This window comes from Achroia grisella, unplaced genomic scaffold (assembly GCF_030625045.1).
Source record: "Achroia grisella isolate CSIRO2021 unplaced genomic scaffold, CSIRO_AGI_Agris_v1 utg1063, whole genome shotgun sequence".
Classification (NCBI taxonomy): Eukaryota; Metazoa; Arthropoda; class Insecta; order Lepidoptera; family Pyralidae; genus Achroia; species Achroia grisella.
Window position 1 is genome coordinate 61,970 of NW_026712567.1, and position 72,089 is coordinate 134,058.

Below are 72,089 nucleotides of genomic sequence, written 5' to 3' on the forward strand. Positions count from 1 at the left end.
TTATTCAAATTAATTTAATTTAATCGCTTTTGATTAGTCATAACATTTTTTTTTTTTTTAATCTACCGCTCATTCGGAATGCTGTCTCATCACAAGAAGAACAAGCAAGAAACTTGTGTGTTGCTCTTTTAAATAATTTATTCTTACTTACAATTTAAGTTTAAGTGTGAATACAAACCACCGATTAGCACTAATTCAATTAAATACTCAAAAAGGAAAAAAATATTGAATACATAACCAACTGGTTAAACAATTAATAAGAGGAAATCAGTCATAGTGATTAGAGCAGACCAGTCCCTACAAGCAGCACCCGTTCACGAGTATGACGGATGAGCCAGCCATCACTGCGCTCGACCATATTTAGGGAGCCCAATGACCCGGCCCACCACGCCGCCACAAGTCTGGACATTTTAGTGAGCATGACTACTCAAAACACCAGACCACGTCATAGCTACTCACAATTGCCATCTGATGTTTATAGTATTCACATTTCACATAAGAATGCATGCGGCAATTAATACAAAACCCGCTACGCTTTCATATTTCTAAAATAATTGAATCAAGAAAGCAATGAGATAAACAAATTATAACGTTGTATGCTAATAAACTAATTATTTACTTGATATGTTGTCTTCTATGAATTCGTCTATCCTGTAATAGGCTTTCTTACATAAAAATTGTTTAATATAAGATTTGAATTGCCTCTCTGTCAGATTTAGTGCAGATTCTGGCAGTTTATTATAAAATCTTACGCAATTACCATAGAATGAATTACTGACTTTGTGCAGGCGGCATTTAGGTAAAATTAGCTTATTTTTATTGCGTAAGTTTCTATTTGTACAGTCTTTAAGTTTTCTAAAACTGTCTAAATTCTTCCGTGTATACATGATATTCTCATAAATGTATTGTGAAGTAACGGTGAGGATATTTGAATCTTTAAAACACTGACGTAATGACTCTCTTGAACCCATACCATAAATAGAACGTATGGCTCTCTTTTGTAAAATAAATATAGTATTTATATCGGCTGCTTTACCCCACAGTAGTATACCATATGACATAATGCTATGGAAATAACTAAAGTATACAAGTTTAGCCGTCGCCACGTCTGTTAATTGCCTAATTCTTCTAATTGCATATGCAGCTGAACTGAGTCTATTGGCCAATTTTGAAATATGGGGCCCCCATTGTAATTTCGAGTCCACTGTTATACCTAAAAAAACTGTATCATTAACAAAATTTACTATTTCGTCATTAAGCAATAACTGTGTATTTATTGGTCTTACATTAGGAAGTGTAAATTTTATACACTTTGTTTTGCTGGAATTTAATAATAGGTTATTACATGTAAACCAATTTAATATAGCAGACATAGCACAATTTACATCGTCTAATTGATTAGTTTGACGTCCAATTTTAAACACTAACGAAGTATCATCCGCAAACAGCACTATATCTGCAATTTTCTCTACCATAAAGGGAAGGTCATTTATGTAAATTAAAAAGAGAAAGGGGCCTAAGATTGACCCTTGTGGAACGCCCATCCCAATATTAGCTCCCTTAGATTTTATACCGTCAATATCTACAGTTTGGACCCTATCCTCTAAATAAATAAAAATTTTGTAATGGCATATTGTAAATTAAATATTGTAATGGGTGAAAACTGTGATCGGTACAGCCTATGCTGTAAATAATATAATTGACGTAGTGGAGTAACCTGAAACAGTCATGCTCGCTATAAAGTTCAAACTTGTGGCGGCGTGGTGGGCCGGGTCGATGTGCTCCCTCAAATATGGTTGAGTACAATGATGGCTGGCTCATACGTCATACTCGTGAACGGGTGCTGCTTGTGGGGACTGGTTGCGTACACTGATAAAAATTTATTTTTCTTTGCGATAGCATATGCTGGTGGTCACTCTATTCTCCCAAATTTGAATTTTAATGACTGTATATTATTATAAACATGTTCCACTATTATTTGAAAAAAATACGAGCCGAGTTTCTTGTCAGTTCTTCTCATCTCGATATCATTCCGAACTGACGGTAGATTTGACATATCATAAGAGTCTGTAATAGACCTACATGAATAAAGATATTTTGAATTTTGATTCCAGGCTAGTTTTTTAATTTAATAGTGGTTTACAATGAATTTCGAATATGAACATGTAACGGTTAACATGTTATCTATGGCCCGCTGAAATACCGACATTTCAGTGTTGCAATATCAAAATACAATTGGGGCCACAAATTAGTGCAATCGCGTCTGAATAGTAGTAATTAAAAACAAAAACTTCATTATTAAAATGCCAGCCGTGACAATCGTATAACAATTTCTCAGATTTATATGACGTAACTGATGGTCTTTAAGTCGGGGCAATAACGTCTAGGTTACGTGGTTTTTATACGTTTCATGTAACATACGAGTGCCTATTTAAATGTCAAACAAACTGGAGCCTGTTATCTGTGGGAAATAATAGAAATGTCAACTACAGAGCACGGATATAGTGAAATGCTCGTAGCTTGAACAGCAGGGTGGATAGGATAGGATCAGAGCTGAGTAAAATTATTTTCGACCTCTTTATTATTTACTGGCTGAAAAAAGTAGACAAATAAACCAGGGATATCATATTTATGAGTGGTCTAGCGATGGTCGCGGGTTCGATTCCTTGCACGGCACAAACATTCGTATTCATAAGTATTATTGTCTCTATCGGTCTGGGTGTTTTCTATGTATATTATGTATGTATTTACGAAAAAAATTACCTATGTATTTGTATCAGTTATCTAGTACCCATAATACAAGCTTTAGCTAGCTTAACTTAGGTCTAGATGGCGCTGTGTGAATTGTCCTGAGATTATTATTATTATGAGCATTCTCACACAAAAATACGAGAATTTATTTCCATTACGAAGTCATTTACGTACTTGTACAAGTGTGTACGAGATTTTGAATATCGAATATCGGTCAAAATACGATGTTCAATCGGACAAAAGATAAATTGAGATGATGTACGAAGTTTAATCAGATATTCTCTTCGTACTAGGTTAAGTGTTTTAATGTTAGCAAGCTTGCAATATATTTAGTATCTCTAAAAATATATGAAAATTTATTTGCATTAATACTATGATGTATAGATTTTAGAGCACCAAATTGATGTAATGTACGAGGTTATATCAGATTTTTCTTTGTACGAGGTTACGTGGTTTAAGGTTGGCGATACTGCACTATATTTAGTATCTCACAAAATAAATAGATAGATAAAACTTTATTTGCATTAATACTATGTGTTATATATCAATAAAAAAAATCTATCTATATATAATTATATAGATAGATTTTTTATTTTATCTAAGATAAAAAATAAACACCTCCTAGGTGCACTGTAATGTTACCAATTTTCAAGTATAATAAACTATTTAACAATGACAACTTTAAAAAAAGAAAAAATATACAATAACAATATTATAAATGCGAAAGTCTGTCTGTCTGTCCATATGTTACCTATTCACGACGAAGGCTGAAGGGATATTAATGGAATGGAACGTTGGTAAGCTATATTTATGTAGCATCTTTTTATTGTGGTCTTTGTGTAATCTGCTACATCACAGTTACATCAAGCAAATTAAAGACAAAATTAGAGTCGTGTCCTATCAACATGTAAAGACCATGATGGAAGAGCGTAGAAAATACCAAGAGCAACCGACAAGAGCGTGGTGAATTACAAATAATAAAAGCATAAAAAAACACCAAAAACCGAAAAATGAGACAACGGTGATAATAATTTTCATTTTACATTATACCCTGGTATCTAAGTTAAGTAGAAACCTAATTTAGGTATCAGTTACCTCCTCTTAAAATTACATTTGATTGAAAACATAATAAAAAGATAATCAAAATATGTATATACTTAACAGACCATCAGTTACTTGTAGTGTGAGTGTGAGTGTATAAAAGTGCGTGTGTATGTGTGTGTGCGTGTATGTGTGTGTGTGTGTGTGTGTATGTGTGTGTGCGTGTATGTGTGTGTGTGCACTTTATAAGATAACAAAATGTACTCTATCTTTTTATTGAGAATCAAAATAGAACGAATAAACTTAACAGACCATCAGTTACTTGTAGTATTAGGGTGTCAGTGTGTGAGTGTGTGTATATATGTATATTGTATTATAGTCTGTGCACTTTATAAGAAAACAAAATGTACTCTACATCTTTATAATATTAGAATATATATCTGTGAGTCCGGTTCGGTCATGTTTACTGCCGCGGTCGGGCAGATGTCAACAGGGCGGTACATGACCGCCCGCAGCCCATCCTCGTTCGGTTAAAATGCAAAGTCATTGGGTCATTTGTTCATATTTCGTAGACGGTCGCGCGAAATGTAAAATAACTGGAACAAATACGGACCGGACCAATTTCATTTACGGATCGGGTCTCTTATAGGCGCTACGACTGAATTATTTTGTTAGTATAATTAAAGTAACTCTTTCTGTCTGTCGCGACACAATTACTGATCCGTTTCAAATTTGGCATACAGGTAGTTTAGACCCTGAAAAAGGACATAGTTTAATGCGAAGATGAAAGGTTGTATGCTAGAAAATTATTTTTTGGATTGTTAATTAAATATAAATAAATTTGTAAAAATGTTAGTCAAGGAGCCAAAAAATTTTTTTTTTAAAATAGGCGATCAAAGATTGTATAAAAATAATAGTAGTTTATATAATATATATATATATATATAATTAAACTCAAGCTTTATGACATATTGTCTATGAATAAGTCGCTGGTTTTCAGTGAGATAAATATGTATATAGTATTTGATTAATCCTCGACTTAGTACTCGTTTAACGTTTATATATATAAACCGTAAAGGAACTAATAACGCAAGTCCCGAGCTAAGTGGAGCTTATTTTAATTTTGCTAGACAACTGATATAAATAGTTATACTATTTTTTTTTATGACTCATCCGTCATACTCGTGAACGGGTGCTGTTTGTAGGGACTGGTCTGCTCTAATCACTATGACTGATTTCCTCTTATTAATTGTTTAACCAGTTGTTGTGTATACAATATTTTTTCTATTTGATTATTTAATTGAATTAGTGCTAATCGGTAGTTTGTATTCACATATTTAAACTTAAAATGTAAAGTAAGAAAAAAATTATTTAAAAGAGCAGCACGCAAGTTTCTTGCTCGTTCTTCTTGTGATGAGACAGCTTTCCGAATGAGCGGTAGATTAAAAAAAATGTGATGACTATTCAAAAGTGCTTCAATGTAACTTTATTTGAATAAACGATTTTCTATTATATTCTATGACATACACATATGACATACAATAAATAGAAAACACCCAGACCAAAACAAACAATCATACTCATGAATAAATTATTTGTACCCTACGGAAATCGAACCCGCAACCATGGGAGATAAAGCGGCTATACTAGACCACCGTAGCCATTCACTACAATCAGCTCTCAAACAAGAAAGTTATAAAATATTGTTCTTCCTGAACTAAAAATATTCAGTTACATAAAACCAATTCAACGAGACCCTGTTCCTGATACGGGCTGCACAGTTTGCGATTTCTGATAAACTTGGATCGATAAAAGTATTTCAATTGAGGGCCCTTACAAAGGCGAGCTGCTGTCTTACGAGAAATGGCCTGTCTACACTGCGACACACGTTATTCCATTTTTTTTATTCCTTTAACTATTGAGGCTTTATACGGGAGAATATGTCACCCCTATCGGTGCAACAATACATAATATCTAAATTATGATACATTTATTTCTTAATTAAATATATTTTAGTTATAATTAATACATATTAATTGACAACAAGTATTTCGTAAGGTAATCCATTAATGATAAAAATACAATTTATTAAAAAAATTCAACAATAAGAAAAAAAAAACAAGAACATACATATATTACTATACATATAGTGCCATTTAAAGAACTTGATTAAAGAAATTGAATTTTGAATTCACCAACTATTTAATTTAATTTTATGAATGAGAATTTATTTAAATTAATTATATTTACAATTTCAATAATAGATTTTAGTTATTATATTATATTTTTTAAGCTATTTAATTTTAGGTTCTTAGTTGTACAATTAAAGAATGGGATGCAACCTGTACAGACACGCTGGCCCCATCCCATCTACATGGAACTAACAACAGAGCTGGTGCGGCATGTCAAGCGGCTGAAAAAGCCAAAATATGTAAGTAAAGGGGTCTAGGCTCCGAATATGAATTTGTCCCATTCGGTGTCGAGACCCTTGGTCCGTGGGGTCCTAGCGCTGTAAGACTTTTCAAAGAAATAACGAAAAGGTTAGTCGACATCACAGTAGACCAAAGAGCTGGCAGCTACCTTGGATAAAGAATTAGTCTAGCTATTCAAAGAGGGAACGCTGCCAGTATCTTCGGAACGTTGCCTAAAGGTACCCCTTTTAATAATATATTTTAGTCATCATATTATATTTTTTTTAAGCTTTTTAATTTTAGGTTCATAGTTGTACAATTAGGTTATGTAAATACTAGTAATAAATTTAAATTGTAGCGTAGATTCTTTAGGTATTAAATGCTAACAATATTTTCATTAAAGAATCGTCATCAAGAATTAAAGAGCATGATGGAAGATAGCAGAAAGTGGCAAGAGCTCCACCGACAAGAGCGTAGCTCTTAAATTATGTATGAAGTTGTAAAATTAAGTTATGTAAATAAAATGGTTTTTGTAACATAATTAATAAAGTACTGTGATATTTATTTCTTTAATGCCAACTTTGACTACATTGATAATTTTGATGGCCTCTTCTATTAATGGGTTATTGAGAATACTATTACAGAGGCCGATGCTGTTTCGGATAGAATGTAACAATTCGCGTCTTTTGATCTCGTTCCGTGCACATTCATCTTCACTGTTGTCAGTCCACGTACCATATTCCATTTTACACCTGTTTTTTACTAACTTTTATTGCCTGATAAGTGAGTATATAACTGGTTGGTAGTTTGTATTCACACGTTTCGACTTGTAAAATGTGAACTTAAAATTGTTTAAAAAAACACACAAGTTTCTTGCTTATTCTTCTTGTGATGAGACAGTTTATAAGCGGTAGATTTAAAAAAATGTTGACTATTCAAAAATGTTTAAATTAAGTTTATTTGAATAAATGATTTTCTATTCTAGTCTATTCTATTCTATTCTATAACATTTACTTTACTAAGTAATAAAATAAAAAAAACACCTACTTATTAACGTATTATAATGCAAACAGTCAGTTATCCTTATTAAATATTGTTACCAAAGTGTTCGATCTGGTTACCCTTTAAAGGTAAGAGAAAATCATTACATAGTATAAAACAATGTCGCTGTCGCTGTCCGTCCGTCTGTTGTATCTATGTTTAAATCTTTCAAACTACGTAACGAATTTTGAAGCGGTTTTCTTAATAGATAGAGTGATTCTGATTTTTTATGTAACTCTTTGTGGACTTTATATTTTAATTAGAGACTATAAAATTCCTTTTAGTATTGACAATGGGTCGTATAAAAGAAAAAATCTACTTTTATTGGCCATGTTAGTATACTAAATTGTACCTTATGAGCATTTTATATGACGACCTCGGTGGTGTAGTGGTTTAGCACACCGTTTTACGTCCGATGGTCGCAGGTTCGATTCAAACATTTGTAATTATGAGTATGATTGTTTGTATAGTCTGGGTGTTTTCTATACATAATATGTGTGTATTTAATAAAAAAAATATCTGTGTATTTGTATCAGTTATCTAGTACCCATAAGACAAGCTTTAGCTAGCTTAACTTGGGTATAGATGGTGCTGTATGAATTTTGTCCTGAGTTTTTTTTTATAGCATAGAAAACAAACGAGCTTGCGGCTCACCTGACGGTAAGTGATTACCGCCGCCCATGAACACTCGCAACTCCAGGGGAAATGCAAGTGCATTGTTGGCCTTTTAAGAAGGAATAAGCTCTTTTCTTGAAGGCTTCAATATCGTTATTGCACGACTTTTAAATCGAACACACAATAATATATAAGCACTCTCATATATTTTTTCATACACATATAACAACACTGTACTGACAACTGTATATATTGTATACTAAGATTTATATCCTTTCAACAAGTTTTGTAATAATTACTTATTTGTTTAGTTTAAGTTTCGGCACTGTTTGGTCTTTTCTATCAACATATTGTTATATTATATTACTTGTATATGTATTGACTGTTATGTGCCAAATATAATGAAAAAAAAAATCGTATCGGAAATACCATTGCTGTAAGATGATTTCATAATGTGGTTAGGCGTGGCAAAAAGTTTCTAGAAAACCGCACTGTGGAAGACCGCCATTCATCCAGATGATCAAGATGTTATTTCAATTCGATATGTTTTATTTTTATATTGACATGTAATAATTAAATATTCTGATAGTCAATGACTATCGTTGATACTTATATACATCAAAAATAGCACGTAACAACTACCTTCCGTGGTTTTCTTCAGAGAGCACAGCTTGGAGTTTTTCGAGAAGGGTATATTAAGGTTTCTTAAGTATCTGCAACGCGCACGTGACACCCCTAGGGTCTCAGGCGTCCATAGGCCACGGTAACCATTTACCACCGTCGTAGTATAAAAAAATCAATAATAATCAGGAATACAAATATTTGAATCTTGTGAAGAATCGAACCGCGACCTTAGGAAGTTAGACAGTGAACAAAACCGCAAGACTAGCGAGGCCGTCAAAATTAATTGAAATTCAAATTCAATATAGCTTTATTCATGTAGGTCTATTACAGACTCTTATGATATGTCAAATCTACCGTCAGTTTGGAATGATTTTAAGATTAGAAGAACTGACAAGAAACTCAGCTCAAATAAATGTTGTACATGTTTACAATAATACAGATTCATTTTTAAATTCTAATTTATAGGAGAATAGAGTAACCACCAGCATATGCTATTGCAAAATCAAATAGTCTAAGTTCGTAACCCAAACAGACCAGTCCCCACAAGCAGCACCCGTTCACGAGTATGACTGAAGAGTACGATAATGTTAAATGAATCTATATGATTCCATTCTGGTTCTATTATTTCACAAAATGAATCATTTAGTGGAAAGAGACGTTCATTTAATCGCTAAAGAAGAAATTCTCAATTTCCCATTAAATTGCTGAAGTGTTCTGTCTACAAACATTGTTTTGATAACACGAGAATGTTCATATTTCTTCAATTTCTGAACTGTGTTTAGTTAACTAATGAATAATTGGAACCAGTTGATTGTGTATTCAATATTTTGCCTATAATAAATGAGTGCTAGTTGGTAGTTTGTATTCACGTATTACAACTTAAAAATGTAAAGTTACGATTATTTAAAAATCAACACATAAGTGTCATGCTCGTTCTTGATCATCATGATCATTCTTCTTGTGATGAGACAGCTTTCCGAATGAGATGTAGATTAAAAAAAAAGTATGTGTTCGAGATCGCAAATAGCCATTTAATATATTTAAAAATAAAATTATAAAAATTCAAATTTGTAACGTCAGGCACAGAACATCCATGTTATTTTATATACAATTTTGCACTCCTTGATTAAGTATGAATATAAAACCTCCTTGGCCATCTAAGTATATTTTAATTTTTATTTACGCAATGATTCGAAATTCGAAATTTGAAAATTATTGTAACAAAAGTTTGATACCATAACATGGCGTATTAATAATTCATTTTTTATTTTGTAAATTAATTAATATTAAACACTAGTGGATGAAAGGAAGTGGTATTATTTTATTGGATCCGTTAAACATATTGGTCCTACGAGTCGGAGTATCGAGGACTGACGACAAAAGTAAACCTTTTTTGTAAAGAGTAAATAGCGACGCCATTGTAATTGTGCCGTAAAGATATCGGAACAGTATTGGAATTATTGTTGTGAGTAATAAGTGCTGCTGAACTGTGAGTACATTATACCTACTTAATTATAGAAGAATACAGATTTATTATAATTATTAATTAATACAAGTACGAAATTTATACTACATAAAATTATTTTGTGACTTTCTTACATTTGCAATGGATTCATATATAAAAGTACAACTTGATTTAAATGAGAGAATTAACAAAGCAAAGTCTAATTTTAAAAAGTCACCAAAGGAGAGACTTCGTTCTTTGGATTATATTAACACTAGATTAGAAGCTTTAGAAGAATTATGGCAAACTTTTACTTCAAAACATATACAACTTATTGAAAGTACAGACACAAAAGTTTTAAATTCTAGCTCTTATGTCAGTAATAGCATCTATGAGTCCACTGAAGAGTTGTATATAGAGTATAAATTTCTACTAAAAGAATGTTTGAGTAAATTAAAGCAGAATAGTATTGAAAATGCAAGTTGTTCCGGACAAAATAATGACAGTAAAGATATTGATTGTAGTTTTAATTTACCTAAAATTTCTATTTTACCATTTTCGGGCAAGTATTCTGAATGGTTTAGCTTCAAAGACCTCTTTATATCTTTAGTACACAACAATAAACGTTTAGATGAAGTACAAAAATTACACTACCTAAAGGGATTATTAATTGGGGAAGCTGAGCAACTGCTTCGACATGTACCGATCACGCATGATAATTATAAAAATTGTTGGGAACAGTTGGAGAGAAGATATAACAACAAAAAATATTTATCGAACTGTATTATGAAACGATTTATGAGTCAGAAAATCATCGGTACTGAGTCAGCCAGTGCATTAAAAGAGTTGCTAGACACTACTAATGAATGTCTTCATGGTCTTAACAATTTGGGTATAGACACTAGTACATGGGATGTGCTTGTAATTTATATATTATGCCAAAAACTAGACGGAGAATCTCGGAAACAATGGGAGTTAAAAATCAGCGAGTTCTCTGAAGAGTTACCTACTTTGAAACAATTTCAAGCCTTCATAGAAACTAGATTTAGAGCATTTGAGTTTATAGATCCAAAATTGTCTAAGTCCAATGTAGTACATAAGAGTAATATTGTTCATAGTAATCCTAAAGTATATCATACAGCCACACTTATTTGTCCTTACTGTTCTGAAAATCATCGTTTGTCACATTGTAAAAAGTTCTCTAATGATGAAACAGATACTAGACGTAATTTCGTTCAATCTCAGGGTTTATGTTTTAATTGTTTAGGTTTAGGGCACTCGGTATTTGCATGTCGTCAGATTTCTCGTTGTCGTTTATGCAGGCGGAAGCATCATTCGTTGCTACATCCAAAAAATATTACCAATCATAATTCAACCGACACTACAGGTATTGCTAATCAATCGGTTGAACAAGACGTCGTAGCACACGCGTCCACATCATCATCGTCTCAAGATGAAGCCACTAGTGTCACAGCCTGTTTTTCGACCTCAAACTGTCAAGTATTACTTGCAACAGCATTAGTAAGCGCACAGTCGAAATCAGGTAATGGTATCACACTTCGGTGTTTAATAGATCCAGGTTCTCAAGCTAGTTTTATTACAGAATCTGCAGTACAATTGCTTAATATAAGGAAGGTACCACACAAAAGCATTATTACAGGATTAGGGAGTGATCAAGGTCATTCGTTGACCTCTAAGTCTATGGTTTCGGTTACACTACAGTCACTTCTTGATTCCAACTTTACATTTAAAGTACAGGCTTTTGTTTTGAGTAAAGTAACTTCATTCCTTCCTGAAAAGCAAATTATTGTAGATTTATGGTCGGAGTTCTCAAACATAGAACTAGCAGATCCATCATTTCGGAAACCAAACAAAATCGACATTCTTCTTGGAGCTGATGTTTACAGTCAGATTTTGTTAGATGGTGTAATTAAAGGACCTCCAGGTGTACCTATGGCTCAGCGAACTTCGCTTGGCTGGATAATTTCTGGCTCTGTAAATATAGGTTCATCAATGACAAAAAATCCAATAAGTATGCACATTTCTCATGTAAATGAAGATGAGTTATTAAAGAGATTTTGGGAATTAGAAGCTGATACTTGTTTAGATTCAAACAAGCATTTAACTGACGAAGATAAGAAATGTGAGGAGATATTTACAAACACTACGAAGCGCGATGATTCAGGTAGATACATAGTAAATCTGCCTTTCCGTAGTGATGATCCTAGTTGTAAATATGGAAATTCTAAAGATATAGCAATAAAAAGGTTTTTGTATCTGGAAAAAAGATTACTGAGAGATTCTGATTTAAAAATGAAATATGCTGATGTTATATCAGAATATATAGAGTTAGGACATATGGAGGAAATACCTATAGATCAATATAACGATCCTGAAGCAGTCTATTTACCACACCAAGCAGTAGTGCGGGAAAATAGAACTACCACAAAGGTAAGAGTTGTCTTCGATGCGAGTTGTCCTGGTACCAATGGCATCTCATTAAATCAAGATTTATTAATTGGGCCAACTCTTCAGCCAGAATTGCGTCATCTCTTAATGCGTTGGCGTTATTATCCAATATGTCTTGTATCTGACATAGTAAAAATGTATAGACAAATAAAGGTGGAGAAAAAACACACTAATTTTCAACGTTTAGTCTGGCGCGATGATCCGGAAAGTGATTTAAAGCATCTAAAACTACTACGAGTAACTTTTGGTACAGCATGCGCACCTTATCTTGCTGTTCGATGTTTACATCAAGTAGCATATGATGATGGCGCTAATTATCCTCTAGCTACAGAAAGAGTTCTAAATCATTTTTATATGGATGATATGCTAACTGGTTGTGAATCTGTCGAAGAAGGCAAACAAATCTATAAGCAGATGAATGAATTATTACAGCGAGGAGGATTTGAATTACAGAAATGGAGTAGTAACAGTGAAGAATTATTGAAAGAAATTAGTGAAGAAAATATAGCTTTGAAAGGAAATATACAGTTAAATGTAGATAGTATAATGAAAATTCTTGGCCTTACTTGGAATCGAAGTAGTGATGAATTCGAATATGTTGTACAGTTACCTCAAATGAAGATACCAGTAACCAAAAGAAATGTTATATCTGACATCTCTCGTATTTTTGATCCACTTGGATGGTTAGCTCCAGTGGTTATCAGAGCAAAAATATTTATTCAAAAATTATGGCTTTCTGGTATAAACTGGGATGATGAATTACCTACACACCTGTTAAATGAGTGGCTATTGTACAGAGAAAATCTACACAAACTTACCGACATTAAGTTTGAACGATGGATTAACACTCACAGCGATGATCTACTTCAAGAACTGCATGGTTTCTGCGACGCATCCAATGAAGCATATGCAGCTGTAGTATACCTGCGTGTAGTCAATAGACAAGGTGAAATAAAAGTTATGTTAATTGCATCAAAAACCAAAGTAGCGCCCTTAAAACAAATTTCTATTCCGCGTTTAGAATTGTGTGGAGCAGTGCTTCTAACACGTCTACTAATTGAAGTAGCAGAGATTATGAAGTTAAATAAGACAAACACATATGCTTGGACGGATTCAACCATCGTACTAGCATGGCTTAATAGCAGACCTACTAGGTGGAAAACATTTGTAGCGAATCGTGTATCAGAGATAATCACTTCATTGGAACCAAGTCAATGGGCTCATGTTAGTTCAAAGTATAATCCTGCTGATTGCGCATCTCGTGGTGTGATGGATTTAGAAAATCAAGGTCTGTGGAAATATGGTCCCTCTTGGCTAAAAGATAAAATTATAAATTTTGATAGACCTGTAGGAGAAACTAATTTAGAAGAAAAGAAGATGAAAACACATTTAACACATATTTGTACAAATAAAAATGAAAACAGAGTTGAAAATGAAATGATACTGCGATTTTCTTCATTGAATAGATTGTTGCGTGTTGTTGCACTATGTAGAAGATTTTTATATCGTTGTCGTAAACAAAATGTGTTAATAGAATTTATATCAAGAACTGAAAAGGAAATTAGTTTAAAAACATGCATAAAAATAATTCAGGAGACTTACCTTTACGATGAATTGAAAAATCTGAAAGAAAAGGGAAAGATTAATAAAAAAAGTGTACTTACCTCTTTGAGTCCATGGATTGATTCAGAAGGAATTTTAAGAGTAGGAGGTCGGTTGCAGTGTACTAAGATTAGTGAAGATATAAAACATCCTTACATTATACCACAAAAATCGCATTTTACCGAATTATTGTTGAGAGATACTCATGAAAAAACTTTACACGGAGGTCCTCAGTTGATGCTCAATTATTTACGCTCAAAATTCTGGATTATGGGTGCCAAAAGATTAATTAAACAGTATGTTCATAAATGTGTACGTTGTGTGAGATTTTCAAGTCGAATTAAAAATCCTTTCATGGGACAATTACCATCAAGTCGTACTGCAGTCAATCGTGCTTTTTATCAAAGTGGTGTAGATTATGCGGGTCCAATCAATCTTCGTGTTTCTAAAGGTAGAGGACATCGTTCTTATAAGGGCTACATATGCTTATTTATATGTATGTCTACTAGAGCAATACACTTGGAAGCAGTGAGCGATTTATCGACAGAAGGATTTCTAGCTGCTTTCAAACGTTTTGTGTCTCGTCGCGGTCATTGTGCTGATGTGTGGAGCGATAATGGTACGAATTTTGTTGGGGCATCACGGGAACTAAAGACACTGTATGGCAAGGAAATGTCATCTATGACAAGTGAAATTGCAAATGCATTGGCCAACAATGGAACCAATTGGCACTTTATCCTTCCGCATACCCCTCACTTTGGAGGGTTATGGGAATCAGGAGTAAGGTCTACAAAACATCATTTAAGAAGAATTATCGGCAACACAACACTGACATATGAAGAGATGGCCACTGTCCTGACACAAATTGAGGCATGCCTCAATTCTAGACCAATCTCTCAAATTACTAATAACATAGAAGATCCGATGCCGCTAACACCTGGACATTTCTTAGTAATGGAGCCTTTGTTGCTTCCTGCAGATGCTAATTATGAAAAATCATCAATTACTATGTTAAAAAGATGGCAATTTACTCAGAGATTAGTTCAAGATTTCTGGAGACGATGGTCTCGTGAATATTTAACTCAGTTTCATCATCGCTACAAATGGATTCATAAGACACCAGAACCTTCAATAGGTGATATTGTGTTAGTAATGGAGAGTGATCTTCCTCCTGCAAAATGGCTTTATGGTATTGTTGTTCAAAAGCATCCTGGATTGGACGGTATTACTCGAGTAGTCAGTTTACGATGTAAAAATAATATAATAAAAAGGACTGTCTCAAAACTTTGTTTCCTACCATTGACTAAATAAATATTGTAATATAGTTTAACTGTCTTAAATAAGTGTACTAAAACTTTTTGATTTGAACTACTTGTAACTTTTATTGTTATTTGTTTAGCTATTGTTAAGATATTTTATGATAATTTAACATAATTCCAAGTTACATTATATTATTGTTATGTAGTTATGGTCCCATATATACTCATGGTGGGCGGAATTAAGGATAATATTGCCATATTGTCCTTGGTGGGCGGTATGATTAAGTATGAATATAAAACCTCCTTGGCCATCTAAGTATATTTTAATTTTTTATTTACGCAATGATTCGAAATTCGAAATTTGAAAATTATTGTAACAAAAGTTTGATACCATAACATGGCGTATTAATAATTCATTTTTTATTTTGTAAATTAATTAATATTAAACACTAGTGGATGAAAGGAAGTGGTATTATTTTATTGGATCCGTTAAACATATTGGTCCTACGAGTCGGAGTATCGAGGACTGACGACAAAAGTAAACCTTTTTTGTAAAGAGTAAATAGCGACGCCATTGTAATTGTGCCGTAAAGATATCGGAACAGTATTGGAATTATTGTTGTGAGTAATAAGTGCTGCTGAACTGTGAGTACATTATACCTACTTAATTATAGAAGAATACAGATTTATTATAATTATTAATTAATACAAGTACGAAATTTATACTACATAAAATTATTTTATTGGATCCGTTAAACATATTGATAATCCGGCTCGAAGGACCAATATGTTTAACGGATCCAATAAAATAATTTTATGTAGTATAAATTTCGTACTTGTATTAATTAATAATTATAATAAATCTGTATTCTTCTATAATTAAGTAGGTATAATGTACTCACAGTTCAGCAGCACTTATTACTCACAACAATAATTCCAATACTGTTCCGATACTCCTTCTAGAACATTCCGTGGCGTCATTATTAAAATCTGCGTATAATATATTAAAAATATTTTATTTATTACAATTAAAAAAAAAGTATGTGTTCGAGATCGCAAATAGCCATTTAATATATTTAAAAATAAAATTATAAAAATTCAAATTTGTAACGTCAGGCACAGAACATCCATGTTATTTTATATACAATTTTGCTTCGCTTGCTTTGCTTCTCGAATATTCCATGGCGTCATTATTAAGGTCTGCATATAATATATTCTAAATATTTTATTTATTACAATTAAAAGAAAAGTATGTGTTCGAGATCGCAAATAGCCATTTAATATATTTAAAAATAAAATTATAAAAATTCAAATTTGTAACGTCAGGCACAGAACATCGATGTTATTTTATATACAATTTTGCTTCGCTTGCTTTGCTTCTCGAATATTCCATGGCGTCATTATTAAAGTCTGCGTATAATATATTCTAAATATTTTATTTATTACAATTAAAAGAAAAGTATGTGTTCGAGATCGCAAATAGCCATTTAATATATTTAAAGATAATATTATAAAAATTCAAATTTGTAACGTCAGGCACAGAACATCCATGTTATTTTATATACAATTTTGCTTCGCTTGCTTTGCTTCTCGAATATTCCATGGCGTCATTATTAAAGTCTGCGTATAATATATTCTAAATATTTTATTTATTACAATTAAAAGAAAAGTATGTGTTCGAGATCGCAAATAGCCATTTAATATATTTAAAAATAAAATTATAAAAATTCAAATTTGTAACGTCAGGCACAGAATATCGATGTTATTTTATATACAATTTTGCTTCGCTTGCTTTGCTTCTCGAATATTCCATGGCGTCATTATTAAAGTCTGCGTATAATATATTCTAAATATTTTATTTATTACAATTAAAAAAAAAGTATGTGTTCGAGATCGCAAATAGCCATTTAATATATTTAAAAATAAAATTATAAAAATTCAAATTTGTAACGTCAGGCACAGAACATCCATGTTATTTTATATACAATTTTGCTTCGCTTGCTTTGCTTCTCGAATATTCCATGGCGTCATTATTAAAGTCTGCGTATAATATATTCAAAATATTTTATTTATTACAATTAAAAGAAAAGTATGTGTTAAGAGATCGCAAATAGCCATTTAATATATTTAAAAATAAAATTATAAAAATTCAAATTTGTAACGTCAGGCACAGAACATCCATGTTATTTTATATACAATTTTGCTTCGCTTGCTTTGCTTCTCGAATATTCCATGGCGTCATTATTAAAGTCTGCGTATAATATATTCTAAATATTTTATTTATTACAATTAAAACAAATTAAACATTGCAATATTCTACATATGACTGTATGACTATACAGAAGTGTTTAAATTTGAGTTTGTTTTAAATAAATACGTTTATATAACTACATTCGACAATTAAAAAAAACTTTTTAATATTCATATTAATTAAGATCAGGTTATGTAATGAAGATTATTATAATATTAACAATAACAATTCATATAACGTCATCTATTTTGCATATAAAATAATCTTTCAATGAGAAGAAATGATTGATCAACTATTTTTTAACGTACTATACCTCTATCCAAAATTCTAAATTCAAAATTCAAAAATCATTTATTCATGTAGAACATTTTAGCCGCTTATGAACGTCAAGTTTTACATTATAATTTTTTTTCCCTACCGTCCAGTTCGGTATATAGATCCAATTGAGAAGAACTGGCAAGAAACTCAATTGAATTACTTTTTTTTTTAAATCCAGTTTATTTACAATGCATTTATATATGTAGGTGTCTATGTCTAACATTAAATGAAAATCCCGAACATGAAAACTATTGCCATGCACGCTCGTCATTCAAGTAATCGTTTAGTGAGTAATAGGCCTTGCTCAGTAAATATGATTTAACAGATGTTTTGAATTTATTTAATGGTAATTCCAACATATCCTTTGGTATCTTATTGTAAATTTTTATACCTATTCCCATAAAAGACCTATTGACTTTTTCTAAACGATCCACCCTTTAGACCTCCATCACATAGCGTGAACATAACTAGAAACATTAGAACTGTAATTATATTCGTTGAACAGAGTCGGCCACTTACCGGATCAACTTTTTCCAAAGCCATAAAGGGGGAATGTCCCGAAATTACCATAATTCTGGTGATATTGTGTTAAAAAATAAGTAAAAACGCCTGCCCTGACAAAATTGTTTCGCCCCGACATTTTTACGACTGCCAGTTATTATTATCTCTTACACAAGACATCGTAGATTATTTTTAATACAGAGGTTTTCAATTAGATATTGCAGAAATAACATTTTACGGCTAATTAAATTTTATCTGCTACTGTACTTTGTTGTTAAATCGATTTGCTTTATTTTTTTTTATTTCATAAAAGTGTTTACACACGGGCGGCGTCCAATAGATACCTATATAAATTCAAATTCAAAATATCTTTATTCATGTAGGTCTTACAGACTCTTATGATATGTGATTATTTTTTTTATTTCATAAAAGTGTTTACACATGCGCGGCGTCCAATAGACAGATACCTATATAAATTCAAATTCAAAATATCTTTATTCATGTAGGTCTTACAGACTCTTATGATATGTGATTTGTTTTTTTATTTCTTAAAAGTGTTTCCACATGCGCGCCGTCCAATAGACATATACCTATATAAATTCAAATTCAAAATATCTTTATTCATGTAAGTCTTACAGACTCTTGTGATATGTCAAATCTACCGTCAGTTCGGAATGATTTCGAGATTAGACCTGACAAGAAACTCAGCTTCTTCTTTTCAAATAAATGTTGTACATGTTTACAATAATGCAGATTCATTTTTAAATTCAATTTTGGGAGAATAGAGTGATTGTTGATTCAAAAATTGTTTGTATGTACCAAATGAGATAAAAATATATTGGAAGTATCACAGCCTGCGTTTTGCATATGACTTTCTTTTATTTTCACTCCGGAAAGCTTACAAACAATGTTACAACAGCTAGCGGAGGAAAGTGATAAGGCGTCTCTAAGAATGAAATTAACAAAAACTAAAATAATGTCAAATATATGGCGTGTAAGTAGATCTAACATGGTACCATGGTACAATCCCCTCATCCTATCATTATATATTATACTAGCTATTCCCGCGACTTCTTCCGCGTGGAATTCAACTTTATTTTTCTAAAATAAAAATAGCCTACGTTACTCCTTGTGATATCAGCTACCTGCCAAAAAAAGTCGCGTTAAAATCGAACCAGTCATTTCAGTGATTAGCCAGAATAAATAGACAGACAGACAGATAAAAATTGTTATATTGGTATATGTACGGTATTTATATTAATTTTTGTGCATGTAGTAAAAAGGATTAATTCAATATTACAAACAGACACTCCACTACTACTAGGTACAGATAATATAAACTATTCTTAGCTTGGTACTAGATGGCGCTGTGTAAATTGTCCAGATAACAGAATACTGAAGACATTTTCAAATTTCAGCTATATTGAAACGTTAAATGCAGTGTCATGGTGACGGTACTTGCGTTGACTGATTATCCTTGAGACAGTAAACTAGTTTTTTAAACCATAGTTTACCACAGATCACATATATGTCTAGATACGGCTGTGATTTAACAAGCCGTATCTCTTAGATTTTCGACTGACTGAACTGAAAGATTGGAGCTATTATGATGAAGACTTTCGCTTAAATAGGATTTTGATAAATTCAACCCCCATTGCGATAAAATAAGGGATGATGCAGGATGTAAATATATTAGTTTGAACCTATCAGTACCTAATGGAACGAATAAATTAAGACGAACAAAATAGTTTATAAAATAAAGTTAAATTCCACGCGGACGAAGTCGCGGGAACAGGTAGTGTGAATATAAAGAATTATTGTCGACTGTCCCATATCATCCCAGATTACTCCATCAGAGCCCAGTCATTGTGAACAGTTGACATCGTGTCAGGAAGAAGATTTAACATTTCAGTTGACATTTTTTAATCCTACATGAAATTGAAATAAAATTTTCGCCCTAAGGCGGGATTCTTGTATTTCACCCTTTAAATTAATTTTCACTCTAGTGTTTTCGGTACTCAATTACTTACTTTTAAGCGTGTTGCAAGTTCTTTTGTCTATGCAATAAAAAAAAAATAACTAAATCCGCAACCAGACCATTTCCACGTCTTGATAAAATCATAATTCTGTAGTTACAGATCGGAGGAGATTTTCCGGTCACCGCCCGCCCCTAGACGTCTGTCTTTGACGGTAATCACTGACCTTCAAGTGTGTTGCAAGTTCTTCTGTCCCCTACGTAATAAAAAAAACTAAATCCGCAACCAGACCGTTTCCACGTCTTGATAAAGTCATAATTCTCTGGTTACAGATCGGAGGAGATTTTCCGGTCACCGCCCGCCCCTAGACATCTGTCTTTGACGGTAATCACTTACCTCCAAATGCGTTGCAAGTTCTTTTGCCACCTAAACAATAAAAAAAAAAACAAAATCCGCAACCAGACCGTTTGCACGTCTTGCTGAAATCATAATTCTGTGGTTACGGATCAGAGGAGGTTTTCCGGTCACCGCCCGCCCCTAGACGTCTGTCTTTGACGGTAATCACTGACCTTCAAGTGTGTTGCAAGTTCTTCTGCCCCCTACGTATAAAAAAAAAACTAAATCCGCAACCAGACCATTTCTACGTCTTGATAAAATCATAATTCTGTAGTTACAGATCGGAGGAGATTTTCCGGTCACCGCCCGCCCTTAGACGTCTGTCTTTGACGGTAATCACTTACCCTCAAGTGCGTTGCAAGTTCTGGTGACACCGAAACAATACAAAAAAAAACAAAATCCGCAACCAGACCGTTTCCACGTCTTGATAAAGTCATAATTCTCTAGTTACAGATCGGAGGAGATTTTCCGGTCACCGCCCGCCCCTAGACGTCTGTCTTTGACGGTAATCACTTACCCTCAAGTGTGTTGCAAGTTCTTTTGTCTCTACGTAATAAAAAAAAAACTAAATCCGCAACCAGACCATTTCTACGTCTTGATAAAATCATAATTCTGTAGTTACAGATCGGAGGAGATTTTCCGGTCACCGCCCGCCCCTAGACGTCTGTCTTTGACGGTAATCACTTACCCTCAAGTGTGTTGCAAGTTCTTTTGTCTCTACGTAATAAAAAAAAAAACAAAATCCGCAACCAGACCATTTCTACGTCTTGATAAAATCATAATTCTGTAGTTACAGATCGGAGGAGATTTTCCGGTCACCGCCCGCCCTTAGACGTCTGTCTTTGACGGTAATCACTTACCCTCAAGTGTGTTGCAATTTCTTTTGTCTCTATGTAATGGAAAAAAAAAACAAAATCCGCAACCAGACCGTTTCCACGTCTTGATAAAGTCATAATTCTCTGGTTACAGATCGGAGGAGATTTTCCGGTCACCGCCCGCCCCTAGACGTCTGTCTTTGACGGTAATCACTGACCTTCAAGTGTGTTGCAAGTTCTTTTGTCTCTATGTAATGAAAAAAAAAACAAAATCCGCAACCAGACCTTTTCCACGTCTTGATAAAGACATAATTCTCTGGTTACAGATCGGAGGAGATTTTCCGGTCACCGCCCGCCCCTAGACCTCTGTCTTTGACGTGACGCGTGACTGAAATACAGAAACAGTGACTCCACAGTGTACCACCAAATTGGTTAAGCTTGGAATATCCTTAGATATCCCTATCCAACTGGTTTATGTCTTCACGAAATTATATCATATCATTACTCTCTACATAGTATAAGTCGCTGTCTCTGTGTATGCTTAAATCTTTAAAACTACGCAATGGATATTGAAGCGGTTTCTATAATAGACAGAGTGATCCAATAGGAAGGGTTATATATATGATACATGTACCCCCGTGTGAAGCTGAGGCGAGTAGCTAGTATTATCTATACTACTATTAAATATAAATATAATAATAAAAACATTCAAACTCTTCAGAGTTTGTTTTTGACACATACACGATAATTGTATATATAAGATAGCGAATTGGAAGCACTTTGGAATTGGAAAACAAAATCTGTAATAATAGTTTTTAAACATGGACATAAATATATATGCGACATACATATCACATTTACATTATATTGGACTATGTACATAATAGTAAGCTTTCAATACAAAGCAACAAAAGCATTTTTAACGTACATAAACACACGTGTAATCTTTCACACTTGGTTTCATTCAAGCAGTTTTGGTCCTTTTTTCGTATTAACAAAGATTTATTTATCTGTTTATCTCCCGGCCAATAGATTAAATACTACTCATAAGAGTTTACCATCAGATGGGCCGTATGCTTGTTTCCCACATACGTGGTATAATAAATAAAAAAACTCATATAATCTAAATATATATAACTCAAAGGTGACTGACTGACATAGTGATCTATTAACGCACAGCCCAGACCACTGGACGGATCGGGCTGAAATTTGGCATGCAGGTAGATATTAAGCCGTAAGCATCCGCTAAGAAAGGATTTTGATTAATTCTACCCCCAAGGGGATAAAATAGGGGATGAAAGTTTGTATGAAACTTTGTCAATTTTAAACCGATCGGGCTAAGATTTCGCATGCATAAAGCTACTATGACGTAGGCATCTCCTACGAAAGGATTTTGATATATTCCACCCCTAAAGGGATAAATTAACGCGAGCGAAGCCACGGGCAAAAGCTAGTCTCTAATAAATCTTGAAATTTATTTATCCTTACAAATATTAAAACTGCGAAAGTAACTCTGTCCGTCTGGTTTTCACACCAAAACTACTGAACCAATTTAAATGAAATTTAATACACAGATAATCCAGACCTTGAGAAAGGACAAAGGCTACTTTTTAATGTAAAAAAAGGGTTGTTAGGGGTTGAAAGGGATGATGAAGGGTTGTATGGATGTACCGTCATTTTTAAAGCTAGAAGCTTGAAACTTTTTTAGGATGTTGATTAGGTAATTATATATGACATTCAACGTTCGTAAAAAGATTAACTTTGAGGGTGTAAAATAAAATAGGGTGTGCAAGTTTATATGGGAATTCGTAATTTTTGAAGCTAGAATGATGAAAACTTTTCCTTTGCCTTATTTGGTTTATAAACCAATATATATTAATAATATAATATTTAATAATATATTATTAAATATTGTTTCTTTATTTAGTCAAGATGGAAGTCTTGCATCGGCTCAATTGGTTTTTAATAAAATTGTTTGATTATATTATCGTGTAAATACCCATTATATTCGAGTATGTATCTATTGATTGACGGTCTCTGTGGTTTAGCGGTTTACCACACCATTTTACATCCCATAGTCGCGGGTTGGATTCCTCGCACGGTGCAAGTATATATAAATTAAATTCATATGTATGATTGTTTTTATCGATCTGGGTGTTTTCTATGTATATTATGTATGTATTTATACAAAAAAGTATGTATATCAGTAGTCTAGTACCAGTAATACCAGTTTACCGTGGGACTAGATGGCGTTGTGTTAATTGTCCAGGGTTATTTATGTATTTATTAATTTATATTAAACTAAGAGGATTATATTATATATCAGATTTATATTTTAAACATATATATATTTTAATTATATTATATTATTAAAAAATTTAAATTAAATACTAGAATACTAGCACAATGAGTTCTTCTGTGTCATTATAAATCTTCTTTAGTAGGCATTTAAAAACTATCATTAATTATTCTCAGGCCTTGACTTGATACTAAAAGTGTAATACTTTGTAATTAAATTAAAAGATGTAATTCATTTTAACTACCCTACCTTTGAATTCTCGGATATTAAGTTTTTATTACCTACTCTGATCTGCATCTCGTTTATTATAATAATAATAATAATAAAAATCTCAGGACAATTCACACAGCGCCATCTAGACCCAAGTTAAGCTAGCTAAAGCTTGTGTTATGGGTACTAGATAACTGATACAAATACATAGATATTTTTTTTTTGTAAATACATACATATTATATATAGAAAACACCCAGACCGATACAAACAATCATACTCGTGAATACAAATGTTTGTGCCGTGCGAGGAATCGAACCCGCGACCATCGGTCGTAAAGCGGTGTAGACCGCTGGACCACCGAGGTCGTCGATTATGAAAATTAAATATCTACATGTATAGAATAGAATAGAAATACTTTATTCAAATAAACTTAATTAAAGTACTTTGGAATAGTCATAGTTATTGTTCCTTTGATCTACCGCTCATTCAGAAAGTTAAGCTAGAATAATCAAACTCTTTATTGCACTTAAATACATTTTATAAGTATACTAGCTTTGGCCGCGGTATTTGGAATCATATGCATGTAGTAAATAACCGTTATTTAAATATTACAGACACTTCAAGTTTATTTGTATGTATAGATGTATACTCGGGTGTTCTGGCTCTCTGAAATGGCTGGACCGATTTTGACGGGGCTTTTATTGGCAGATATTTATTGGTTGATATTGAAGTAATAAGGAGTAACTTAGCCTAATTTTTATTTAAGAAATATTCTTTTATTTTAGAAAAATAAAGTTAAATTCCACGCGGACGAAGTCGCGGGAACAGCTAGTTTAAAATAAATACAAAGAAGTTTTTATGTCTCGTACAAGTAACGTTCATAAGCGGCTAAAATGTCCTACATGTATAAATGATTTTTGAATTTGAATTTATACATATGTATTGCGTCGCTTACAATGAGTAAATGATTCTTTAATTTGAATTTGAATGTACATATATTCATATCATTGTAATGTTTATTTTATTGTACAACGGTTTTACGAAGATTTCTGAAAGAAACCCTAAAATATAATAGAAGGCGTACTCCAGCCACCGTACTCTAATGAACCATCTGTTTAACATAATTTAATATTGAGTCTAGGGTTGCCAACCATTTTCTAATAACATATCCTACTTTATTTTTGGTAAACTTTATACTTTTACATACAAATAAAGTATGCAAAAATACTTCATTTTCGACCTTTACTGTGATGCGCAAAACAAAATACTCATTATGTACTTGTATAATAATTAATTGTATAATATATATAATAATTTTTATGTAATTGTATATGTATTTTGTACGGGTATATTAGTATGTTTATATATTTGCATATAATATTATTTTTCTGTATTTATACATATTTGTTTTCTTTATATATTAATTGTTAAATTGCACCGCCTTACTATTATCCCTGATCAACGCGACTGTTGACTGGTAGAGAATGCCATCAGGCATTAAGTCCGCCATGTATACATTCTTGTATGCAAAAGAATAAATAAATAAATAAATAAATTATGGATACTTAACGATTTATAATTACTGAACCAAATGTTAGATGTCAATTGTGAGTTGTAACATTTGTCACAGCTCTAGTATTAAAAGCACACAAAATACGTTTTTAAAGCAATAAAACATGGAATTTGATAAATCCTTTTTTTTCTAATACTTTATTTTTTTCCTATACAAACCACTCTATACGTTTCTTTTGTCAAAAAAAGTTGGCAACCCTAATTGAGTTTGTCTCAATTTAATTTCTCAATTGAGGTTGGAATCGACTATACTCCGTCCCTTAAAAAAACATTTTCAATTTTTCGAATATCTAGATACTTATTACCACATATAAAATTACGAGTCGTTGGTCTAGCGGTTTAGTACAGCGCCTTACTTCTGATAGTCGCGGGTTCGATTCCTCGCATGGTACAAACGTTTCTTTTGATGAGTATAATTGTTTCTATGTTGCCGCTGTGTTAATTGTTTAATATTATTTCTATCCGCATCCATACCAGTTTCAGATATATGTTGTCCTCCTCCTCCAAGTTTTGGAATAACTTGCCTCCTCTCATTCGCACTATAAAAACTTAAGATAATTTAAAAAAACAACTAAAAAAACATCTTCTAATTGAACAAATTACTTTAATCCCTTAAGAGGTCCCGTATCTGCGGACCTTTATTACCCAACTTAGTCCGCAAGCATTATCTTCCATCATTTTCGTCATCATCAGTCTCGCGGTGCCTTTCACCATATCAGTATATGTGTAATCCTTGTTATAGTATTTATGTAGTATAAGTAGTTTAATAACATAATTTACAGTTTATTCATACTTTATATATTTTGACAATGAGCTCGATGTTTAATATTTATGTATTTTTTTTAGTAATAAGTATAGTATAAGTAAGGAGCCAACAGAATATCAGCGCTGCAGAGTTATCTGTAGCATTATGCTGAGTTGGCTACCTTTTCACTTTTGCGGCACATAAAGTCACCTACATTTCTTTTATTAATTCGTGTTTTTTCTGTATCTCATGTGTTATGTGTTTGTAATTGTGAATAAAGAATTTATCTATCTGTCTATCTATACCAAAATCCATGTATATGTATCAGTTATCTAAGTACACATAACACAAGGTTTATCTTTTTTTTTTATTTTTTTTTTTGTGGGGAAAATCTTTCATGTAGACCCGGTCGTCTCAGGAGTTGGACGGACGGGTACTGTGAGACTCCTACTCACCAAAAACCCCACGATATTCCTCCTCCAAAGTGCCAGGGTCACGGGATCGAGCTGGCAATCAACCGCAACCCCAGGCGGCAATATCCCGAAGGAACTACTATCCCGCCCAGGGCGTACCAGAACCAAACCAGCTCGGCCACCGTTCCCCGCGGACATATCCACGAGGATGGGGAAGCCTCCCAATGGCAGGAACATACGAGGAGATTGCCCCACTCACGCCCCAACATAAGCTTTATCTAGCTTAACTTGGGCCTAGATGGCGCTGTGTGAATTGTCCTGAGATTATTATTATCTGTTCAGGTTTTACTGTTTATTTTTTTATATTACGATGGTGGCAAACAAGCATACGGCCCATCTGATGTGGTAAACGGTCACCTATGGACGCCTCAAACACTAGAGGTGTCACGTGCCTATGTCAGTTTTATGGAATAAGATTGTTTTTATTAAATATTAGCAGATTTTTTAAACTATTTTACCAGCTTTTAAAGTCCACAGTATCAATGGAAGTATCATAATCACTAGGACGTCGAATTACCAATGCTTCTGTCTACCTCATCTGGTATAATAGTCATAACGGTTCATATATTTATAAATATTACTAATATTATTGACGACCTTGGTGGTTTAGTGGTGTAGAACACCGCTTTACATCCGATGGTCGCAGGTTCGATTTCTCGCACGGTGCAAACATTTGTATTTATGATTGTTTGTATCGATCTGGGTGTTTTCTGTGTATATTATGTATGTATTCACAAAAAAATCTGAGTATTTATATCAGTTGTCTAGTACCCATAACACAAGCTCTGCTTACCGTGGAATAGATGAAGCTGTGTTAATTGTCGAAGGTTATTTACGCGAAAGTTTATAAGTATGGATTCATAAATAGATGTTTATTACTCTTTCACGCAAAAACTACTCAACAGATTTTGATGAAACTTTACATTAATATAGCTCATACATCAGAATAACACTTAGGCTGTAAATTAAAAATATATTATGTAAATTGGGTAAGTATGATGCAATGAAGTTGCGCTGGTCGGCTAATAGTATGAGAAAGTTTGTGAATGGATGGATTTTTGTTAGTCTTTCACGCAGAAACTACAGAATTTGAAGTTTTTTTTTTATAACGCAGGAGACAAACTATCATGCGGCTCGCCTGATGATAAGTGATTACCGTCGCCCATAAGCACCCGCAACACCAGGGGAATTGCAAGGATGTTGTAAAAAGAAATAAGCTCTTTTCTTGAAGGTTTCAATATCGTATCGGTTCGGAAATACCATTGCTGGAAGGTGATAACAATGTGGTTGTGCGAGGCAAAAAGAGGAGTTTAGTATAGATAGTGGAATATAATTTAACACGTACACAATGAATTACTATCACGAAGAACCTAGTTAATAAAACTATGTGAATAATAGACTAGAAACGGTATGCAACAAACTAGATTTGGGGTACCACAACTCATTTTAACTATACAGTTAGTTTGAACTTAAATATTAATGTTGTATTTCATCTGGGTTAAAATAACTAGATGGAGATATTTTTTAGTTTTACGCATCTTCGTCTAGTCCCGAACTAATTAACTACTATATTAACCGAGAGATTTTTCTTTGTTATACACTAGTGGATCGACCCGGTTTTGCTTTTGTGTGTTTAGTTTGTGTATGTTATGTGTCATATATATTATTATATATATATATATATGTTATGTATATTAACATAACATAACATATCATATCATTTTTAAATATGTATCTATTGGTAAAATATTGTTTATATATATAATAATAATAATAATATTTATTTGTCTCAAACAGAAACTTTTTACACAATACAACTATTGCCCATAGAATAATATAATTTAAAAACTAATGAATGAGACAAAACGGTCACTCGGTGGGGGCAGTGAGTCCACCCTCTCTGCTATTCTGTTATAGCCTTTATCAGTAAAATACAATGTGAGATCGACGACGACGATAACATATTAAGTTTTAAACTTCAACTAACAAAACAAACATAAAAATTGACAAAACAAACTTAAATATATATAAAAATATGACAATAACAACATTAAATAAAATATAAGAATTAATATTTTATCATATATACCATCAGACGCAGACTTGCGTGTACACACAATTATATCGACATGTTATATTAATTTTCATCCTTCTATAATAAAAGCCATGTATTGGGAAGGAACAGTCATAGCTAATGCAGTTCAGAAGCCAGGACTACACATATATACTGAAAGGGATATTATCTAGAATGTGTATTGAATAAAGATTTTTTTATCTCATCTCCCCTCTTAAGGAGAGGAGATGGAGAGGAGCACAGTCGGCCGGGGTTCAGGGCCCCAGGGAGAGAAACTGGCGTACAATGCGGGCAGAATCTAAGAGCACCGCTTTCTGCATCTTTCCCGGGAGTGAGCCGCCCCGGAATCCCAACCGTCTGAGATGTTGTTCCAGACTGGTTGGGATAAGACCGTTCACCGACATAACGATTAGAATGACTTCGGTGGACATCACCCCCCACATTTCGGTCACCTCGTGAGCCAGGTCGAGATACTTTCAAATGAATATACTTTCGAAATACTTTCAAAGATTATTATTATTATTATTATTATATCAGGTGAGGGGGGAAAGGAGTTCCACAGTCCGCATTGTTAGTAATGTGGACTGATGGCCCCGTTGCTAGCAAACAGTAAATAATGTAATGGTACACCCGCCTGGGCGAACAGTTTACGCTGGCGGGGCACCAGTGGAGGACGATAAGATGAGCATGAGGTCAGGTCAGTTAGCCCACTGACATGGTGTACCTTGTCAGTTTGACCTCCACGTGGTTCCCCTGGAAACTATCGTGATAAATTCCTGCTGAATTTGTTACGATAGGCTAACTGACCTGACCTTATGCTCATCTTATCATCTTCCACTGGTGCCCCGCCAGCGTAAACCATTAGCCCATTCAGGGACATCATACCATTATCATCCATAAAAAAAAATTTGGTGATTGGTCTTATACTGTAACATTTGGGAAAGTAGACTATCAGTAATGTGGACTGATTACCCCATAGCAAACTACCATGTCAGATTGACCTCCACGAGGTTCCCCCTGGAAACCATCGTGATAAATTCCTGCTGAATTTGTCATTATGGCCTGACCTGACCATGCTCATCTTATCATCCTCCACTGGTGCCCCGCCAGCGTAAACCGTTAGCGCAGGCGGGTGCACCATTCCATTATCATCCATTAAAAAAACTGACCACGTGACTTTGCCTGCTGTTATTTAGATAAATGATAGACTATGACCGTTTCATTCGTTATCTTAGACTCAGACCACGTCAAAGGTCATTAATTAGAGGGGTTGCTAATAGAGCGAAATACTGGTTCATTGCCAGAAATGTACAATTTCAGTTTGACATTTAGAAATAGAAATAGAAATATTCTTTATTCAAATAAACTCAATACAAGCACTTTTGAATAGTCATATCTTTTTTTTATTCTACCACTCATTTGGAAAACAGACTCGTCACAAGAAGAATGAGTAAGAAACTTGCGTGTTGCTGTTTTAAATAATTGTTATTTTAAATAAATAATTACACAATAACAAGTAAGAGGCATGCAATAATGAACATAGAAACCGCTACGCTTACGCTTCCTAGTGCAATTAGAATAGAATAAAATATAATAGAGTGATTATTGATAGATGATTTTCGTTTATTCATATAAACTTACATTGAAGCACTTCGCTTCACAGCCGCTCCATAAGTCCTTCCTTGGTTTGGAGTGCCATCTGCACTCGCCCTCTATCGTCCAGTGAAGCTGTACAGGCCAGCTGCGTTAGAGTAGTTAAAAAAGGGGTAACTGAATGGTAAATTACGATCGAGCTTCGACACTTGGTGACCACTAGATCATCTAACCAAATCAGATGTACGATTTCATTAATAAACAGAAACAAATATTCAAACTGCGTACTAGAGTAGTAACTGAATGGTAAATTACGATCGAGCTTCGACACTTGGTGACCACTAGATCATCTAACCAAATCAGATGTACGATTTCATTAATAAACAGAAACAAATATTCAAACTGCGTACATACAGGTTGTTTAGTTTTTTATTAGCAATGTGAGCGGGCACGCCGCCGCGTTACAGCCACGTTACCCCAATCTACCCCGACCGTACTTACATCGAGGCTACGCCAGTTTTATTCGGAGCGTTGTCTCGCGTGGACCGCTACACACCAGCTCACTCTTTCGGCAAACTTGGACGCACGTTTCGACAGTGATGAAGTGACATATAATTGGCCTAAATAATTATTAATATACATTAGCTACGTATATAAAACAGTGGGTGTGTTTGTATATTTATTTTCGTAATCGTGTTTGTGTTTCATTGTTTTCTAAGGTGAGTTAGAACATGTTGTTTAATTAAAACTTTCCAAAAAGCCGTGTTATCGGGAACACGCTGTATATTGACTTATAATTTTCAGGTGGTTTTTTTCACACTTCAATATCGAAGCTAGGTGAAAGTGAAAAATTAAATATTTTTATATACATAAAATGTATGCTAAAGTTGCTTTGGTTGTTTGACGTAATTTTTTTTCACACTACAACTTCGAAGCTAGATGAAAGAGATAATTCAAATATATTTTATATATATATCATTGTCTATACATAGTATAAAATAAAATCGCTGTCGCCGTCTATCCGTCCCAATGTATGCTTAAATCTTTAAAACTACGCAACGGATTTTGAAGCAGTTTTTTAATAGATAGAGTGATTCAAAAGAAAGGAAACAGGGACGAGTAGTTAGTATATATATAAATGTGTTTGGTTGTTTGTTGTAATATTACTACTGAACGGCTGAACCGGTTTTAATAAAACACACTAAAATATATTATATCACGATTATGAACATAACTAACAAGATCACGGGTATTAACTAGTCCTGTAATAATGTAACAATATATGATTATGTTTTAATGGATTAGGATAGGATGGTGCTCTTATTATGGGTCATAAATGGATGATAAAATGACCCTGGACAATCTATACTGTAATATCTAGTCCCAAACTAAGCGGATCTTATGTTATGGGAACTAGATTACTGATATAAATACTTATATTTTTTTATACACAATGTACATAGAAAATACCCTGACTATGACCGTTTGTATTAAAAACAATAATATTTCTGGATAGAAATGAAATTGCAAGAATTTACACCGTGCAGGAATCAAACCCGCGACCATTAGAAAGTAGACGGTGTGCTGAACATTATGAGAATAAAATTAGTTGAATTCAGTCAGTCCATTGTGGTAATTTAGTATTTTTTTTTTATGTAAGGATGGTAAACTAGTTCGTCCTACTGGATGGTAAATAAATGTCAGCTATGAATAAATAGCACAACACATATCAGCTTATATGATACCCGTGATACCACTCAAGTATTACCATTCCGTAGGTAATTAAGGTATTATGCCTTATTCTGTAATTTCACTGCATTTCAGAAAAACAGTTTATGAAGCTAGCTGCTAGGCAGATAAAATAGCCACAGATAAGATAATATATACATATAAATAAAATTGGAGTGTCTGTTTGTAATATTGAAATAACCGTTTTTTACTACATGCATATGAATATAAATACGGTACATACACCAAAATAACATTTTTTACATTTTTTGTCTGTCTGTCTATTTGTTGCGGCTAATCTCTGAAATGGCTGGACTGATTTTGACGGGACATTTTTAGTAGGTAGCTGATGTAATAAGGAGTAACTTAGGCTACTAACTTAGGCTTAGAATAACTTAGGCTTTTATTTAAGAAATATTCTTTTATTTTAGAAAAATAAAGTTAATGTCCATGCGGACGAAGTCGCGGGTACAGCTAGTATTATATATAATTGGTAAGGCTTTTAATAACGACTTTTCATAATTTTTACTTCAGTAACTACTATAATGCCTTATTCTGTAATTTCATTGAAAGGTAAGTTAATACAACTTACCTTTCAGCTGAAAACAGCTTACAATGCAAGCTGTTTGGCGACTGAAATAGGTAAAAGACTGAGGAACGACTTTTTATATTTTCTACCTTAGTAACTATAGAGAGTTCCAGAAGAATAAAGTGTATATATTTCAAATCCAAATTCAAATTCATGTAGGATATGTAATCCGGTTATGAACGTAATTTTTTTTATATTATAAGTTTTCTCTACCGTCCAGTTCAGTATATATATCCAAATTAGAAGAACTGACAACAAACTCAGCTCGTATTCTTTTCAAATAAATGTTGTACATGTATAAAATAATACAGATTCATTTAAATTCAAATTTGGGAGAATAGAGTGATTATAGTTATCAAATAACGTCACGTCAGAGCTAATAACTCGACTGGTTAACATAAACCTGATACTTGTGTAGGTAAAGTTAGAGATTATAAAGTTACAAAGTTTTGAAGTATGTACAGTATGTAATACTGAAAATCAGAGTGTTTGCGTAGAATGTCATAACGCTGAATGAAGCTGTTTCAGTGTGATAATAAGAAATGTGTGTAAAAATTTATATGTTTTTCTTTATTATATATATATATATAACAATAATAGAAATCATTCCGAACTGACGGTACATTTAACATATCATAAGAGTCTGTAATAGACCTACGTGATTAAAGATATTTTTAATTTGAATTTGAATCAACCTTAACTGTTTTTTTTTTATCTCAGGACAATTCACACAGCGCCATCTAGACCCACGTTAAGCTACCTAAAGCTTGTATAGATTTTTTTTTTTCGTATATACATACATATTATACATGGAAAACACCCAGACCGATTCAAACTATCATACTCATGAATACAATGTTTGTGCCGTGCGAGGAATCGAACCCGCGACCATCGGACTTAAAGCGGTGTGCTAGACCGCTACACCACCGAGGTCGTCATATCTCTATCGACTCTATGTACATAAATACTATAATTAAAAACAAGAATCCTATTGATTGAACAGTCTAAATCAGGTCAGATTTCGGTTTTCTTAGTCTTTATTTCTCGTCACCATTACTACTAGAAAACATTTGATTGACACAATGAAAATATTCTTTACTACCTGTGCTCGCTACTTCGTTCGTGTGGAATTACCTTATTTTTCTAAAATAAAAGTCGCCTACGTTACTCCTTATTATATCAGCTACCTACCAATAAAGGTCCCGTCAAAATCGGTCCAGCCAGAGATTAGCCGGAGCAAGTAAATGTTATTTTGTTGTATGTACCGTATTTATATTCATATGCATATAGTAAAAACGGTTATTTCAATATTACAAAAAACACTCCAATTTTATTTATATGTATAGATGTATAGATAAAACGAGTTTCAAACGTACTTATTTCACATTGGTCAGGACATTTAGAGATTTCTTTCTCAGTATTTGTTTTTGACGTTTGTTCCCTTACATCTACGAAATTTGTTTCAAAAGCAATGTTTATATTGTACTTTTACATTAAATGTATGGCAGATATGGAAGAAGTATATCTCTTTTTTAAAGGAATAAAACAGCCATTATTGTTAAATTTTTAAGTAACTTTAATTATAAGAGCTGGTGTCTCAGTCAGCGTGAATTACATATGAAAATAAATTGATAATGACTGATAATTATATTGCTAGTATCTATTATTAATCTACATTCAAAACATCTGTTAAATCATATTTACTGAGCAAAGCCTATTGCTCACTAAACGATTATTTGAATGACGAGCGTGCATGGCAATAGTTGTACATGCACGGGATTTTCATTTAATATTAGACTTAGACACCTATATAAATAAACATTATAAATAAACTGGCTTTTAAAAAAATAAGTAATTCAATTGAGTTTCTTGCCAGTTCTTCTCAATTGTATCTATATACTGAATAAAATGGTAAGGAAAAATTATAATATAAAAAATTTAAAGTTCATAAAGTGGCTAAAATATCCTACATGAATAAATGATTTTTTAATTTGAATTTAAATTTAAATTTGTATTCATAATTAATAGCTGTAGATATTTAATTACCATCGTTTCATCGTTACGGGAGCTTTCACTGGCTAGACTTTAAACTGTGAGCTTTTATCGTACTAATTTCACCTTAGTCAGCATCTTGTCTGTTAGTGAGCTTTCATAATTCCTGCACATCTGTCTGTATGTCCGTGTCTGCTCTGTCACGTACAACTTTATAACACGCGCCATTTTTATTTTCATAAATTCTGATGAAATTTAATACACAGGTGTTGTTATGGGAGGTGCCATAAAAGTGAAATGAAATTACGAAAATTATGTTTACCAACATAGAAATGGGGGATGAATCGGTTTTATGCACCCCATTATCCCGGATACCGTTGGAGAGGTCTTTTAAAATGCAATAATGGTTCTTTAATATATTTTTAAAGGTATTACTTCAAAACTAAGTTCACACTTCGTTCATGTGTGCAGTTACGATATCAACGCTAAAGAGCTAACTTTGATAACAAATATAAAGTTTGAAGTTTTAAAGCATATAATAATAATAATAATAATCTCAGGACAATTCACACAGCGCCATCTAGTCCCAAGTTAAGCTAGCTAATGCTTGTGTTACGGGTACTAGATAACTGATACAAGTACATAGATATTTTTTTTTTCACCCAGACCGATATAAACAATCATACTCATGAATGCAAATGTTTGTGCCGTGCGAGGAATCGAACCCGCGACCCTCGGACGTTAAGCGGTGTGCTAGACCGCTAGACCACCGAGGTTGTTGTTAGAGTAGTTTACTTTCAAAACGAATAAGTAATTTTTTTAATTTTCAACTAATATTTTTTATTCATATGTCGTTTAACTAAAGTTAGCAATTTGTTTTATGGCAATTGCGTAAGGTTTTACAACAAAATACCAGTCTGCTATAAATCTGCCTGAAAAAATATTTAAATGTCATATAAAATACTTCCTTTGCAAAAAAGCTTACTATAAAATTGAAGAATTCGTTAACGACAATAATGTTTTTATAGAAAAACTTTAAATCCATAGCACTAACAATATTATCTGATTACACTAATAATGAGTGCGTAGCGATTTCTATATTGATTATCGTATTAACAAGTAGGCATGCGAAGGCATACTATAATTATTATATAAAAAAAACATCTATTCAAAAGAGTAACACACAAGTTTCTTGCTCATTCTTCTTGTGATGAACCTGCATTCCGAATGAGTGGTAGAATCAAAATATGACTATTCAAAAGTGCTTGTAATGAGTTTATTTGAATAAAGATTATTTCTATTTCTATTTCTATTAAAAAAAAGTTAATTTCCACGTAGACCAAGTCAGGGGTAATAATCAGAATAGACTAAAACCAGAGGTATACAGACGTTTTTATACATAGTCTACCTACGAAATCTAGATAGATTTCGTTATTAGTCTAGGAGCTATAGGTATGTAGATACATATCTAAAGCTCCTAGACTAATAGCTTTATATATCAGTAATAACCGGTACGGTACGTGTAGAAATTTTCCAACAATCCGTGTCGACGGTGCAGCTCAAATTTCAATTAAACTCTGCAATACCTGCGCTACATTTCATAGAAACTCTTGCCCTTACAAAATCTGTTTACATGAAGCGTCCAAATATTTATTAATTATTAAGTTACTATATTAAACCACCATCACCATTTGATTTTGATATAATTTGTATTAATCTATTTAATACTTGTAAAATTGCACCGCTATACTATCTCTGATCAACGCGTCGGTTGACTGGTAGATAATGCCATCAGGCATTAAGTCCGCCATGTATACAATTTTGTGTGCAAAAGAATAAATAAATAAATAAATAATTATACGGTATGTACATAAAAAAAATAATTATATGATTTTTTTTTCGTCTTGCCTATCTTTGAAGTCGCTGGCCTAATAATAACAATGTTATAATATATAGTAATATAATATAATATAGAGTAACTTAGACTACTTTTATTTATTTTAAAAATAAATGACGACAAATTCGCGAGTAAAATTTGGTTAAAAAATAATACTAATATTACGATTCCTTTTAATAAACTTTATATTTCTTATATGTCACTTTTGACTAACTAATTGTTTTGTTACACTCCTTCTAACTATAAGCCCTTTTGGGAAGAATACATATTTTTACTTGTATTTGGTTTTTATTAAAATAGTAGTTGTGTTCCCACTCCAGTAACAATAACAATGTTTTAATGCAGAGTAACTTAGACTATGTTTATTACAAAACAAAACATTTATTTATTTTAATAACAAAAACAGTCAATTTCCACGACGACGAAATCTCGAGTAATATCTGGTTTAAAAATAATATTATTGTCGTATAAATCTTTAAGTGCCATCTCCTATCGGAGGTTGGCGATCATTATAGCGATCTTTGCTTTGTCCGCGACGGTCCTGAAAAGAGACTTGGTGCTCAACCCAACCCACTGAGGTTTTTAACCAGGGACCGTGTGCCATCTCCTATCGGAGGTTGGCGATCATTATGGCGATCTTTGCTTTGTCCGCGACGGTCCTGAAAAGAGACTTGGTGCTCAACCCAACCCACTGAGGTTTTTAACCAGGGACCGTGTGCCATCTCCTATCGGAGGTTGGCGATCATTATGGCGATCTTTGCTTTGTCCGCGACGGTCCTGAAAAGAGACTTGGTGCTCAACCCAACCCACTGAGGTTTTTAACCAGGGACCGTGTGCCATCTCCTATCGGAGGTTGGCGATCATTATGGCGATCTTTGCTTTGTCCGCGACGGTCCTGAAAAGAGACTTGGTGCTCAACCCAACCCACTGAGGTTTTTAACCAGGAACCGTCTGCCTGGTCTGCGGCAACCGTGGATTTTTCCTTGTATTATTAATTGCAGAGGACTGTATTTTTCATTCTGCATTATGTGACCATGTGATACAGCAATGTGTATACTATAAGTATAATTATTACATAAGTAGTATAGAGGTAGCTGTCTCCGCCTAACTATTAAATAAATAACGCAGTGCGTAACAGGCCGTCTTTGTATTTGCTTGTGTCTCCCGTATATAACAAATATCAAAAAAGATCGGCCGGTCAATCGCCAATACAGACGTTTTTATACATAATAAACACTTTATTGTGCACATAGAAGAAATACAAAAAAAAACAATAAATGGAAAATCAATCAACTTGCAAGATAGGACTAACGTACACAGAAGAGGTAGATGGCATACACAAGACACTCATCATCATCTGCTTCTTCCTTATCCCATTCATTTGTGGTCGTCGTAATATGTTTTTCGCTTCCATTCATCCCTGTTCGCAGTCATCTCGTTACTTCCTTTCTTACCATATCATCTTTCACACAGTCCATCCAACTCTTTTACGGCCTTCCTCTACCCTTATAACCATCCACATTCATTTGTAACACCTTTCTTAAAATATTATCCTCGTTCCTACGCATTACATGTCCATACCATACAAGACACTATGATTATATTAATCGAATTAATAGACATACATATATATACATATACATACATATATATAACATATTGGAAGATTTCAGAGTTAAATAGGAAAAATGAGCTATAGGGACAGATAATGATACCTTAGACGATTTTTAAATATTGCATGAGATTGAGCGGATCGAATGGAGAGCGGTAGAGAGTTCCAAAGGCGAATGGCTTGGACAGTGAAAGAGTTGGAATAATATGTGGAGGAGTGAGCAGGAATCGTCAGACAAAGGCTTCTGGTGCTACGCAAAGCAGAACCCGAGGATTTAGTGTGAAATAAAAAAATAGTTTTTTTTATTTCACACTAAATCCCCGAGTGTTCTGGAGTAGAGGGATGGTAAAGAATGGTGTAAAGAAGGCATAGCAAGTGAAAATTCCTGCGAAGATGAATGGGAAGCTACTTGAGTTGATTGCGAAAATTGGAAATGTGGTCATACTTACGGAGACCAAATATAAATTGTATTGACATGTTTTGGAGTCGCTCAAGTTTATTTAATTGTTCTTCAGTGAGATTTACATAGCAGGAGTCCACATAATCTAGGATCGGAAGTAACAAGGACATAGTCTACCTACGAAATCTATCTATCTATCTAAAGCTCGTAGTCACCAGTAATAACCGACACGGTACGTAGTACGTGTAGAAATTTCCGAACTATCCGAGTCGCCGGTGCAGCTGAAATTTCAATTGAACGCTAAAATAGCTGCGCTACATTTCACAAACGTCGCCAATTACAATTAGTTACGACTTAATTGGTAAGAAACGGGCGGACGTGGTAATGAAATAACTTCAACAGATTCCAAACATTATTCGTTTTTGTAACTAGTTTGTACCAGCGACTTCACTTTTGTAGACATTTCTAATAATAATCCGGAGAGTGATAACTCTCAATTCGATCTGTAAAGTCGCATTCTATAGAGACGATTTCGGTGGTTTAGCAGTTTGGCATACCGCTTTCGTGGTCGCAGATTCGGTTCCTCACGCGGTACATGTATTCATGAGTATGATTGTTTATATCGGTCTGGTTGTTTTCTATGTATATTATGCATGCATTAAAAAAAAACTAAGTATTTACATCTGTTGTCTAGTACTCATAACACAAGCAATGCTGACCATGGGACTAGATTGTGTTAATTGTCCAGGATTATTTATTTACTTATATTTAAAAATTTACTAAAATACCAATAACTCTTTACAACTGCCTTTACAGATACGCTCTTTCATGTCCGAATAGGCTATCATGCAGAAAAGAAAGTGTGTATATAAATTTAGAAAAAGAGAATAAAAAAGACAACTCGCGCAGCCAGCACGCGCATTCCCGCTCCTTCAATTGCGCGTGCTTTAGCGCTAATGTAGACAAAAAGACTGAAAAAGATAGCTCGCGCAGTCAGCTCGCGCGTTCACACCCCTTCAATTGCGCATGCTTTAGCGCTAATGTAGACAGAGAGATTGAGAAAGACAGCTCGCGCAGCCAGCACGCGCGTTCTCGCTCCTTCAATTGCGCGTGCTTTAGCGCTAATGTAGACAGAGAGATTGAGTAAGACAGCACGCGCGTTCCCGCTCCTTCAATTGCGCGTGCTTTAGCGCTAATGTAGACAGAGAGATTGAGAAAGACAGCTCGCGCAGCCAGCACGCGCGTTCTCGCTCCTTCAATTGCGCGTGCTTTAGCGCTAATGTAGACAGAGAGATTGAGAAAGACAGCTCGCGCAGCCAGCACGCGCGTTCCCGCTCCTTCAATTGCGCGTGCTTTAGCGCTAATGTAGACAGAGAGATTGAGTAAGACAGCACGCGCGTTCCCGCTCCTTCTAATGCGCGTGCTTTAGCGCTAATGTAGACAGAGAGACTGAGAAAGACAGCTCGCGCAGCCAGCACGCGCGTTCTCGCTCCTTCAATTGCGCGTGCTTTAGCGCTAATGTAGACAGAGAGATTGAGAAAGACAGCAGTTCGCGCGTTCTCGCTCCTTCAATTGCGCGTGCTTTAGCGCTAATGTAGACAGAGAGATTGAGAAAGACAGCTCGCGCAGCCAGTTCGCGCGTTCCCGCTCCTTCAATTGCGGATGCTTTAGCGCTAATGTAGAGAGAGAGATTGAGAAAGACAGCTCGCGCAGCCAGCACGCGCGTTCTCGCTTCTTTAATTGCGCGTGCTTCAGTGATTTATAATTAACTAGCTGTACTCGCGACTTCGTCCGCGTGGAATTAAACTTTATTTTTCTAAGATAACAAATAAAAATCTAAAATAAAAGTAGCCTAAGATACTCCTTATTACATAAGCGCCCTGCCAAAAAAAGTCCCGTCAAATTCGGTCCAGCCATTTCAGATTAGCCGGAACAAACGTGTAACAAAGTGCAAAAGAGAGAATACAAAAAATAATAATACAATCATTCACGACTGGCATTGCCGGCCTTACGACGGCCTGAGCCGAGGTTTGTACCCCTAGTGGTGCCCTCAGACTAAAGTCGTATCCGTCAGGCAGGACTTGGCCTTCAGCCACTCCATAAGTCCTTCCGCGGGTTTGGAGTGCCATCTGCACTCGCCCCCTACTCGCTTCATCCGGAGAAGCTGTACAGGCCAACTGCGGCCAACAGCATCAGAGTAGTCTGAAAAGAAGCACACGGAACAACGTGTCGTGTAACTCTCTTGTTTCGACGTTATCGTGTGTCGACCTCGGTGGTCTAGCGGTCTAGCACATCGCTTTACGACCGATGGTCGCGGGTTCGATTCCTCGCACGGCACAAACATTTGTATTCATGAGTATAATTGTTTGTATCAGTCTGGGTGTTTTCTATGTGTATGTAAATACAAAAAAAATATATATCTATGTATATGTATCAGTTATCTAGTACCCATAACACAAGCTTTAGCTAGCTTAACTTGGGTCTAGATGGCGCTGTGGTTTTTTTTGTTATATTCTTTCAGCTGTTTTTTTTTACACTATTATTATTATTGACGTGTACATAATTACAATTGATTTTATTTAGTGTGAACGCCTTGATCACCTGATTGTACTATTAAATTAATGTACAAAATACCTTTTCAGTAATCCGACGTGAATTAACGGTGACAAAGCGCAGCTTTACTTTACAACAATGCGTGTGCAATTAGTCTACTGTGATGGAAATATGTACTATATTCATAGCTATTAAATCGCTTTATTGTTATGACGTGATGCTCAAATCTAAATCCTATTACAATATCCGCAACGTTCCAATTTCTATGGTATTCTATTAGAGTGCTGTTGAATCCATATTCTGACTATATTTCCAGCGTATTATTGAATTAATTACGCCATAAAACTATGCTTAATATCCTCGCCTCGCCTCCTGAGTGTTATAGAATCGATCTTGATATAAAACAAACATTTGAATTTTAGTATTAGACTAGCTGCACTCGCGACTTCTCCCGCGTGGAATTTTACTTTACTTTTTAAATAAAAGTAGCCTAAGTTACTCCTTATTACATCTGCTTCCTGCCAAAAAAAGTCTCGTCAAAATCGGTCCAGCCATTTCCGAGATTAACCGGAACAAACAGTCAGACAGACAAAAGTTGTAAAAAATGTTTAGTTGGTGTATGTACCATATTTATATTCCTATGTATGTAGTAAAAACGGTTATTTCAATATTACAAACAGACACTCCAATTTTATTTATATGTATAGATTTTTCATATGAGAAAAAAGTATTTAAATATCCTCTGCATTTTACAGCATATGCAGTACTATTTATGCTTACTTTGAGTCTAGCTGGTGCTGTAAGATTATACATATTTTACATTAGTTATACAAACTATAAAGTGTTTTTTTAACAACAATAAAAAACAGAATATTGACGAAAACAAATAAAAACTGTGATATATCTTTTGTCTGTGTAAATTTATTGAAATGTTACGTAAAGTTGTGTTGAAACATATGCAAAATACTTGTTACTTTCATGAAATGTACCAACATTTCATTAAGTGTCAATATGGCAAAGATTTGATAATATTTTTCAACTTCAAAATTTTTACAAGGTTTTTATATTGTACTAGCTACTCGCCCCGGCTTTGCCTGGGTGTACATGTATTTTACATCTAAACCTTCCTCTTGGATCACTCTATCTATTAAAAGAAACCGCTTCAAAATCCGTTGCGTAGTTTTAGATATTTAAGCATACATAGGGACGGACAGCGACAGCGACTTTGTTTTATACTATGTAATGATGATAATGATTCTTATATTATTGTGTAACATATATAGTCATCCAGTAAGGTGGACCGACGATCTGGTCATGATCGCTGGAAGGCATTGGATGCGAGCAGCGCAGGACCGATCGCCGTGGAGATCTTTGGGGGAGGCCTTGGTTCAGCAGTGGACGTCTTCTAGGCTGCAATGATGATGATGATGATGATGATGATATATTATTAATTAGCATACATTCGTATGCTATTATAATTTTATTGAGATTCATATGCATCTTAATTATCATAAATGTATATGTAACTCAAAGGTGTCTGACATAGTGATCTATCAACGCACAGCCCAAACCGCTGGACGGATCGGGCTGAAATTTGGCAAGCAGGCAAATGTTATGACATAGGCATCCGCTAAGAAAGGATTTTGATTAATTCTATACCCAAGGGGATAAAATAGGGGATGAAAGATTGTATGAAACTTTGTCAATTTTAAACCGATCGGGCTGAGATTTTGCATGCATAAAGCTACTATGTTGTAGGCATCCCCTAAGAAAGGATTTTGATAATATAATAGATAATAACATCAATGTTTATTTTCCGATGGTAGCACAGGTTCGATGGTCGCTAACACGGTACAAACATTTGTATTCATGAGTATGATTGTTCGTATCGGTCGGTATTTACTACATATGTTAATAATATATGTATAAATTTACAAAAAAAACTAGATATCACTTGTCTAGAACTTATTACACAAGATCTGCTTAGATTGGGACTAGATGGAGTTGTGTGAATTATCCTGAGTCATCATAACTTATATATGTTTATTATATACAAAAATATACATATATATGTATTTATATCAGTTGTCTAGTACCCATAACACAAGCTCTGTTTACCGTGGGACTAGACCGCGCACTGTTAATTGTCCAGGGTTATTTATTAATTTATTATTATTTTTCATATTTTATGCATGTCTCTTACTTATTACTGTGTAATTATTTACATAAAAAAACATCTATTCAAAAGAGCAACACACGAGTTTCTTGCTCAGTCTTCTTGTGATGAATCTGCATTCCGAATGAGTGGTAGAAACAAAATCTGACTATTCAAAAGTGCTTGTAATGAGTTTATTTGAATAAAGAATATTTGGTAATGGTTATAAGTAAGGGAGAACTACATAAATGTAGTTTAAAAAGTAGTGAATTTTCCCTTAATAGAATTTTGATACTTGAATTTTTTACCTCCTCTTTCGCAGTACGCCACCAAAATCTTGGCAAACGTTTTAACGTGATAAATCGCTGGAATATAGATCATGCTAGAAGTACGCCTGCATTACCATAAACCAAATCTGTCCGGATAAAGTTTGGACGTTACTAATCTGTATTCAAGTTGGGAGCGTTTTTGTCTGTATGCTCCATATTTTATTACAATTTATAACTGGAGACAGATTGGGCGTCAATGATGAGAGTTTTATAAAAATACAGTGGTTTTCTTGGAAACGATAGAAACTTTTACTTTTAAATTTCAATACGCTAAAATATAATTTAAATTTAAAAATAATTTTAGCCGCTTAGGAACTTAAGTTTAGTTAAGTTTTATCTAATTAATTTTGTTTTCCCTAAACAAGCTAATCAATACCCTAAATACAAAAATTAAATTTAAAAATCATTTATTCATGTAGGACATTTTAGCCATGTAGGAATGTTAAGTTTTTCCTAAATAAGTTAATAAGTTGAGAAGTAGTAATATCTCTTTATTTTAATGAACGAATATGAATATTTTAATGACAGGTCTTAATGATAAGTCTTTAAGACCTGACAGCATTGTAAACAACCTCATCTGGGATTATGGTTTCGAAAATTGTAAACTTAATAATATACCTTCAGGCTAATGAGATGCACCACAAAATCCTTTGTGTCAACTGTCAGCATTGTAACCAACCTCATCTGGGATTATGGTCCGAAAATTGTAAACTTAATAATATACCTTTAGGCTAATGAGATGCACCACAAAATCCTTTGTGTCAACTGTCAGCATTGTAACCAACCTCAACTGGGATTATGGTCCGAAAATTATAAATTTAATAATATACCTTAAGGCTAATGAGATGCACCACAAAATCCTTTGTGTCAACTGTCCACATCAAGGCATATATCGCCGGCAAGTGCTATGGAAAGCACATATTCAGAAGTACAGTCAATGACTTAAGGCCTATGATCTTGTATTGACGCTCTATTGGTTGTAAGATCAGTTAACTGTTTCATTAGACCAGACAGATATGATGAAGTTGAACAAGTTTTCCAAAACAAGCTAAGCTAAGCTTATAAAATGATAAGTAGTACCTTCAGATTAAACACTTCTGTTAGTGATAGATAACTAGATTGTTCCATTTATAGAACAAAGCTATAAACAATACAATATCACTGTACGACCTATAGGAGCGGAGAATTATTGAAAAGTTTTGCAGAAACGGGGAAAATGCGATAGAATAGAATAGAATAGAAAATCATTTATTAAAATAAACTTAGTTTAAGCACTTTTGAATAGTCATAACAATTTTTTTTAATATACCGCTCATTTGGTTAGCTGTCTCATCACATGAAGAACGAGCAAGAAACTTGTGTGTTGCTCTTTAAGTGATCCTTATAAGTTCACATTTTACAAGTGGTGTCGTGTGAATACAAACTACCAACCAGCACTAATTTATTAGGGTCAAATATAAATACACAATAAGATTAAATCAGTCGTAGTGACAGCAGATCAGCCCTACAAGCAGCACTCGTTCACGAGTATGGCGGAAGCAGCACTCGACCGTTGGCCCAGAAACGAATCAGGTGTGAATAAATATTGTGATAAGAGCCGATGACTCGTTCACCTGCCATCACTGCGCGCAACCATATTTAGGGAGCCCAATGACCCGGCCCAGAAACGAATCAGGTGTGAATAAATATTGTGATAAGAGCAGACCAGTCCCTACGAGCAGCACTCGTTCACGAGTATGGCGGATGAGCCAGCCATCACTGCGCTCGACCATATTTTAGGGAGCCGAATGAGCCGGCCCAGAAACGAACCTGTGAATAAATAAATATATTCAGTGTTCTCTTCTCTCACTAAGTTCCATCAATTAGATGCCATTTGGTAGTGACATTCACAAGACATGGCTGTTCATTACAAACATTATGACACGTCATTTATCAAGTAATGAATGTACTTGATACGCAAACTAATTAGGTGTCTGCACTACTCAAGTAACAGATGGCCGTTGATTGAATTTAATTACTGCATTTTCTGACGTTTTTATAGCACACTACTTACCCGCGCCGGCTTCGCACGGATATACATGTATTATACATATAAACAATCCTCTTGAATCACTCTATCTATTAAAAAAAAAGCGCTTCAAAATCCGTTGAGTAGTTTTAAAGATTTAAGCATACATAGGGACTGATAGCGACTTCATTTTATACAAGCTACTGGCCCCGGATTTGCATGGGTGTACAATTGTACATGTATTATACATATAAACCATCCTCTTGAATTACTCTATCTAGTAAAAAAACCGCCTCAAAATCCGTTGCGTAGCTGTAAAGATTTAAGTATACATAGGGACAGACAGCGACAGCGACTTTATTTTATACTATGTAATGATTACCTATATTTATTTATAGCCTTGGTTATCCAATAAAAAAAATAATTCAAATTACAATGAAAGCCTAAGTCATAATGCATAGCATTTTAATTAATTTGATAGTATCCATTTGAGACTCATTTTACTATCAAAACAGATACGTTAAGATAAAACCGAGTGTCCTGTAATGAACCCACATAAATTTTACTAAATACGATATCTTTAGGGTGGCATTAGGTTATAAACTGCTGATAAAAACATGCTCTGTCAGAAGCTGCTTAGCCGTTAATCAATTTTTTTATATCTTTGTTAATGAGTACGGGGTTGAAATCTAACGAATATGATAGCCGCTGAATATAGCTCAAAGGGTTGTCTTCATACCGCATATTTAGCGTAAAATCATTATCATTACATAGTATGAAACAAAGTCGCTGTCGCTATCTGTTCCTTTGTATACTTAAATCTTTAAAACTACGAAACGGATTTTGAAGCGGTTTATTTTAATAGCTAGAGTGATTCTAGAGGAAGGTTTATATTTAAAACTACGTATAAAAATCGTCCCTTTGTATACTTAAATCTTTAAAACTACGAAACGGATTTTGAAGCGGTTTATTTTAATAGCTAGAGTGATTCTAGAGGAAGGTTAATATATATAATACATGTACATGCGGGCGAAGCCAGAGCGAGAAGCTAGTATAATACAAAAAGTCGCTGTCGCTGTCTGTCCCTTTGCTTACTTAAATCTTTAAAACTACGCAACGGATTTTGAAGCGGTTTATTTTAAAAACTAGAGTGATTCTAGAGGAAGGTTTACATATATTACATGTAAACCCAGGCGTAGCCGGGGCGAGTAGCTAGTACAGTATAAAACAAAGTCGCTGTCGCTGTCTGTCCATCCCTATGTATGCTTAAATCTTTAAAACTGCAAAACGGATTTTGAAGCGGTTTTTTTTAATAGATAGAGTGATTCTTGAGGAAGGTTTATATGCACAATACATGTAAACGCGGGCGATGCCGGGGCGAGTGGCGAGTACAGTATATGTTAAAAGCTGAGTTTCTTGTCAGTTCTCAGCCCGAAATCATTCCGAACTGACGGTAGATTTGACATATCATAAGTCTGTAATAGATCTATATGAATAAAGATGATTTGATTTGATTTGATTTGATGCTGGTATAAGCAATCTAATATCTAATATTGAAAGCATTTGAAATTAGTATTTTGGAGTTTTTTATACATAAACAACTCTGTGACGACCTCGGTAGTCTAGCGGTGATTCAGCACTGTCTTACTTCCAATTGGTCATTGGTTCGTTTCCCGCATGTTACTATAATTACATTTAAATTAATTTGTATGATTGTTTGTATTACTTTGGATATTTTCTATTTATATTATAATATTATGTATTTATAAAAAATGCATTGAAATATGTCTATTTGTTGCATAATTTGTACTAAACTGTAACACAGGTTTTCCTTAGTTTGGAATAAGATTGAGTTATGAGAATTGCCATCCAGAAAAACAACATCATCATTGCCTTGCCTTTATCCCATTATTTGTGGTCGTCGCAGTATGTCATTCTCTTCCACTGCTCTCTATCGGTCGTCATATCTGAGCATACTCTTCTTTTATTCATATCATCTTTCACACAATCCATCCATCTTTTCTTAGGGCGTCCCCTCCCTTTACATCCATCCACATTCATAAAATCCAGAAAAACAACATATCGAAAATAAATATTTCCTTTTTGCAATATTAGGTATACATATTATTTCGGGTAAGATTATATCATATACTCTATTACAGATGAATTATCAGTCTTCATTGTAATAACTGAACTAGTTAAATAAGGCTTCATAATCTCACCCAGTGTTGCCAGATGATATTTGGTGTTTCCTGCAAACTGTATCCAAAGTCCCGAAAGTCTTACAAGAAAAATCTCCTCAGTAAAGTTGTCAGTATCTTGAGGAACTATTTTTTATACTGCCTGTTGTATAACAGTTCATATTTCTTTTTCAATTATTCTTCGTATATTTTCTTTATTACCATTATTTTACTATTTCTCATTATTACAGTTCGTAAGTATCGTTTAGTAAAAGTCAATAGATCTTTTATAGGAATAGAATAGAAAATACTTTATTCAAATTAACTTAATTTGAGCACTTGTAAAGAGTCATAATATTTTTTTTTAATCTCCCGCTCATTCGGAAAGCTGTCTCATCACAAGAAGAACGAGCAAGAAATTTGTGTGTTGCTCTTTTAAATAATTCTTGTAAGTTTACATTTTTCAAGTCGAAGCGTGTGAATATAAACTACTAACTAGCACTTATTTATTAGGGTTAAATATAAATATACAATAATATTAAATCAGTCGTAGTGATAAGAGCAGACCAGTCTCTACAAGTAGCACTCGTTCACGAGTATGACGTTTGAGCCAGCCATCACTGCGCTCGACCATAATTTAGGGAGTATAAAATATTACAATAAGATACCAAAAGATATACTGTAATTACCCATATATGTATATTAAAAGCATCTGTTAAATTATACTTACTGAGCAAAGTCTATTACTCACTAAACGATGACATGAATGACGAGCGTTGTTCATGCACAGGATTTGCATCCTATAAAAACAAATATGTAAGTAATCTAGTATTATAAAAAAAAAAAGAAATGCAACTGAATTTCTTACTAATTCTTCTGAATGGAATCTGTATATAACTGGACTATAGGGAAACAAATATAATATAAAAAACGTGACATTAATAAATGTATAAATGATTGTTTAATTTGAATTTCGATTTTATTTATTTTCGCTAGAAGACTTGAGTTCCTGAAAGCTGTCTAAAATACCTTCATTTCCCCTACACAATTGTGACTCCAATTTTCCTCCATTGTCACAAAAACTCCTCAAATTTGTGGGAACTCCCAAATCAGGCATCATTGTCATACTACACTCTATTAATCTTATAAAATTGGAATCAAATATATACTAATCTCATGAATATCTCTCAAATGGCCATCTCTAGCGGATTCAAATTAATTGAAACACGTTTGAGTTATTCCCAAAGGTTTATTTCCTCTTAGTACGAAAATTAGTTAGTTATCTCCCATTCATAAACCTCAATGATGAAAGAGAATTGCTACAAATTTAGCATATTTATCTCAGTGTCTGAAAAATCGTAACTCCTAAACGGATGCACCGATTTTAATTAATTTAAGAGCAGTTTAAAAAGCTATCTCTTCTTCTCCATAAAGTCCTGCAGTTACACTTATCTATTTACATGAGATGATGAGTAGTTTATAGAGCTATCTCTTCTTCTCCACAAAGTCCTGCAGTTACACTTATCTATTTATATGAGATAATGAGTAGTTTATAAAGCTATCTCTTCTTCTCCACAAAGTCCTGCGGTTACACTTATCTATTTATATGTGATAATCAGTAGTTTACAGAGCTATCTCATCTTCTCCACAAAGTTCTGCAGTTACACTTATCTATTTACATTAGATGATGAGTAGTTTATAGAGCTATCTCTTCTTCTCCACAAAGTCCTGCAGTTACACTTATCTATTTATATGAGATAATGAGTAGTTTATAAAGCTATCTCTTCTTCTCCACAAAGTCCTGCGGTTACACTTATCTATTTACATTAGATGATGAGTAGTTTATAGAGCTATCTCTTCTTCTCCACAAAGTCCTGCAGTTACACTTATCTATTTATATGTGATAATCAGTAGTTTACAGAGCTATCTCTTCTTCTCCATAAAGTCCTGCGGTCACACTTACCAATTTACAGTAGATGATGAGTAGTTTATAAAGCTATCTCTTCTTCTCCATAAAGTTCTGCGGTTACACTTATCTAATTACATGAGATGATGAGTAGTTTATAAAGCTATCTCTTCTTCTCCATAAAGTCCTGCGGTTACACTTATCTATTTACATGAGATGATGAGTAGTTTATAAAGCTATCTCGTCTTCTCACAAAGTCCTGTGGTTACACTTATCTATTTACGTTAGATGATGGGTAGTTTATAGAGCTATCTCTTCTTCTCCACAAAATCCTGCAGTTACACTTATCTATTTACATTAGATGATGAGTAGTTTATAGAGCTATCTCCTCTTCTCCACAAAGTCCTGCGATTACACTTATCTATTTACATGAGATAATGAGTAGTTTATAATGTTATCTCTTCTTCTCCATAAAGTCCTGCAGTTACACTTATCTATTTATTTGTGATAATCAGTAGTTTACAGAGCTATCTCTTCTTCTCCATAAAGTCCTGCGGTCACACTTACCAATTTACAGTAGATGATGAGTAGTTTATAAAGCTATCTCTTCTTCTCCATAAAGTTCTGCGGTTAGACTTATCTAATTACATGAGATGATGAGTAGTTTATAAAGTTATCTCTTCTTCTCCATAAAGTCCTGCAGTTACACTTATATATTTACATGACGTGATAATCAGTAGTTTACAGAGCTATCTCGTCTTCTCCATAAAGTCCTGGGGTTACACTTATATATTAACATGGTATGTATTGATGTGTGTGTATAATTGATTAATTCTCTCGCAAATACATCACAATATGAAAAAGGAAACTGGCTAAAACACAGGTAGTTTCTATACTTACTTCAGAAGTCACTACTTCGACAAGCTAAGCAGAGCTTGTGTTTATGACTTACTGATATCAATTCAGTTATCTAGTATCCATAACATACAGAGTTTCTTGCCAATTGAACTAATTGAGTTCTTCTCAATTGAATCTGTACACTAAACTGGACGGCAGGGAAAATATTAATGCAAAAAATATTACGTTCATAATTATTATAACAATCTCAGGACAATTCACACAGCGCCATCTATACCCAAGTTAATCTAGCTAAAGTTCGTGTTATGGGTACTAGACAACTGATACAAATACATAGATATATTTTTTCGTAATTACATGCATATTATACATAAAAACACCCAGATCGATATAAACAATCATACTAATGAATATAAATATTTGTACCTTGCAAGGAATCGAACCCACGACGAAGTAAGATATGCTAACCGCTACACCACCGAGGCCGTCATAAGATGCTAAAATGTCCTACATGAATAAATATACATTATTTAAATTATCAACCGGGTCTTAACACGAGTAATTTTATGGCAAATAAAAGTATTTACCTATCTCAACGTTTCGACTAGGTTGCACTAGCCGTGGTCACGAGTTGAATGAACGATTTTAGATTTGATTTGATTTGATTTGATTACAATATCTAAGAGAGTCATACTCACTACTAAGGTACTCTACCTTTACTTAAACATTTCTCGAGTATACACTATACAAATATTAATTTAGATTGTATCAATAAATATAAAACGAATGAATTGAATCGAATTGCAGATGAACAGACAACGTGTCGAGACAGTAAACGATAGGATGAGGACGTACAAACAGAAATTATTTGTTCTGCGAAATATATAAATAATTCAATAAATAATATCTTTATTAAAAACGAAACGATGCGCTGTTTGTTTTGCAATCAACGAAGGAAGGTTCTTAGGAGGCTACATCCTGGTTTGGCTGTTGCATGAACTCGTAAGATGTTCAAAATATATTAGACTAGCTGTTCCCGCGATTTCGGCCGCGTGGAATTTAACTTTATTTTTCTAAAATAAAAGTAGCCTAAGTCACTCGTTATACAATAGCTACTTGCCAAAAAAGTCCGGTTAAAATCGGTACAGCCATTTCACAGGTTAGCAGGAACTGTTAGTTCTGGCTAGATAGACAGACTGCCATAATAGCCTAAGTTACTCCTTATTATATCAGTTACCTGTCAAAAAAGTCCCGCCAAAATCAGTACAGCCATTTCAGAGATTAGTCGGAACAGACAGACAGATAAAAATTGTAAAAAATGTTATTTTGGTGTATGTACCGGATTTATATTCATATGCATGTAGTAAAAAACGGTTTTTTCAATATTATAAACAGACACTCAAATTTTTTTTATATGTATAGATAACCTCGATGGTTCAGCTGTTCAGCATACTAACATTTAAAGGTTTGGATTCCATAAAGATTGTTTTTATTGGACAATTCACAAGCGCCATCTCTAGTTTCAAGCTAAGCAAAGCTTGTGTTGTGGACTCTAGCAACTGATATAAATTCTTAAATACATATTTTTTATAAATACAAACATACATACATCTACATAAAATTCACCTACATTTAATACGAGCTGAGTTTCTTGTCTCGCTTCATCTCGAAATTATTTCGAACTGACTGTAGATTTTACATATTATAAGAGTCTGTAATAGACCTACATAAATAAATATATTTTGAATTTGAATTGATGTAAATAATCGTATTTGAATGCAGATAATTGTACCGCACGAGGAATCGAATCCGCGATCATCGATATTAAAGCTGTGGGCTGAACCTCTAAATCAACGGGGCCGTCAATTATACAGTACACATCCCTGATCAGCCAAGAGGGCAAACATGCACTATCTTTTAAAAAAGCTCTTCTATTATAATAAAATCGTGGGGAACTATTCATATATTAATCATTACATAGTATAAAACAAAGTCGCTGTCGCTGTCTGTCCGTCCCTATATATGCTTAATTCTTTAAAACTACGCAACGGATTTTGAAGCGGTTTTTTCAATAGATAGAGTGATTTAATAGGAAGGTTTATATATATAATGCATGTACATCCGGGCTAAGCCGGGGCGAGTAGCTAGTACATACTAGTACAAACTTTCGCGTTTTTAATATTACTATATTAAAAACACGAAAGTTTGAAGTATAAATGTTTGTTACTCTTTCACGCAAAAACTACTGAACGGGTTTTGATAAAACTTTACAATAATATAGCTTATGCATCAGAATAACACATAGCCTATAATTTATATTGAAATTTAACGCGCGTGAAACTACGGTCACAGCTAGTCATATTTAATCCCTCGTAACAGAAACGCTCACACTTGACTGTTTCTTCATTAAGTAAGCATATCTCGAGGGTAGTGTCATTTAAATAAATGTTGAAAAATAGGGGTTGAAATTTGATATTGGTCCCGCGTATAATTGTTAAAATGGTTTCATTACATGCTTTTAGTGAAATCATTTGGGAATTGTGTTTGGGACCAATTACTTCGAGCACTACTAGTATTACATTTAAGGGTGTTTCAGTGGGGATGTTCATTTTGTTTACAATCCTTATATTATAAATGTGAAAGTAACTCTGTCTGTCTGTCGCGGTTGTACGCCAAAACTACTGAATTTGAATGAAAATAGGTACACAAATAATTTAGATCCTGAGAACGGACGTAGGTTGCTTTTTTATTCGAAAAAAGGGTTGTAAGGGGTTGGAAAGGGAGATGAAAAACCTTTCAAAAACCTTTTTAAAATTGACTATACTGTCATATAACCATATGACAGTATAGTCAATTTTAAAACTATAAGCTTAAACTTAGCATTTAGACTGTTGGTTAAATATAAATACATAAGTCCATCAAAGCTTGTAAAAAGTTTACCCTTTTTGTATAATAAAATAGGGGAAAAAAGCTTCTTGGAAATTTGTCATTTCTGAAGCTAGAGCGATGAAACTAAATTTGTTGGTTTTTTATAATTATAGAAATAGAAACAGAATAGAATAGAATAACATTTATTACTATATTGATAGAAATATTACTCTATAAATGGAAATAATCTTTGATTATTTCCATTTATAGAGTATTATAATGAATGTGTGGGGACGTTTGAATACGAGGAAGTTTGAAAGTTGCGCCGGTTATAGAAAAGTTGCGAGGTAACAGATTGAGCTGGTATAGGCATGTTATGCGGAGGAATGAGGACCATGTCTTATGGAAAGTGTATAATATGAATGTGGATGAATGTAAAGGGAGGGGACGCCCTAAGAAAAGATGGATGGATTGTGTGAAAGATGATATGAATAAAAGAAGAGTATGTTTAGATATGACGACCGATAGAGAGCAGTGGAAGAGAATGACATACTGCGCCGACCCCAAATAATGGGATAAAGGCAAGGCAATGAATGATCAATGAAAATCTTCATTTAAATAAACTTAACACGCACTAAGCACTTTTGAATAGTCAAGTCTTTTGATTCTACCGCTTATTCGGAATGCAGATTCATCACAAGAAGAAGAATCAAGAAACTTGTGTGTTGCTCTTTTAAATAAACATTGATTTACTTATATTTAATTAACAACAAGGATTAGGCATGCGACAATCAACATAGAAACCGCTACGCACTTAATCTCTGTTCAATCAGATAACATTGTCAGCGCTATGAATTTTAAGTTAGATATTTTCTATAAAAACATTATTAAAATTAGCCTAAATAATTAAAAATTATATATAATTAGCTACTTACCCCGGCTTCGCACGGGTGTACTTGTTTTATACATATAAACCTTCCTCTTGAATCACTCTATCTAATAAAAAAACCGCTTCAATATCTGTCGCGTAGTTTTAAAGATTTAAGCATACATAGGAACGGACAGACAGCGACAGCGACTTTGTTTTATACTAAATAATGAAGAGAGATAGGCTAATACAGGCAAATTCACGATTTCACGCAGACAGTCTCAGGCACAGCTAGTACGGCTGTAATTGCGCCACAATTGAACATCTCTGCATTTTTCTATTGCAGAAAATAACTGTAGCATAAAGGCCAGTTCATATTAAAAGTACGAGTTTGTAATATTAGATGGGCGAATGTTCTTTAGGCACTACGCAAAAACTACCGTATGAATTTCAATGAAATTTGGTGTATGTTGAGCATTTCTATTTTAATGCAGCTGTTGCGAAGGCAACCTTTTTGATAGTCTTTTATAAGCATTTTATATAAAAATATATTTTTTTAATGGAGAGAGTGATTCAGGAGGAAGGTTTATATGTACAATACAAGTATACCCGGGCGAAGCAAGGGTGGGTAGCTAATCATATATAGTTTTTAATTATTTAGGCTAATTTTAATAATGTTCTTGTAGAAAATATTGTATATTTTGACGTTGTGTTTTTATATACCGTTTGTTTTCTTGGTTCTTTATAGTTTTGATTGCGAGCTGATTACACATTTTATTTTTGATTTTAGCTCGCCTAGGAACGTGTCTCATTTTAAACCAGCTTTAATACAGTCTTCCGTAACCACAGTATATATCTAAACTAGCTTTTATCCGCGGCATCGCTCGCGTTTATATACCCCTTAGGGGTGGAATTTATCAAAATCCTTTCTTAGGGGATGCCTACGTCAAAGTAGCTTTATGCATGCAAAGTCTCAGCCCAATCGGTTTAAAATTGACAAAGTCTCATACAAACTTTCATCCCCTATTTTATCCCCTTGGGGATAAAATTAATAAAAATCTTTTCTTAACGGATGCCTACGTCATAACATCTACCTGCATGCCAAATTTCAGCCCGATCCGTCCAGTGGTTTGGGCTGTGCGTTGATAGATCACTATGTCAGTCACGTTTGCCATTGATGATTGTTTGTTTAACAATCTTATTCGTGATTGCAAATATTTGTACCGTGCCAGAAAACAAACCCACAACCATCGGAAGTAAGGCGCTGTGCTAAACCGCTAGACCATAGAGTCCCTCCAATAAATGGATAGAACGGTACAATAACATTAGAGGGACTAAATTATGTTTATATAACATTATTTTTTCATTGTAAATAACTGTTTTATCCCGCGACGACATCAAAAGATACCGACTAGTGTGTGTTTATTTACACTCTACTTATCTGTCCGTACGCACTTAGAATACTAATTTGAGGTTGAGAAGGGCAACCCAGCATTAAAGGGCTGGCCCAGGGCCTGCCCTGAATAATAAGTACGCAACTGCAGATTTTAAGGCTCGCACACATCGACGAAAAACCCACTTGAAATCTACTAACCGCACGTGACGTGCGAAGGCCCTTCGCACATTACCACACTCATAGGATACTTTCGGTCGAACACAGTTGTAGATTTGTTGGTCGCTCGATTTTTATACTACACTACTAAGTATAAAAAACATCGGGTCAATAGGCTCCTTAAAATATGGTTGAGCGCAATGGCTGGCTCAACTGTTATACTCGTTAGCAGGTGCTGCTTGTAGGAACTGGTCCGCTCTGATAACTATGACTGATTTACTTTGTTACTAAGACGGATTTAATCTTATTGTATATTTATATTTGACCCAAAAAAATTAGTGCTGGTTGGTAGTTTGTATTCACACGTTTCAACTTGTAAATGTAAACTTACAAGAATTATTTAAAAGAGCAACACACAAGTCTCTTGCTCGTTCTTCTTGTGATGATAGCTTTCCAAACGAGCGGTAGATAAAAGAATTGTTATGACTATTTAAAAGTGCTTAAATTAAGTTTATTTGAATAAATGATTTCCTATTCTATTCTAAACTCAAGTAACTATTTATTTATTTATTTTAACTTGCTATTTGGTAATTAATACTCACATAAAATTATTAAAAGATGTAATTCTCAACAACATTTATTTAAAGCCGCAACACGCAAGCTTCTTGTTTATTTTTCTTGTGATGAGTTTGCGTTCCAAATGAGTGGTAGAATAAAAAATATGACTATTCAAAAGTGCTTACATTAAGTCTATTTCATCGTTTGCAATGTTGTTTACTTTATAAAGAATGTTTTTAAACATTCAGTAGACAACACACTGTAGCAGCTTTTCCGTTTTGAAGACATTCACAAAAGACTATAATAATACTATGTTTTTAAGTAATATTTATGGACTACCTTTCAAACTACAATTTTCAGTTCTTTTTCCTTTCTTTCAACATGATTTGCTATTCAATCATTTGGGCCTACTGTTGGGTGGAGTTTGGGTTTCTCTCCACATACACAAAGTTTGAGTTCAACTACTAATGTAACTTCAATTGTGTTGACTTTAAATAGGCCTAATTCCCGTGTGATTATTCTAGTCTAATAAAATATACAATTTAGAAGTATTGACATATTATGTAAGATAATTTCCGACAACTCATTCGAGATATTAAAACGAAACACGTTTCAACGTTGACACAGCGCCATCTAGGTATTTCATACTGTAAACATATATAATACAATATTATTATTATTTATTAATAAAATATACTGTTCAAGTATTTGACATAACCTGTTCGATGTTTCAACTCATTCGAGATATTAAAAGTCACTTTCAACGTTACCAGTAGGTTTTAACTTTGAAGCCATATATAATACAATTTATTATTATTATTTTTTATTAATATATATATTCTTATTAAATAATTTATTATTATTTTTCTTTATTATCATTATATATGTTACTTTTGTTTTCTCCTCTCATGTCATTTTAAATATAATTCTGATCAAATGATTCTACAGGCGGAGATTGCAGATATCCAACTGTTTGTGATGTTTGCTCTGCTCAGGTTTTCCACAGGAATTTTATGTGCTCTTCAATGAATTTTGTATTTTTTAAGATTATAAAATTAATTCTATCTATTCTATCTATGACATTGATATTATCTAATACAAATGTTACTGTAAACTCTACTGATACAAATATAATTCTGATCAAATGATTCTACGATTGGCGGATATTGATTGATTGATATCCAACATTATATTAATGCATATTTATTATACAGAATATATACAATGGTTAAAAGTACAATAGTTACTTTGTATTTCTATCAACAAAGAAGTTGTCTAGTACCCATAATACAAGCTTTAGCTAGCTCAATCTGGGACTAGATGGCACTGTGCGAATTGTCCTGAGATTATTATTATTATTAATATTAGTTGCCTCTCAGTATCATAATGTGCGAAGAGGCCTTATTCACCAATCAATCATTCCATCAACTTATTAATACCATTAGTGATATTGGAAAGACATTTTATCATCTAATTATGTACAGCTACATCATGTAAATCATAATTTTATTACAAAATGCCAGTGTGTACTATGATTAGGGAGTTAGTAAATTATCTAGGGGATTGTTAGGAATGTAGATTATTCATTTTATAGCCAACAATATGTGTCAGATTATCTATATAAATAAAATTGGAGCGTCTGTTTGTAATATTGAAATAACTGTTTTTTACTACATGCATATGAATATAAATACGGTATACACCAAAATAACAATTTTTTTAAATTTTTGTCAGTCTGTTTGGTCCGGGTAATCTCTGAAATGGCTGGACCGATTTTGACGGGACTTTTTTTGGCAGGTAGCTGATGTAATAAGGAGTAACTTAGGCTACTTTTATTTTAGAAAAATAAAGTTAGATTTCACGCGGACGAAGTCACGAGTACAGCTAGTTTTCAATATAAATTATGTATGTATTTACAAAAAAATATATCTAACTATTTGTCAGTTATCTAATAACCATAACACAAGTTCTGATTAGTTTGTGACTAGATGGCGTTCTGTTAATTTTTCTGAGATATTTTATTATATTTCACGAGTTTTTTATATTTCTGCTATTTTATTCTTCACATAACATTTGCTTATTGTAGCCACTATCTAGTTGAAAATACCTTAAATCTGCCAAATATACTATTGCCTCTTAAATTGTCTGCATTACAGTACATTATTAATTGAATAATTATAAATCAAGGGATCAATAAAGGGTTAATGTATAATTTACTATATTAGACCCACATACATGGTATACACTACTAGGGCACCAGTGAATAAGGACAAGGCATGAAGTCATAAAAATTTGCATTTCATAGTGAATTACTGATTGTTTCCAGGGAGATCAGGCAAGAGTTGCCAGGAATGAGGCAATAATTATTAGAATAGAATAGAATAGAAAATCATTTATTCAAATAAACTTACATTGAAGCACTTTTGAATAGTCATAACATTTTTTTTTTTTAATCTACCGCTCATTCGGAATGCTGTCTCATCACAAGAAGAACAAGCAAGAAACTTGTGTGTTGCTCTTTTAAATAATTTATTCTTACTTACAATTTAAGTTTAAGTGTGTGTATAGAAACCACCGATTAGCACTAAATCAATAAAATAGAAAAAAAAACATTCAATATACAACAACTGGTTAAACAATTAATAAGAGAAAATAAGTCATAGTGATTAGAGCAGACCAGTCCACACAAGCAGTACCCGTTCACGAGTATGACGGATGAGCCAGCCACCACTGCGCTCGACCATATTTTAGGGAGCCCAATGACCCGGCCCACCACGCCGCCACAAGTCTGGACATTTTAGTGAGCATGACTACTCAAAACACCAGACCACGTCATAGCTACTCACAATTGCCATCTGATGTTTATAGTATTCACATTTCACATAAGAATGCATGCGGCAATTAATACAAAACCCGCTACGCTTTTATATTTCTAAAATAATTAAAAGAAAGCAATGAGATAAACAAATTATAACGTTGTATGCTAATAAACTAATTATTTACTTGATATGTTGTCGTCTATGAATTCGTATATCCTGTAATAGGCTTTCTTACACAAAAATTGTTTAATATAAGATTTGAATTGCCTCTCTGTCAGATTTAGTGCAGACTCTGGCAGTTTATTATAAAATCTAGTAATTCCTCCTGGTATTAATCCGAACAATTCCTCAGAATACTCCCCGTGATATATGCGGTAGAAAATGCACAGAGATGCAATATCTCGCCGCAAAGCCTGTTTCATCTTCTACTTCTTCAGCATATGGTTAGTTCACTGCTGGACATTGAGGCTGTGGTAAAATTATGGATCATACCTGTTCCATCTTCTACATCTTCACCATATATTACTGTATTGTTCACTGTTGGAATTAATTGTGGTAAAATTATGGATCATACCTGTTCCATCTTCTACATCTTCACCATATATTACTGTATTGTTCACACCGTATATTAGTTCACTTGAATTATTGAGGCTGTGGTAAAATTATGGATCATACCTGTTCCATCTTCTACATCTTCACCATATATTACTGTATTGTTCACTGTTAGACTTGTTGAGGTTGTGGTAAAATTATGCTTCATGCCTGTTCCATCTTCTCCTTCTTCACCATATATTACTGTACTGTTCTCTGCTGGACTTGTTGTCGTTGTGGTAAAATTATGGATCATGCCTGCATATATTACTGTATTGTTCACTGTTAGACTTGTTGTTGTTTCATCTTCTGTTTCATCATCTTCACCATATATTACTGTGTTCTCTGCTGGACTTGTTCTCTGTGGGCATCATGCCTGTTTCATCTTCTACATCTTCACCATATATTACTGTATGTTCTCTGCTGGACTTGTTTGTTGTGGTAAAATTATGCATCATGCCTGTGGACTTGTTGTCGTTGTGGTAAAATTATGCTTCATGCCTGTTCCATCTTCTCCTTCTTCACCATATATTACTGTACTGTTCTCTGCTGGACTTGTTGTCGTTGTGGTAAAATTATGGATCATGCCTGTTTCATCTTCTATCTCTTCACCATATATTACTGTACTGTTCTCTGCTGGACATGTTGCGGTTGTGGTTAAATTATGGATCATGCCTGTTTCATCTTCTACTGCTTCAGCATATATTAGTTTCCTGCTGGACTTATGCCTCTTGCATAATTTTCCACCTTCTTCAGCCTAAGGCTCATCTGATCCAGATCAACCCTCATAATCTGCTTCTTCCTTATCCCATTTATTTGGGGTCGGCGTAATATAATTTTCGCTTTCCAGATCAATTGGTTTTTGCTGATTGCTGCTGACAGATTGTTTTTGCTGTTCCAGATCGACCCTGCTGTTCAATAATAAACCTATTTCCTACAATTACATTAAAGTGACATTTAAATTAGCAATACAGTTGCATGCAATATTAATATGTTTGACTTTGAAATTTAACAAGTTCAAGCATTTAAGGAAATTACACAAGAAATTAATAAATATACAGTTCTGAAGGACGCCGGTATGAGGAAATAATAATGATGTATTACCTTGCAAGGCAGCCTTCAACGTAATTACACAAATTACTAATACCTAATAACAGGCGAAAGATTTTTGTTTGTATGCAGTAACTCAAATGTTTTATGAATTTTAAGAAATATAAATAACCTTTATTCAAATGAACTCAATACAAGCACTATTGACTAGTTATAATTTTGATTCTAATAGTCATTTGGAATGCAGATTCATCACAAGAAGAATGAGCAAGAATCTTGTGTATTGCTCTTTTGAATAGATTTTTTTACATAAATAATTACACAATAACAAGTAAGAGGCATGCGATAAATCATTTAGCATTAATTCCCAAATTTGAATTTAAAAATAAATCTGTTTTATTGTAAACATGTATAACATTTATTTGAAAAGAATACGAGCTGAGTTCCTTGTCAGTTCTTCTAATCTCGAAATCATTCCGAACTGACGGTAGATTTGACATATCATAAGAATCTTTAATAGACCTACATGAGGCTGAGCAAAGCCTATTACTCACTAAACGATTACTTGAATAACAAGCGTGTCATGCATGCTTGTTATTCAAGTAATAGTAATAGTTGAATAGTTGTTCATGCACTGGATTTTCATTTAATGTTAGACATAGACACCTATATAAATATACATTGTAAATAAACTGACTTTAAAAAAGAAAGTAATTCAATTGAGTTTCTTGCCAGTTCTCAATTGGATCTGTATACTGAACTGGACGGTAGGGAAAAAATTTAAATTTGACATTCATAAGCGGCTAAAATGTCTTAAAATGAATTAATATATTTTGAATTTGAATTTGAACAGGATAATAAGGATAGTGGCAAAAAATATGAACGCACAAGAGGGCGAAAGGTTAATAAATTTTCAGTATTTGATTACGCTACGACGCTATTTTACGCAGGTCGAAAAGTACGAATATTGTATTACACAAATCGAATCAGAAATGAAATGCCACTGACCCAGATATCAAGATATCACGGCTCGATATTCAATTTGCCTGCACTTAATAATCAGATGGAATTGCTGTCTGGTACTCGAGGTAACTGCCCTATACCAGTCTATAGAAATATGAGGGTTCCTGTACTTTTATTATTAGTACATTTGACTGCCCTTGTGGTCTAGCGGTTTAGTAGACCGCTTTACTTCCGGTGGTCGCTGGTTCGATTTCTAGTTCGGTGCAAACATTTGTAAAAAAAAGAAAACATGTCGCAGCAGAGTTCCAACCCGAAATTCGGAGTGTTTTTTTTTCGGACTACTCTAATACTGTTGGCCGCAGCTGGACTTTACAGCTTCACCGGACGATAGGGGGCGAGTGCAGATGGTATTCCAAACCCGCGGAAGGACTTATGGAGCGCCTGATGGCCAACTCCTACCTGACGGATACGACTTTAGTCTGAGGGCACGCTAGGGGTTCGAACCTAGGATCAGGCCGTCATAATTGTCATAATCGTTTGAATTGGACGACTTCAAATAAAGTTAAGCACTTTTAAATTGTCATTCATTTACTTCACTTATTATTTTTAATCAACTGCTCTTTCCAAAATCTTCTCATCACAAGAAGATCGGGCAAGAAACTTCCTTGTTGCTCTTTTAAATGATTATTCTAACTTTATTTCTATTATAACTAACTATCAACCAGATTAATTCATTAAAGTCGTAATATTATGTACATAACTAACTGAATCTGTAACTAAATTAGATTAAATCAGAGGTAGTGATTAGATCATTAGGTTAAACATGAACTATAATAGGATTAAGATTAATTCCCATCATGAGAATCGAATCCACGACAATCGTATAGATCTGTGCTAATTAGTTAAACTGCCGAGCCTGCTACTTTATAGAGCCATTTGTATATATTTATATATTTTATTTCAACCACCATGATCACGGGTTTAGATTTTGTAGGTTTTAGTTTACCCGTGATCATGGTGGTTGAAGCACTACCGAAATATCGGGAACTCAGCAAATAAATATAAAACGTGGTAAGATCCCGTGATTTTTACTAATTATACGTATAGAAGAATATATATATATATATAATTATATGTTTTTCATATTAATATAAATATCTTAGGGCAGCTGTAACGACACGACTATGATATGGGGACGATATATTACCATATATTTTACCCTGTATGTCAGTGATTAACGGCTGCAATTTATATGTTGTCATAACCACACGTGGGTTGTTTTCACTTTTTTTTGCACATCCGATATGAATAGCCAATATGTTTCCTGTCTATACAGCAGTCATACAGTCTTGATAGTCTCGGTTTGCTATCCGATGGTCGCGGGTTCGATTCCTCCCAAGGTACAAACATCTGTATTCATGAGTATGAATGTTTGTATCGGTCTGGATATTTTCTAATAATATGTATTTATTTATAAAGAAAATGTATCCATGTATTTATATCAGTTGTCTAGTACCCATAACACAAGCTTTAGCTAGTTTAATTTAGGTCTAGATGGCGCTGTGTGAATTCTCCTGAGACATTATTACTATGTTTAAGTATAACCTATACTAATATTATAAATAAATATGTGTCCGCGATTTCACCGTGAAATCTATAGCCTATATGTTATTCTAAAGTATCTTAATATATATTATCAATTAATTTGAAAATAATGTTAAAATAAGATTTCATATAATTGTATATGCAGTGTAAGAATTCATAATGTGTATTGTTACATTATGAATTCTTACATTGCACAATGTAATGAAAACTGTGAAATTAGTAGTAGTGTAAGATTTATATATTGTATTGTATATGACACTGCAAATAAAGATGGGTGACACTACATGTTGTCAACTCACCCGGCCGGCCAGCGGTGGTTCTGGGCCAGACGGAGAAGGTCTGCCTCGGTGTCACTGTTAGGCAAATTGTAACATCTCGGCTGGAGTTGTACAAAAGTGGAAATTAAATAAATATTATAATATTAAAGTAAATTAAAAAAGGCACGGACGAATATGTCTATGGAAAAATGTATTTAAATAAAAAAAAATAAAAAAATATATATATCATTACATAGTATAAAATAAACTCGCTGGCGCTGTATGTCCGTCACATTGTATGCTTCAATCTTTAAAACTACGTAACGGATTTTGAAGCGATTTTTTTTAATAGATAGATTGATTCTAGAGGAAGGTTTATATGTATAATACATGTACACCCGGGTGCAGCCGGGGCGAGTAGCTCGTAATATTATAAACGCGAAAGTTTGTAGATACGGATGTTTGTTACTCTTTCACGCAAAAAGTACTGAACGGATTTCGATGAAATTTCAGCAATATTGTTAGTGTAACATATAGGCTATATTTTTTATTGAAATTTAACGCAAGTGAAACCGCGAGCTCAGCTAGTATTTCTAGAGTTAAGTTTATTTGAATAAAGATTATTTAAGTTATAATTTCGTGCCCAATGATGTGCTTTAGAAGAGGCCTATTTCCAGCAGTGGACTGCAGTGGGCTGGTGATGATAAGCGAAACATTTTACACAAACTCTATGGATTCATACATAATGTTAACATAAAAAGCACTACAGTAATTCTTTTTGATTAAATTTCTAGTTCGCTTTAATGTAGCAGAGTTTTCCACTGGGAATTGGTTGGTTCTTAATACGAGCTATGTAGGTACCGGTGTAGACCAAATGTGTTAGAGTCATCCCTTGGGTATATCGACATTCCGAGATATATTAGGTAAGGTCTTAAATCTCAATTAGAGGTCTACCGGTGGTCTTATTTTATAGGATGGCAATAAATGTTTTATGGATGTAATGTATTATTTGGTAAGGTATTACTATTGACAAAGGAAACTTAACATCGCTTCTATATCAATCAATATTGTGTAATTGTTTTTTTTATTTATTTATTCATTTCAATATTACAACACCATTACAGTATATCCAAATCGGTGTTGCAACTTAGTATGCATACATACAGTATACATATATATGTATATATACATATATTAATTTACTAGATAACATATTTTATTACATAATATAAACATTATAAAAATTCTAGTTACTTAATTTTTTACTTACTTAATTTTAGATTTTAAATGGCTTATGTGATTTTCCGCAGACTACAATCAAAAATATCAATAGCATTTCTAATATTGTTAGTAACGGGTTACAGGTGAATATTTTAGTAAATTGGTCTTGGCTACCGCTAAATACTTAGATAAAGATAAAAAAATGATTTGTATTAAATACTGACTATTCAACAAAAATGCTTAAATTAATTGCATTTATCAACAAAATATGAATAAATGATTTTCAGATTCAATTCTATACAATACAGACACTATACAATACAGATACAATTCAATACAGATACAATACAGACATAATACAGACACAATACAGATACAATACAGATACAATACAGATACAATACATACATACAGTATACATATATATGTATATATACATATATTAATTTACTAGATACAATATTTTAGACACATAATATAAACATTATAAAACATTTTAGATACTTAATTTTTTACACAATTACTTAATTACAGATTACATATAAATGGCTTATGTGATTTTCGGACACAATACAGACACAATACAGATACAATACAGATACAATACAGATACAATACAGATACAATACAGATACAATACAGACACAATACAGACACAATACAGATACAATACAGATACAATACAGATACAATACAGACACAATACAGATACAATACAGACACAATACAGATACAATACAGATACAATACAGATACAATAAAATACAGATAAAATAAATCACAATACAGGTACAAAAAAGAAAACGGTATGAGTAATGTAGTGTGTGTGCATAGCCCATACGAAAAAAGGCAGCACCTCAGTGTATTGTTTGCAGCATACAAGCAGCAAATCACTGATATATTTATCTAAATCAGTTAACTCTATCTTGACAAAAGAAGCTTATTATAAAACTGAAGAATTTATAAATGATAATAATGTTTTTGTAGAAAATATCTAACTTAAAATTATGGATTTTAAGTTAGATATTTTCTGACGCGCTGACAACATTATCTGATTGAACAGATATTAAGTGCGTAGCGGTTTCTATGTTGATTGTCGCATGCCTAATCCTTGTTCTTAATTAAATATAATTAAATCAATATTTATTTAAAAGAGCAAACACAAGTTTTTGCTTATTCTTCTTGTGATGTATCTGCGTTCAGAATAAGCGGTAGAATAAAAAAACTTCACTATAATAAAGTACTTATGTTAAGTTTATTTTGAATAAAGGTTATTTCTGTTTCTATTTCTATTTCTACATATCAAATAAGTACTCTAAACGTTTACTTGTATGACGAGCGTGCATGGCAATAGTTGTTCATGCACTGGATTTTCATTTAATGTTAGACATAGACACCTATATAAATATAAATTGGAAATCAACTGGCTTTAAAGAATTAAAGAAATTCAATTGAGTTTTTTTGCCAGTTCTTCTCAATTGGATCTCGGTAAGGAAAAAAATTAGAAAGAAAGAAAGAAAAAATATTTTATTCATCAATGTATACAATATAAACAACAAACGGAAAAAAAAAGGAAAAATGTACATATAATTAAACTTAATTTACCATAATTAAAAAATAAACATAAAATAAACATTTTTTTAAATAAAAAAAATAAAATAAAAATTACGTTCATAAGCGGCTAAAATATCCTACATGATGCAATGCTTTTTGAATTTCGAATTTCGAATCGATTTTTTTTTTGACTTGGAGAAAATCCCTCATGGAGACCCGCCCGCCCCGGGGTAGGCAAGCGGATAATCTCAGACGTCTACTCACTAAAAACTCCAAGATGTCCCTCACTCGCCGCCATAAGGCGGAGTCGCAAGATCGAGTGAAAAAGGATTTTGATAAATTCCACCCCTAAGGGGATAAATTAACGCGAGCGAAGCCGCGGGCAAAAGCTAGTAATATTATAAATGTGAAAGTAGTGCAGTTTGTTACGCTTTCACGCAAACTATTAAACTACTGATCATGAAATTTTGTACACATGTTCTTGAAGGTATTAGAATGAACGTAGAATAATTCTTTATTAAAAAATTACATTTTTTTTTATAAAAAACATAAAAATAAATATCAACATTTTGCTACTTCAGCGTCATCTAGCAGTTAGTAATGAGGTGAGATATGAAAATCATGAATCAAAAATGAATTGACTATATCAACATTTTATTACTTCAGGGCCATCTGGCAGCCATTAAAGAAGTTATGCGAGCGAATCCGCAGGTAAAAGCTAGTATATCTAATACTGTGTCTTCAATTTCGCGAATGGGACAAAAAACAAGCAAAACTTCTCCTAATTTTATATGAAGGGTTTCCCGAAATTCTGAAAGTTATAAAAGTTTACTGTGCTCAAGTTTAACCAACACAAACAGTTTAGGGCTATTTTGGGCCAAACACCTGATCCCAGAGATGGAAAAATTTCAAGCTGTAACTAACTTTGCGGAATTGTAATAAGGGCGTAATTGTATAAACAAATGCGAAATGTCATAAGCATATTGTGTGTCACGACACAATTTTGAAGTTTAAACGGGCTCAGTTTTTGAACGGGTTTATTAAAATGAACTTAACTTTAATTGTTAATAATATAACCTCATTTACGATCTTGTTACTTGTGTACTCTTGTTACTTAATTGACGGCCTCAATATTTACTTAATTGACGGCCTATTATTCTGATATACACCAAGACCGTCTAAGGACTCCTCCATCCTTAGACGGCCTTGGTGGTCTTTATGTCCCGATGGTCGCGGGTTCGATTCCTCGCACGGCACAAACATTTGTATTTATGAGTATGATTGTTTGTATCGGTCTGGGTATTTTCTATGTACAATATGTATTTATTTACGAAAAAAAAATTATCTATGTACTTGTATCAGTTATCTAGTACCCGTAACACAAGCTTTAGCTAGCTTAACTTGGGACTAGATGGCGCTGTGTGAATTGTCCTGAGATTATTATTAATATTTTTATTTTTTTCCTTTTTTTTTCTCTTCTTTTATATATTTAAAAGAAGGTAATACTTACCTACACGGGCCTTAGCGAAGTGTGGGAGAGGTTGTGCTGGGTGAAGATTATTATTATTATTTTTATTATGATTCTCTTTATATATAAAAATTACGAGTCACGTTGTTTGTCCGCGATGGATTCCTAAACTACTGAACCGATTGCAAATTTGATTTGCACATTGTGTGCAATTTGATCCAACATGAAAGATACGATAGATTACATCTCGATTTATAGTCGCAATATTATTTTATTCAAGAACCTTAGTCACGCAAGGCGTTGTCGGGTCTGCTAGTATATATATATAATTTCATATAATTGTACGCTAATTAAGAATAATATTTATACAAAATCATTAGCAGTACAGTTTATGAATATTTTTATATTGTTTTTATTTTATTCTAGAAATGTATTTATTAAAAGACTATGTTTTATTGATACAAGTAATTTTTATCGCTACAATTTTAGTCACATTATATTTTTGCCAGGTAATGTAAAAGTGCTTTTCTTTTGTTTTTAGGTGTAAACGTCCTTAATTTGCTTTGACAGCGCTGGACATAAGGTATGTTTTTAAAATACTATATCATATTATGATTTAAGATCCTTCGAATTTGAATAAATATTCTCTCTCTGTATATTTTCTTTATTTCTTACTTTCAATTTGAGGCTGTACTTATAATTTGATTATCATTATAATGTATTTATTTATATACATATTTATATATGTATATTATTATTTTTTATAGAATATTATATTTAAAATATTTTGCTTTATATTTATACATCTTTTTTGACATTTCTCATTTATAATAGTGCACCGACAATAATATTTCTCTGCACCACTCATGGTTGACTGGTAGATAACGTCGAAAGGTGTTACGCCTGGCATATGCACACATTGTTATTGTGCATTAAAGTTAAATAAATTAAAAAATAAACATTCTAATATGAGTAGACAACATATTGTTTGGGCGCTAAGACTTCGTTCTGGACACTTTCCTTTAAATAGTTTATAAAATTAACGAGAAAATCTATAACTCAAAATTGTACGGTATGTGGAAAATTTGAAGATGTTATGATATTATTATGGAACTGGCTCTTGCCCGCGGCTTCGCTTGCGTTAATTGGGTGGAATTTATCAAAATTCTTTCTTAGGGGATCCCTACGTCATAGTAAATTTATGCATGCAAATTCTCAGCCCGATCGGTTTAAAATTGACAAAGTTTCATACAAACTTTCATCCCCTATTTTATACCCTTGGGGATAGAATTGATCAAAATCCTTTCTTAGCGGATGCCTACGTCATAACATCTACCTGCATGCCAAATTTCAGCCCATTCCGTCCAGTGGTTTGGGCTGTGCGTTGATAGATCACTATGTCAGTCAGTCACCTTTGAGTTATATATATATAGATGTACACGGAACGAGACCAAAAGACGGTAATTGTTACCGTCTATCCGAAATGGCATCGGACTCTGCAATAGATTCTCAATGACCCTTTAACAGAAGAGGCCATCAAAATTATCAATATAGTCAAAGTTGGCATTAAAGAAATAAATATATCATAATTTAGATATTATGTATTTTTGCACCCATGGGGGTGGTTATTCTCCGGAATATACCCTCAATATTTAATAGAATAAGGGATAAAAAAAAGGAATTACTACATTTGTTGCACCCAGCTGTTCTCTTTAAATCGAAATGACCATTGGTAACGGGCCAGCATGAGATGGGTCCATTTATTCCGATCCCAAGGGTGCCAAAGCGATGGCAATCGCGTCTGTAATGTACCATTCTCCTGGACGTTTTTCAGGTTAGATAAGAGCACCCAAGATAAGCGGATAACGACTCCATAAAAAATATACACGGAACATTCAAGTGGCATTTCCAATATAGACTTTATTAACTGCTCATAATTTTAGATTCAGATAAGAAATGTATGTTTGTTATTTAAAATTTCGTAATGAGATATTTTTCACTTGCTCATTGTATATATTACATATTTAAGAACATACTATGCTTAACCTCTACACCAAAGAGACCCTTGTCTCTTTGGTGTAGAGGTTAAGCTCGCCGCTTTATTTGCGATCGTATCGGATTCGATTTTTTTTTCGGATTCGGTTCGATTTTGATTTCAGCTGGCCTTTACAGCTTCACCGGACGATAGGGGGCGAGTGCTGATGGTACTCCAAACCCATGGAAGGACTTATGGAGCGGCTGAAGGCCAACTCCCGCCTGTCGGATACGACTTTAGTCTGAGGGCATCACTAGGGGTTCGATCCTCGGCTCAGGCCGTCGTAATATCGATCCCCGTTTGGATTGGACGGGGGATCGATCGGAGCCTCGCAGGGTACAAATATTTGTATTTATGGATATGATTTTTCGTGATCTCGGTGTTTTCTATGTATATTATGTATGGATTTACAAATATTTAAGTATTTATATCAGTGTCTAGTATCCATAACATAGGGTCTGTTTAGTTTGGGACTAAATAATTGGAATTATATATTATATATACGGGTGGTATTCAATAGGCATGACCTGAGTCTATTGATAATGAGTGAATGATGATGACTGTTTTATTTTTATTGTTATTAATACTTTTGTACTACTTACTTACCGAGTACATACATCCTTACAGAGGTACGTATCTTTACACTAGGCTTCCAAGCTATATCCGAATTCTATTCAATGCTTGATGATGCCTTGTTCAGAGGCGACACATTTGTCGTACTATGAGTGTAGATCCAATAACGCTTTTATACTAATTACTTACCGAGTACATACATCCTTACAGAGGTTGTATGTACATCTTTACACTAGGCTTCCAAGCTATATCCGAATTCTATTCAATGCTTGATGATGCCTTGCTCAGAGGCGACACATTTGTCGTACTATGGGTGTAGATCCAATAACGGTCAGAATTTGATCACCATTAGAGAAGCTTCCGCAAGTTTCCGCACTGAATATTTGTGATCTCACACATGCTAATTGTAGCGGAATTAAACAAAATAATATAAATCCATTAAGCAGTGAAATGGTATAAATCTCCCCAAATTTACACGTAATTCGATCAGGTATGAAGAGACTTTGAAAAGTTGTCTGCGTTCGGTCTCATTTATTACATATATTACGGGCAAAAGCTCGCTTTTAAAGCGGTTTCAGTTGATTGGGATTAGGTAGTGAAATTACATGCGTGTATCTACTCTTCCACAATTAAGCAGGCTGAAATAGGTCGCCCTAACACCTAGACGGGGCCAGCCCAACCTCGTAAAATAGGCAGCCCTCACATCGAGATAGAGCAGGCCCCGTCTAGGTGTTAGGGCGACCTATTTTAGGGCACCATCTATACAGCGGAACAACGCCGCAGGAGTTGCAGACATCGAGATAGGGCAGGCCCCGTCTAGGTGTTAGGGCGACCTATTTTAGGGCACCATCTATACAGCGGAACAACGCCGCGGGAGTCGCAGTAGAATGTAGTATAGTACTAAATATAGTATCTTTTGTGTGCCACCTACCTTGTATAGTAATTATAAGAATTTAATAAAAGTTATACCAATTTCAACGTAGCTGTGTGACGCCCGTTAAACTGCTAACAACTGGTATTTCGAAATGTAACTGCAGGAAACTGCAATGGGTTGGACGAGAGCCAGAATGTGGATAACAACGGTATCAGCTCCGAAGAAATCTGTATCAGATAGCATTTTCTAAATGCGAGCTTATATTTTTCTTACTTGATTGCTATTTAATATTAAACAGTTTTTTAAAAATACACCATTAGTAGATCTCTTACAGACAACCTTGGGTAGAAGGTAAAAATGTAAGAAAAACACGTTTATAATGACAGCCTCGGTGGTCTAGCAGTTTAGCACACTCCCTTACTTCCGATGGTTGCGGGTTCGATCCCTCGCACTGCGTAAACATTTGTATTCATGAATATAATTGTTTGTAGCAGACTGGATATTTTATATGAATAATATGTATGTATTTACGAAATTAAAATA

The 72,089-nt window shown here is 33.7% G+C and overlaps 1 protein-coding gene across 1 annotated transcript; it reads left to right on the forward strand.

Annotated features, from left to right (window-relative positions):
* Nucleotides 1-10,089: 10,089 nt before the first annotated feature.
* Nucleotides 10,090-40,466, forward strand: LOC131841105 (uncharacterized). The gene is made up of 6 exons (XM_059189355.1): nucleotides 10,090-15,220; nucleotides 37,280-37,423; nucleotides 37,516-37,660; nucleotides 39,518-39,844; nucleotides 39,892-40,083; nucleotides 40,289-40,466. Exons 1-6 carry the CDS (start codon nucleotides 10,090-10,092, stop codon nucleotides 40,464-40,466), a joined length of 6,117 nt encoding a protein of 2,038 aa, XP_059045338.1.
* Nucleotides 40,467-72,089: the final 31,623 nt, after the last annotated feature.

Bases quoted from the DNA above. Each gene is read 5' to 3' on its own strand.
- LOC131841105 (XM_059189355.1), top strand. From the start codon at position 10,090: ATGGATTCATATATAAAAGTACAACTTGATTTAAATGAGAGAATTAAC. The intron at 37,424-37,515 runs GTTGGCGATCAT...GTTTTTAACCAG, and splicing joins TGTGCCATCTCCTATCGGAG to GGACCGTGTGCCATCTCCTA. The intron at 39,845-39,891 runs GTAAGACAGCAC...CGCGTGCTTTAG, and splicing joins AATGTAGACAGAGAGATTGA to CGCTAATGTAGACAGAGAGA.